Source organism: Hibiscus syriacus, unplaced genomic scaffold, assembly GCF_006381635.1.
Source record: "Hibiscus syriacus cultivar Baekdansim isolate YM2019G1 unplaced genomic scaffold, ASM638163v2 tig00117034_pilon, whole genome shotgun sequence".
NCBI classification, from domain to species: Eukaryota; Viridiplantae; Streptophyta; class Magnoliopsida; order Malvales; family Malvaceae; genus Hibiscus; species Hibiscus syriacus.
This window is the reverse complement of record NW_024063533.1, coordinates 4,847,672-4,919,760: the sequence shown is the minus strand read 5'-3', so window position 1 is coordinate 4,919,760 and position 72,089 is coordinate 4,847,672. Positions and strand designations below refer to the sequence as shown.

At 33.8% G+C, this 72,089-nt stretch overlaps 3 protein-coding genes and 3 pseudogenes across 3 annotated transcripts; 4 read left to right on the top strand and 2 right to left on the bottom strand.

Annotated features, from left to right (window-relative positions):
- Nucleotides 1-5,837: 5,837 nt before the first annotated feature.
- On the top strand, nucleotides 5,838-6,394 carry LOC120196616 (late embryogenesis abundant protein D-11-like). The gene is made up of 2 exons (XM_039198380.1): nucleotides 5,838-6,098; nucleotides 6,173-6,394. Exons 1-2 carry the CDS (start codon nucleotides 5,901-5,903, stop codon nucleotides 6,377-6,379), a joined length of 405 nt encoding a protein of 134 aa, XP_039054311.1. The 5' UTR covers nucleotides 5,838-5,900; the 3' UTR covers nucleotides 6,380-6,394.
- Nucleotides 6,395-47,032: 40,638 nt separating this feature from the next.
- Nucleotides 47,033-48,730, top strand: LOC120196615 (annotated as a pseudogene).
- A 125-nt stretch (nucleotides 48,731-48,855) lies between these two features.
- LOC120196617 lies at nucleotides 48,856-49,980 on the top strand. The gene is made up of 2 exons (XM_039198381.1): nucleotides 48,856-49,139; nucleotides 49,680-49,980. The coding sequence occupies exons 1-2, from the start codon at nucleotides 48,871-48,873 to the stop codon at nucleotides 49,738-49,740; spliced, it is 330 nt and encodes a 109-aa protein (XP_039054312.1). The 5' UTR covers nucleotides 48,856-48,870; the 3' UTR covers nucleotides 49,741-49,980.
- A 91-nt stretch (nucleotides 49,981-50,071) lies between these two features.
- Nucleotides 50,072-51,805, bottom strand: LOC120196897 (annotated as a pseudogene).
- Nucleotides 51,806-54,131: 2,326 nt separating this feature from the next.
- Nucleotides 54,132-70,873, top strand: LOC120196899 (late embryogenesis abundant protein D-11-like). Its single transcript, XM_039198583.1, has 2 exons — nucleotides 54,132-54,420; nucleotides 70,607-70,873. The coding sequence occupies exons 1-2, from the start codon at nucleotides 54,223-54,225 to the stop codon at nucleotides 70,811-70,813; spliced, it is 405 nt and encodes a 134-aa protein (XP_039054514.1). The 5' UTR covers nucleotides 54,132-54,222; the 3' UTR covers nucleotides 70,814-70,873.
- Nucleotides 59,426-61,073, bottom strand: LOC120196898 (annotated as a pseudogene).
- Nucleotides 70,874-72,089: the final 1,216 nt, after the last annotated feature.

Below are 72,089 nucleotides of genomic sequence, written 5' to 3'. Positions count from 1 at the left end.
GATGTTTATAGGGTTATCAAATCGAATAAGGTTAATTTAGTTATGCTACAGGAGTCAAAGGTCACTGAAATTAATGGCTATATCCAAAGAAGATTAAAAGGAAAGTCTGATAGGGAATTAGCTTTTGCGCATGTTGAAGGGGCTTCGGGTGGACTCATCGCAATGTGGGATCGAAATGTGTTTGATGTGAGTAGTAAAATAGTACTTAGGAGAATGATAGCTCTTAAAGGGAGGTTAGTTTTGAACAATAGGGTGATAGGGATTATTAACGTTTATGGGCCGGATGTGCAAAGGGATATGAGAGATTTTTTTTAAGCAATTGAATTTTGTTATTACCGATTGGAATATTCCTGTGATAGTGGGGGATTTAATACTATTAGGATGGAGTCTGAAAGAGTACGGAGTCATGATCAATCGACTACGATGAGGATTTTTGAAGAATTTTATTTATGCTTGTGAGTTGATTGAGGTGCCAAATTTGGGTAGTTTATTTATATGGTTTAGGGGTAATGGGAATGTGGTAGTGAGTAGGCTCGATAGATTTTTGATATCAACTGAAATTGTTAGTATGTTTCCCCAATTGGTGCAATATTCACTTCCTAGGAGATTATTTGATCACAAACTGATTGTACTGAAAGAGAAGAGGTCAAAGAAGTTCATTAGACCTTTTAAATGGTTTAATTATTGGGCGGATGACCCTATTCTGGCCAAAAGAATCAGATATTTATGTGAAGTTAACAAAGGCAAAGGTCTAAACAAAATTCTGCTGCTGGCAAAGATTGTAACCAATGATAGAGATAGAGTAGTTAGAGAGAAGAACCCTGATTATGTGGAAGAGTTTGGTAAAAAGATTGATTCGTTAGAAGATAGACAACTGTCGGATCCTAGTAATATATTCAAATTCAGTCGGAGATTACATTGATGAAGGCAAGACTGTGAGTTGTTTTGAGGAAGGAAAAACGAGATTGGTTACAAAAAATCTAGGCTTATGTGGTTTAAAGAGGGCAATAAAAATACGAAAATTTTCCATCTCAATCGTATCAAGGGGTCGAAAAAAATTAGATTAAGCTGAAGGTTCAAAATTCTATTTTTAAGAATCAGGCTGGAATTCAACAAGTGTTTGTTAACTATTTTCGTGCTGGTTATAATGAGGTGAAAACAATTCCTTTGAAGAGATTTGATATCCCCCTTAAGAGATTAGATGCTGCCACCAGAAGGATTATTGAGAGTCCTTTTATAGAAGATGAGGTTTTGCTTACAATTAAGTCATCCGATGGATCAAGAGCGTCAGGACCAGATGGTTTCAGTTTGGACTTCTTTAAGAGATTCTAGAAGTATATTAAAGGCGAAGTTATGAAGTTTATGGAGGAGTTTTAATGGGGCAGAGTAGAAGACCTTTCTTTTAATAAATCTTTCATTGCTCTTATTCCGAAAAAAACATAGGCAATTACTCCTGACTAGTTTAGACCAATTTCCTTGGTGGGTAGCATGTACAAGATTGTATCTTGTGTATTGAAGAAGAGGATGGGTAGTTGTTTTGCTGAAGTGATTGGAGAGAACCAGTTCACTTTTATTGATGGTAAATAGATAGCTGATTGTAGTTTGATTGCCAATGAACTCATTAATGGGTTGACAAAAAGTAAGAAAGAAGCAGTGTTGATTAAGCCAGATTTTAACAAAGCCTACAATACGGTTGATTGGCAGTTTTTGAATATGATTCTAAAGGAAATAAGTTTCGGCAGAAGATGGAGAAAATGGATAAATTTTTGTATTTCAACTCCTACGATTGTTGTCTTAGTTAATGGGTCTCTGTCTAATGGTTTCTCAATCAAGAGGGGACTAAGACAAGGTTGTCCGTTGTCGCCGCTGCTTTTTAATATTGTTGGCGAGGCTTTCAGTTGTATGATAAAGAAGGCGATGGACATTGGTCTTTGTTGTGGGGTTGAAGTAGGGTCTGGAGGCACTGTTTTATCGTATATCCAATTTGCAAATGACCTACTCATTTTTCCTGAATCAAAAGCGGCGTCGATTTTAAATTTTAATCGGGTTCTAAAAATCTTTGAAGTGACTGTTGGTTTGAAGCTTAACATGAAAAAAACTAAGTTATTCGTCATCAATGTGGAAGAAAGTAGAGTTAGGAGTTGGGCAGAATAAATTCAATGTGGATGAGGAGAGTTTCCGTCAACGTATTTGGGTCTACAGTTAGGGCATCAGAAGAATTCAAAATCTCTTTGGCAGCCCATTTTGGACAAAGTCAGAAATCGGCTTCAAAGTTGGAAAGGTAAACTGCTCTCATTTGGAGGAAGGTTAATACTGATTAAATCTGTTTTAGTTAATTTGCCTGTGTACTATATGTCTATTTTCTCAATTCCCAGGTCCATAGCTGAGGTGATTAATAGATGCATAGCGAACTTTGTTTGGAATTATAAGTCGGATAGGAGTATTCACTGGATTAAGTGGGACAACATATGTAGACCGAAATCGCATGGGGGTTGGTAATTTTTGATGTTAAAACTAGGAACCGTGCCTTGCTTAATAAATGGATTTGGAGGTTTAGTGTGGAAAATGATAGTTTATGGAGGAAGATAGATGTAGCTAAGTATAATAATGATAAGGATTCGATCATTCCAAAAGCTGTAAAAAATATAAAATCTTCTTGGGTGTGGTGTAATATTGTTAATCCGTCTGGGTCTAATGAGTTGGATTTCCTTGCTGAATTGAGGTGTGTAATGGGAAATGGGAATAAGATTGAATTTTGGACAGAAAAGGTTTCTCTAAAAAATTCTTTTTCGAGAATATATGGTTTAGCTGTAAAAAAAATGCGGAAAGATCAGGGAGTTCGGGTGTTGGGTACACGAAGTATGGGAATAGAGGATTGAGCTGAGAATAGCATTTTTGAATGGGAAAAGCCATTTTTGGAGTCAATTCAGGCATGTTTTGAATAGAGCGGTCAGTGTAGAACAAAGTCTTAACAGATTAGTTTGGTATGGCGTGCAGGATGGTAGCTATAATATGAAATTATTTTGTTTAAAAGTGGCTTGCGATGGTAAGATGGAAGACCCAATTTGGAGATTGGTTTGGTTTAAATTTGCACCTCCTAAGGTATTCGCCTTTGTGTGGAAAGCAGTTCATCATATATTGTCGGTCATGTTAGAGCTGGAAAAGAGAGGAGTCAATTGCAATGATCAGTCTTGATGTCTGTTTTTGTAAAAGTGAGCATGAAGTAATTAACCATGTTTTATGTAATTGTGATGTAGTTTGGAAAGTTTGGCAACGTTGGTGCAACATGTGGAAAGTAAATTTGGTGTTTCCTAAGAATGTAAAACAATTATTAGAGGCATGGTTTTCACAAAGAATAAGGAGGAGAGTTCGGGCTCTATGGCAAATTGGTTTTTTTTTTTGTATGATTTGGGTAATCTGGATTTGCAGAAATAAAACCAGATTTAATGGAATTTCTTTTTCGGCAGATCAGATATTTTATAAAGCTATGCTCTAGATACGGGTTTGGGCGAATTATTTATGGCCATTGTTGATTCCATTGGTGAATGAATTTGTTCGTAATCCGAAAGCTATCGTTCGTGGTGTATGATGATTGTGAGCTCTGGTGTTGTGTAATAGCGTTGTGAGTTTTAGTTTAGGTTGACTTTTTACTGTTAGTGCTTCTGAGTTGAGTCTATATGTTGTTATTTGATCATGTATTATATTATTCTATTGTTTGTTTTGGTTCCAGTGAAAGCCTGTGTCTCTGTTCCTAATGTTTGTTTAGAAGTTAAATTTGTAGGGTTGTGGTCTGGTCTATGTTATGGTGTTAACTGAATATGTTATAAACTATTCTGCATTTCGTTTAGTTCCACCCTAAGGTGCACTCTTTTTCCTCTGATTAAGTTTAGGGAGGTTTTTTAATGAGGTCCTTGAGGTGGTGTACTTTGTAATTACATTAATACAAGGTAGTATTTTTCAAAAATATATATATGATACTTTTTATTTTCATAAATAATACAATGCAATTGAGATTATATCACTTATTTTTGGGTTAATTCACATCTATAAATGCAATTACATAATTTATGAGTTACATACTTAACATATCAATCATTAACTTCCTACTTTGAAACGTATCGATTCTTTGTATAGCGATGTATTCAAGTCACACTTACATAGTCTTATTTAAGATTAAGGTAAAAATGTTTTGAATGTCTCAAATAAAGTTATTTTATAAATAAATTTAAGATTCATTTATCTTGGGTTCAATTCAAAATGTTATCGTACTCGATCAATCACAATTATGTCTCTACTCACGATTCAATCTATTTTAATAATAATAAATAGGGTAAAGTACGCAAATGGTCCTCCGACTATATGATACTACTTTGTTGAGTCCCTTGACTATTAAAAGTTACAAAATGATCACCCGACTATTCATTACGTTCCAAACTCGCCCTTTTCCATTAAGAAATTAACAATCATCTGAGCTGAACGTTAACATGCTAACTAAGATATGATAGTTGTTTGAGATTATGATATCGGATTTTATTATATCTCAATTAGTAGGTTAACGTCCATCTTAGGTTGTCGTTAATTTTTTAACGGAAAATAACGAGTTTGGAACATAATGAATAGTCATGTGATAATTTTGTAACTTTGAATAGTCGAATGACTCAACAAAGCAACTCCTTATAGTCGAGGAACTCAATAAAATAATATATATAAAGAATAATTATATGAACTATAAATTATTTATCGACCTAAGTTATCTTTCATGTCATAAAAAACTGTACCTTATAATTTATTAAACTTTTTTATAATCAATTAATTAATACTTACTTTTACCTATTACGTTGCATACGATTTCACAATCTAATAATGCAATGGGCATAATAAACCATAACTAAAATATTAAATTTTTATTAAATAAATTAATTTAAATAATATAATAATTATACGAAGTAATTACTTAACTAAATTTCCATTTTCCATCAAAACAACAAAATGAATGCTTCAGGTTTACTATGTTATATATAAATATTATGAAGGTCGCAATAAGAATTCAAATACTTAACAATAAATCACTTGATTAACTTCAACAAATTTCATTGTTCGAATTCAAAATTTCGAAATAGATTAATATTTTTCTTTACAATTAAGACCACTAGATGGGTTTTGTAATATCAACAAAATTATATTATAACAAAAATAGGGTAAATTACAAATTTCATCACTGAATTCCTATTTTATCACTGAGCTTTAAAAGTTTTCAATTTGTTCACTAAACTTAATACGATGAGTTTTTTTTATCACTTCACCGTTAAATGGTTAACGGTGTTAAAAAGATATCGTTTAAAAAATAAAATTTTCACTAAAACGATGTTGTTTTGCATCTAATGAATAACCCATTAATATTGTTATTAGTGAGAAAACGGTTAAATAAAAAAAATTAATGTATTAAATTTAGTAAAAAAATTAATAACTTTAAAGTACTGAAATAAAAAAATTAAAATATAGTTATTAAATTTGTAATTGATTCAAAATAAATAAATAAACAAAGAGCTTTTAATTTATTGGATGAGGATGTATCTTTATATTCAAAGAATATGAAATGATATATGATCATTAGGTGGGAAATAAATAATGAATCTTATATAATGCCAAATAGCTAACATCATCAACACTTGTCCTTGATACTATTGCGACACTTAGCTTCCAACAACAACGTGGCAACCGAGTGAACAGCTAGTGTCATTTTGCAGTGTTCATGGCTACATGCTACGCATTCATTTCTCTCTCCTATCAAAACCCTTATTCACCCTATCAAACTTTCCACCGATTAAACGAATCAGAACCCAGTTTTCTTTCGACCATTCATTGTTGTTGTTTCAGGTTTATAGTTGAGAAAAAAAATTATGGCACACTTCCAGAACCAATATTCAGCTCCCGAAGTAACTCAAACTGACGCATTTGGCAACCCGGTTCGCCAGACCGATGAGTACGGCAACCCGATTCCGGCACAGGAGACGGGCCGTGGAATTGCAGGGATCGGCGGGCATCATCAAGGAAAGCATCATGGACTCCGTCGCAGTGGAAGTTGTAGCTCGAGTTCCGTAAGTATACGTTGGTATTTTTGAATAACAAATGATGAAATAGGGATAGTAATAATTGTGGGATATTGATGCAGTCATCTGAGGACGAGGGAACGGGGAGGAAGAAGAAGGGAGTGAAAGATAAGCTGAAGGAGAAGTTACCAGGAGGAGCGCTCAAAGAGCAGCAATATCAGGCGGCGTCAGCCACAACGCCGGGGCAAGGGCCTACGTATCCTCAACACAACCAGGAGAAGAAAGGGGTGATGGATAAGATCAAGGAGAAGCTACCTGGTGGTCACTAGAACCCTAAATCACCCGCCTTTTGTCAGTTACTTTCCTACTAGTCATTTTATATATGCGTTAATGATAGATAGATAAATAAATAAGTTGTAGTAATAACAAGTGTTGCACCTTTTAAGGCTACTGGTAAGAGATGTATGCATGGTTTGATCTTGTCAGAAAGATCGTTAAGTTTTTTAGACTGTTTTTTAGACTATGACGTGGAGCGATCTAATTTTAATAAAATAATATTGAATATTATAATAAATGTATAAATAAATAAATTTTGGGTTGTCATGCGTTTAACTAGAAACTCATTTTAAAAAAGGGTTCGTAAGTCGATTACGTGTGGAGAAGGATTAATATCCCAATTAGTACCTAAGCGACTATTTTTCATCTGAGGCGCGTTTTTTTATGATTCTCTATTCAAAGATCATTTCTTTTTATCAAATTATATATATATATATAAAAGAGTAAAATGAAATAAAATAAAGAATTCATTGGAGTAAAAATAATGTTATTTTGTGTGGTTAATTGTTGAAAACACATTCTTACTAGTTAAGACGCGTTTACATAAATTTTCCATACAATACATAAATTTCCTATACAAGATAACATTCGTTTAATTTTTCTTAAGAGAACACACATATTTAATATATAAAATCAGTCGAATATATAAAAAAATGCAAATGTATTATTCTATACAAATAATTCTTTGAAACACATTCATTGTCAGTTAATGTACATTTCCATAAATTTATCATATAAAATAATATTATTTTAGTAAATTGTTCATATGTATAAAAAAATATTTAATACACAAAACAAAGTTTATTAAAATTGTAAGGCATATGTGAGTGTGGTGGTAAAGAAATAAGATCGAAACAAAGATAGAAACAAAGGAGTAGAAAGGTAAATAACAAAAATTAAAGGGATCGAATCTAATTAAAGTAAGAGGTTAATTGGCAAAGTTAGGAATTTTACACGGGCCATAATAATGTGGATCGTACCCTAGGGAGGTTCACCACAAAGCCGTATTAACGTTTAAAATAATAGTAAATAATAAAACACTAAAATAAAATAAATAATGAGCATATTGTAAATAAAAACAGCGGTCAAAATAAAAGGAAATAAAAAATAGTAGCTAATTTAAAATAAAAAAATAAATAAGTGACCTAAATGTAACAAGGTGACAAAAACAGAATCTAATTCGAAATATAATAAACAGAAAATTAAAAAGTGGCCAAATCGAACTAAAAATAAAAGGCCAAAAGCAAAAAAAAAAAAAAAAAAAACAAAATAGAGGCATAATGACCAAAATATAAAAAACACTCCAGCATTTAATGGATCAGTACGTGATTAACCCTAAACTTGATACAATACTTTTTTTTATACTTCATGTAAAAAAGAGCCTAACCCTAAAAGGCCTCTCCTATCATCTTTTCTCCTCACTCTCCACAACTTATTCCCACTAGTGGTAGCACCTCAACTCTAAGGCCTCAAAACCGCTCCGACTGCCAAGCATCGGTGGTCGTCCCCTTCGTCAGTCGTGGAGCAAGCCATAGGTAGCTGAAAAGGCCGCCCAATAGAGTCAAAAGGGGGTCGCTTGCTCACATTTACTCTCTTCTCTACCCCGACCGAAAAGGCCGTGACCAAGAAACACCACCACATATTGGTGATCACGCCTCCTTGGCTACCACTGGTGGAGACTATAGGTCCCAAAATTCCCATATCATAGAACTGAGACCTCCTCCAGCTAAAAAAGAACTAAATAGAGATCTAATAAACCAAAACCCAACTTCCTAAACAGTCGAGGTACTCCTTAACCCCCAACACTGTTAGTCCCTGGCCATAAAACGACCTTGCTACGAGTTCGGACCACCACCAATGATGGTCGATTGAACCAAAGCTTATCCCTAAAAAAAAGAACATACCCTATTTTTATTCAAAACCAAAAAAAGGCCCAAACTGATGCAAGCCCAACTGTTCAACTCCTCGGATCCAATGATGCTCCACTCCAAGGACGAGATGACTCCCCGACGAAGAAAGGTAAGCGGAACTTTCCCCTTTCTATACTTGTTTCGAATGAAATACATGCAAAATCGAAAGAAATGTTGATGTGATTTTTTGAAAATCATGAAAAATACCTTTAAAAAAACTCTATATTCCTTCAATGGTTCTGTTTTCTCCTCCTTTTGGGTTCGAATGTGCTGTTGGAAATTGTGTATCTTTTTTTGTTTTCAACGAAGTACGAAAATGATTCTAGAAAATGGTTGAATGTTTTGTATCTTTTTGTTTTGTATTTACTTGGTTGTTTCGAATGAAAATGGTTCTTGGTTGTGTTCGGTGTATTGATTCTTCAAGAATTGGGGAAGAACTTTCTACTGCAATTTTTTTTACTAGGGAAGGTTTCTATTCTTTATTGCTATGGAATCGTTTTACAATGGTGGGAAAAAATCTCTTTTACAACTGTTGGAGAGGGGATTTTATAGAACCCTCTCGTTTATAAAAAAATGGTTCCAAACTTGTTTCTGATTACTTTGTTTTTCTCGTTTTTGCTTGCAGGTGGAGTTCTGACCGAGTGGCGTGAAATTCGGCGGAGATCACGATCAGTGCTGGTGGCGTTATCAGCGTGGAGTGCTCGACGGTTCAGTCGCTGAGCGTGTTTGATGTCGGGCAGCAACAGGGTGTGCAACAGAGGGGTAACTTTTTTTTGTCATTTTTTGCTTTTTGTACTTTTTTATTTTTTTTCTATTTTTTGTTTGTAAAACTAACATAAATAATAATATTAATATTAAATAATAATAATAATAATAATTAATAATAATATTAATAGTAGCAGGATGAAAATGGGTGTCAACAACTGCCCCTCTTTGCACATTCTTTTGTTAACAAGAATAGGGAAAAGACAAAGAGACAATGAGTTTTTGTCCGGTTGAATCCATGCTCTAGAGTCTCATGAAAGGTCTACTCCACTATTCCTCTAGTGTAGGTCAGATTTGATCTGCTCTACTTTCCGGGTAATCAGATATGAAGTATTTGATTAATTTCACTGCTATTCCGGGGAGATTGAATGGGAATCGATTTACTTCATTGCTCTTCAGGAAGACCAAATCTGAAAGAAGAAGAATATGCTCCACTACTTTTTAGGAGAGATTCGACTCGAGAAAATTTTGATCCACTTCGCTAATCTTCAAGGAAGATTGAATCAGAATCGATTTGCTTCACTACTATCAGGAAGACCAAATCTGAAAGAAGAAGCGTCTGCTCCACTACTCTTTAGGGGAGATCATACTCGAGAAAATTTTGATCCACTTCACTTCTCTTCAGGGAAGATTGAATCAGAATCATTTTGATTCACTGCTCTTCAGGAAGACCAAAACTGAAAGATGAAGAATTTGCTCCACTACTCTTTAGGGGAGATCAGACTCAAGAAATCTTTGATCTACTTAAATACTATTAAAAAAAGATTAAATCGAACGTGACTTGCTTTGCTGCTCTTCAGGAATACCAAATCTAAAAGAAGAATATTCTACTACACTACTCTTTAGGGTAAATCAGACTAGAGAAATCTTTGATCTACTTCACTACTCTTCAGGAAATATTGAATTAAACATGGTTTGCTTCGCTGCTCTTTAGGAAGACCAAATATGAAAATCAAACATTGCTAATCATTAGCATATTGTTTGAGAATTTGAAACCAGCACAGCCAAAGGTTTAGAATCTGGGAGAATCTTTGAAAATCAATTTCTCCTGTGGAAATTTGTCTCACAACCACCAGATATGGGAATCTGCCTTGACTTGAATGCCATTTGAATCTCTCCCTTCTTGGGACTTTGAATTGGTTGATGACTTCTACTTGTCATAAATCTGTAGTTTTCTTGAAAAACCTATAAAATATTCATATTGAAAGTGTAACGTATCTGAATAATGAATGCAGTGATGAAATTCATTTATCATTAATCTTTTGAGAAAGTTAACAGGTCTTTGAGCAAGTTAAAAGGTCTTTGAGAAAGACAAAATTAGAACTTTCAACGAAACGACCCAAAATAGATAAGGTTAATTTCCAGAGTCTTATGGAAGACGAGGTTGAGGTTTATAGGGAAACGATCTCAAGAAAGACTAAATGAACTTTCTAGGACACAAATCCTAAAAGAGTCAAGATTGAAGACAACATTACAGAAAGGCTATCTCCTCTATAAAAGAAAGCCAAGTTGAGGAAAGATACTACTGAAAGGTTGACTTTTCTTCGTGAGAAAGTAAAAAAGGACAACACCAAAAGATTGACTTCTCTTTGTGAGAAAGTCAAGAATGACAATACTGAACGATCAACTTCTCTTCACGAGAAAGTCAAGAATAACATTGGAAGATTGACTCCTCTTCACGAGGGAGTCAAGAATAACAAAGATTGACTTCCCTTTACGAGGAAATTAAGAATAACATTGAAAGATTGACTCATCTTCACGAGGGAGTTAAGAAAGATAACACCGAAAGATTGAATTCTCTTCACGAGAAAGTCAAGAATAACATTGAAAGATTGACTCTTCTTCACGAGAGAGTCAAGAATAACAAAGATTGACTTTTCTTCACGAGGATACCAAGAATAACAAAGATTGACCTCTCTTCATGAGGAAGTCAAGAATAATATTGAAAGCTTGACTCTTCTTCATGATGGAGTCAAGAATAACAGAGATTGAGTTCTCTTCACGAGGAAGACAAGAATAACAAATATTGACCTCTTTTCACGAGAAAATCAAGAATAACATTGAAAGATTGACTCCTCTTCACGAGAGAGTCAAGTAAGACAATGAAAGATTGACTCTTCTTCACAAGGGAGACAATAATAACAATATTGACTTCTCTTCACGAGGAAGTCAAGAATAACATTGAAAATTGACTCCTCTTCATGAGGAGTCAAGAAAAACAAATATTGATTTCTCTTCACGAGGAAGTCAATAATAACAAATATCGATTTCTCTTCACGAGAAAGTCGAGAATAACATTAAAAGATTGACTCCTCTTCACGAGGGAGTCAATAATAACAAATATCGATTTCTCTTCACGAGAAAGTCGAGAATAACATTAAAAGATTGACTCCTCTTCACGAGGGAGTCAAGAATAATATAGATTGACTTCTCTTCACGATGAAGTAAAAAATAACAAAGGTTGACTTCTCTTCATGAGGAATTCAAGAATAACATTAGGAGATTGACTCCTCTTCATGAGGGAGTCAAGAAAGACAATACTGAAAGATTGAATTCTCTTCACGAAAAAGTCAAGAATGATATTGAAAGATTGACTCCTCTTCGCGAGGGAGTCAAGAATAACAAAATGTTGAAAACATTTTGATATTTCGATATAACAAATAAATATGTTAATTAATTTTTCTTATAAATTTTAAGATTATATTCAATTCAATTATTCGAATATTATAAATATTACTCAAAGTTTTAAAATTTCAATATTTACTCCTTACTTAATGAAAAATTGAGATTCACATTAAAAATATTTTTGAAATAATTTTTACTAGGTGTTTTAAATTTTAATATAGTCAAAAACCCAATTTTAATATGGTAGTACTGATATTGCCTTAGCAGTATCGATACCATGGCAACATAATGCCAAAATGGTACCGATACCATGTACGGTATTGATACCATACACTATAGTAGTACCAATATTGTTCCTTTGGTTTTGGCTCCAATATTTTCCAGAATCTCAAAATGGTACCAATACCACGATTTGGTATCGATACTACTATATATAGTAGTATCGATACTCCTGGACCGTATCGATACCATTTGCTTCCAACGGTCAAATTATTTGAATTTAAAACAGGTAGTACCGATACCCTTTAGTGGAGTACCGATACCAAGACGCTCCCAACAGTCATTTTGAGTGGAAAACATATCCCAACGGCTCTATTGACTCCCATAACATCTCCAACGTTTAGAATTGATCTGAGGAGCATATACGCAAGTTTTGAAGCCATTGGTGATGTACAAGAAAGAGATAAAAAATTGAGAAAGCCTTAAACGTCAAGTTTGAGCAAGATCAAGCCAATATTCATCTTTATTCATTTTTCTTTCCAAAGAACACTACTTGTGCTTATTTGTATGTATTTCTTGAGTTTTCTTATTTGTTCTTGAATTCTTAATTGTGCAAACAATCTTTCCTTATGAGGTTTCTTATAACTTTGTAAATTTGTAATTTTTTCTTTGATAGAGTGTGTCTCAAGAATTTGGGGTATAATTCTTTAGGGAGTTGTAAGGTTACTCTTTCTCCTCAAAAGAAAGACAAATTAGTAAATTTGTGAAAATCCTTAGTGTGGATAGCTAAGGTAGTGGACATAGACTTTGGTTGAGAAAGTTAAACCACTCTAAATTGTTGTGCAAATTATTTATATTTTTTCGTCAAGCTTCCATAAAAATTTTAATTGCCAATTCAATCCCTCTTGGCTATTTCATCATATCGATTGACTCAACAGTTGGTATCAGAGCTATACTCATTTGAAGGTTTTACCACCTCTTGAGAAGATATTAGAAAAGTTCAATCGTTATTAAAGTCATCCATGGCCTCTACATCTAACATCGAATTTTTTCTTTATTCTCAGCCCGTCAACAAGTCTCCATACTTCAATTGAGCCAACTATGCCTATTGGAAGAATATGATGAATGCCTTCATTCAAGCTAGTGATTTGGGAGCATGGAACATAATGATGAAAGATTACTTTGTACCATCCCAAGACACAGAGATGTGGAGTGAAGAAGAGAAGAAACAATTCCAACTCAATTTAAAGGCAATACATATTCTATTTTGTGCACTTGGACCGGATGAATACGGGAGAGTATCATCTTGTTCAAACTCCAAGGAGATATGGGACAAGCTCCAAGTCACACATGAAGGAGCTGACGAGGTAAGCGAGAACAAGATAAGTCTTCTTAATCATAGCTATGAAAATTTTAAAATGAATCCAGATGAAGATATCAAAGCTATGACGGATAGATTTTCCATAATTGTCAATGGTCTCAAGGGATTTGAAGAAATAATCCCTAATGAGAAACTCGTAAGAAAGATGATCTATTATCTTCTAAAATCTTGGCAATCAAAGAATACTACAATTATCGAAGCTAAAGACCTAGAGTCTTTAACTCTCGATGAGCTAATTGGTTCTCTTCTTACTCATGAAATGATGATCAAAGATGAGGAAGATCAAGAGAACAAAGACGATGCAAAGAATGAGATGGAGAATAAGAAGAACATTGGTGTTGCTCTCAAATCCACAAAAGATAAGAGTGACTCTGATGATGACAACGAGGATGAAGAAATGTGATTATTTTCCAAAAGACTCAGAAGATTAATGAAGTCAAATAGAGGAAGAAAATTCCAATGAAATGAAGGCTTCAAAAATGAGTCTAAGGAGAAGGACCCAATAATGTGTTATGAGTGCAAAAAGCCTGGGCATATTAAATTTGATTGCCCACAATTGAAGAAAAATGGTCTCTCCAAGAAGAAATATCAAGAACGCGTGGCTACTTGGTGTGATGATGAATCATCTGATGAAGAGAAACAAGAAGTAGTTAACTTGTGTTTAATAACCACCGAGGAGAAATCCCAAGTAACCTCTAGCTCATCCATTTTAGATGATTATTCTTTTGATGAGTTACTAGAGGCCTATTATGAGTTGACCTTAGAGTATGAGATCTTATTTTCAAAATACAAGAAAAATATTTCAAAACTGAAAAAATGAAAAAGATCTCTTATCCAAGACCAACAATGAACTCGAAAGTAAGATTAAAGACTTGCAAATCAAAATAGAATATTTTGAAAAGAAAATTTCTGATTTGCAAAACTTACTTTCAAGAGTTAACGATGATCATAAAAAGAAATTTGATGATCTTACAGCTTCTTTCAATAAAGTTGGAACAAAACGTTTTGAAAAAGGACACAATTCTAATTCCAACTATGTTAGAAAGAATTTTAAATCTTACAATCATAGAGATCCCAAAGAACCTCAAATGGTAAGATCATTAGGAGTATATGGGTTCCTAAAGGACTCATTCCTACTAAAGATAAGGATATCCTAAGTAAATGGATACCTAAGGGGACTAAGCTTTTAGGGACTAATGAATATTGACCCAAAAGAATTTGGGTACCAAAAAATCAAAATATAATCTATGTTTGTAAGTAAATGAGCATTGCTACAAGGCACAAAATACAAGCTCAAATTCATAGTACCTTGATAGTGGATGCTCAAGACATATGACCGGAGATAAGAGCCGGTTTTTAGAGCTTAACTACAAAAATGGAGGAGTAGTAACCTTTGGTGATAACTCAAAAGGTCACATAGAAGGTATAGGTACTATTGGTAATACCTCTTTCATACAAATTGAAAATATTTTATATGTGAATAGGTTAATGTTGAAAACATTTTGATATTTCGATATAACAAATTAAGTTAAATGAATTTTAAGATTTTCCAAAATGATTTTCTAAGTATATTTGATATAATTATTCGAATATCAAAACATTACTCCAAATATTTCAAAAATCATTTTTAATCCTTACTTAAGTGTAAAATTAAGTTTTAATCTTAAAACAATTTCAAAATAATCTTTCAAAGTATTTCGAACCATTTCAAAGCCAAAAATTCCAGATTGCTCAGAGGGAACCGATTCTCCCCCAAGGGGGTACCGATTCCCCCCTGAATTGTTTGGCTCCGAGATTTCCAGAATGCTCGGAGGGAACCGATTCCCCCATAGGGGGTACCGATTCCCCCCTGTTCAACGGTCGAAATATTTGAATTTTACACTTAGGGAACCGATTCCCTATGAGGGGAACCGATTCCCCCCACGCTCTAAACTGTTTTATTAATTGTTTTCACACTAAAACGGCTATATGATCTTCACTAATCATCCCCAACGTTCATAAGTGATTCAAGGTGTATTTAAACAAGTTCTGAAGCCCTTGATCAAGAAGAAATCATAGAGAAACAAGAGAGAAAGCATCAAACATCAAGTTTGTGCAAATCAAGCCAATTTTCCTTTCAATATTCATTTTGCTTTCAAGAACACCATTTGTGCTCATTTGTAATTATCTTTGAGTGTTCTTTTCTTGTTCTAGAATTGTGCAAACATCTTACCTTGTGAGGTTTTCCTTGTAAGTTTGCAAATTTGTAATCTTCTCTTTGGGAAAAGAGTGTTCTCAAGAATTGGGGTATATTCTTGAGGGTGTTGTAAGGTTATCTCTTTGGCCTCAAAAGAAAGAACAAATTAGTGAATTTGTTGGAAAATCCTTAGTGTGGATAGCTAAGGTAGTGGACGTAGACTTTGATTGAGAAAGTCGAACCACTCTAAATCGCTGTGCAAATCTTTTCAATTTTCTGCAAAAGCTTCCACCGAATTTTTAATTGCCAATTCACCCCCCTCTTGGCTAATTCCGTCGATCGATTAACTCAACAATTGGTATCAGAGCCTAACTCATTTGAAGGTTTAATCACCTCTTGAGTCGATCCGGGAAGAGTTAAATTGATAAAGATGGCGTCCACTTCCGGTTCATTCTCCATGGAAGAATCCAGACCAATTGACGTGCCTCCACACTTCAATAGAACAAATTATCGTCATTGGAAGAGGTGTATGATGATATTCATCAAAGCATTTGATATGGAAGCTTGGATGATAATCAAGAAAGGATATTCCTCTCCTACTAAGAAGGCAAAGAAGTGGAGTATTCAAGAACGGAATGAAGCTCAACAAAACTCAAAGGCTATGCACATGTTGTGTTGTACAATTGATCCTAATGTATATAAAGGAGTTTCTTCTTGTTCAAGTGCCAAGAAAATGTGGGATAAGGTTGAGGAGATCTATAGAGACAAGGAAGAAGAAGAACCAATAAAAGTGATGTCTTTATTAGCTCTCACAGAGCCAAAGGTATCTTCTAACTCAAATATATCAAATTCAAAATCTTTTAATGAGTTACAAGATGCTTATGATAAATTATTTTCGGAGTTTGAGACCATGAACTCCAAATACAATAAATTGATTTCTAAATTTATTGCTAAAAATGATCTTCTTGTGAAAGCTAAAACAGACTTGGAAAATCAAAATGAAATGTTGAGAAAGGAGTTAGAGCTTTCAAAAATAAAATCTGTAAACTTTGAAAAAGAAATTTTCAAATTAAACAAACTTCTTCTAGAAATGAAAATGGATTTTGAAAATCAAAATGAAATCTTGAAGAAGGATTTAGAACTCTCAAAAATGAATTTTGAAAGTATTGAAAAAGAAAATTTCAATTTAAAAGATAAGCTTGAATGTTTAACAAAAGAAAAAGAGATCATTCTAAATAATTCATCTAGTTCAATAATGACAATATGTTCACATTGTCATTATCATGGTCATAAGGAACATACTTGTCATTTAAAGAAAGGAAAACGATTTAAAATTAGAGAAGTATGGATTCCAAAAGGAACAAGAGGCATTGAAACTAATGTTCAAGGATCCAAAGCAATTTGGATACCAAAATCTACTTAAATGTCTCTTGTAGGTGTGTGGGAGCAATGGTGATGAAGTTGATGATATTCAAGATGCTCTAGCCACACATGAAAAAGTAATGGGTAACCTCTAAACTTAATTTTATTTTATTTTATTTGGTTGCTCATTTATTCTATGCATGCATGAGGTTTTAAATGTTAAATAATTCTAAATGATTATGTTTTGTCTCATGTATGTTGAAAAATATTGTATGATGAACATGGTAATTTTTTTTATAAACTCTAGTTCATCATATTAATTTTTGGTCAAAATTATTTTTTAAAATGTAATTGATATCTCTTTAATAATTGATATTGATTTTTCAAGAACTTTGGTTTTGCAAAATTTTGATCTGAAATTTTTAATGTTTATGCATAGATTTTTGTTTAAATATTATAAAGTTTTAATGCATAACATTTTCAAAAACTTTATGCATGTGCTCTTACTCTCTATAATCAACATTGCATAATGTTTTATATGTGAATGGGTTAAAAGCATAATCTTTTGAAAAATAAATTTGATAAAAGATACAATGTTTTATTTTAAATGATTACAAAATTGATTGACATTGCATCTACTTTCGATTATGCTTTTTGGTCATAAAATAGGGACATATACATGGTGCATTTAGATTCTTTTGATATGAATAATTTATGCCTAGTTGCTAAGGATGAACATGATAGTTGGTTATGGCATAGGAGACTAGGACATGCTAGTATGAGTGTTTTGCAACGGTTAATTCAAGGAGACCTAGTAAGAGGGTTGCCTAAGCTTAAATTTGATAATGATAAAATCTGTGATGCTTGTGCTAAAGGAAAACAAAAGCGAGTTTCTTTTAAATACATTAATGATGTATCAACTAGTAGAGTTTTACAATTGATCCATTTAGATCTTTTTGGGCCAACTAGAACTACTAGCTTGGGTGGAAAACAATATGCATTTGTCTTGGTAGATGACTATTCTAGATATACTTGGGTTCTATTTTTAAATACTAAAGATGAAGCATTAGAACAATTCATCACATTTTCAAAAGTAATCCAAAATGAAAAAGGTTACTCTATAACTAGTGTTAGGAGTAATCATGGAACTGAATTTGAAAATATTGGATTTACTGAATTTTGTAACTCTAACGGTATTAGCCATAATTTTTCAGCACCTAGAACCCCTCAACAAAATGGAGTTGTTGAGAGGAAAAATTGAACTTTAGAAGAAATGGCTAGAACCATGCTTTGTGAAAATAATTTGCCAAAATATTTTTAGGCGGAAGCCACAAATACCGCTTGTAATGTTGTAAATTGAGTAATGATTAGGCCAATTTTAAAGAAAACTCCATATGAAATTTTCAAAAATAAAAAGCCTAACATTAGTTATTTTCATCCCTTTGGATGTAAATGTTTTGTTTTAAACAACGGTAAAGAAAACCTTGGCTAATTTGATGCTAAAAGTGATGAAGGAATTTTTCTGGGTTATTCCTTAAATTCTAAAGCCTATCGTGTATTTAATAAAAGAACTTTAGTTGTAGAAGAGTCTATACATGTTGTTTTCGATGATAATCCCCTTCCGAGGAAGGATTCTTGTGTGAATGATGATGTAGGTGTTACAAATACAAATGACGTTAGACATGACATTGGAGAACCATCATCAAAGGAAGAAACGAAAAATGAGGAAACTCATGATCCTCTTGAGAATCCAACCATTGAAGAAAGGGAAGTATCTTATCCAAGAGAGTACAACTATGTCAAGGATGGTGAAATTATAGGTGATCCATCAAAAGGGGTAACAACTCGATCTTCTCTTAGAAATATTTGTAATTATATTGCATTTATCTCATGCATAGAGCCTAAGAATATTAAAGAAGCATTAAATGATGAACATTGGATTATGGCTATGAAAGAAGAGTTAAATCAATTTGAGAGAAGTAAAGTATGGACATTAGTTGAAAGGCCTAGTAATAAATCTACTGTAGGTACTAGATGGGTTTTTAGGAATAAGCTTGATGAGAGTGGTAATATAGTGAGAAACAAGGCTAGACTTGTTGCTCAAGGGTATACTCAAGAAGAGGGCATAGACTATGATGAAACATATGCTCCCGTAGCTAGGATGGAAGCAATTAGAATGTTATTAGTATTTGCATGTTTTCATGAATTTAAATTATATCAAATGGATGTTAAAAGTGCATTTTTAAATGGTTTTATAAAAGAAGAAGTGTATGTGAAACAACCTCCAGGTTTTGAAGATTCAAAATTTCCAGATCATGTTCTTAAATTGACAAAAGCTCTTTATGGTTTAAAACAAGCTCCTAGAGCTTGGTATGAAAGATTGTCAAATTTTTTAATTGAAAAAGGTTTTTCAAAAGGAAAGGTTGACACTACTTTGTTTTTAAAGCATAAAGGTAAAGATTTATTAGTAGTTCAAATTTATGTTGATGATATAATATTTGGTTCTACTAATGATGTTCTTTGCCAAGAATTTTCTAAGCTAATGCAAAGTGAGTTTGAGATGAGCATGATGGGGGAGCTCTCATTTTTATTGGGACTCCAAATCAAGCAAAGAAAAGATGGCATCTTCATTAATCAAGCTAAGTACGTCAAAGATATGCTCAAGAAGTTTGGATTAGAAAATGGGAAACCTCATGACACTCCAATGAGCTCTTCAACAAAGCTTGACTTAGATGAAGGAGGCAAATGTGTAGATGTTAAATTATATAGGTCAATGATTGGTTCTTTGCTTTATCTTACTGCAAGTAGACCGGACATTATGTTTAGTGTTTGCTTATGTGCTAGATTTCAATCATGTCCTAAGGAATCACATTTACTAGCTGTTAAGAGAATCTTTAGATACCTTAAGGACACTCCTAGTTTAGGACTTTGGTATCCTAGAGACTCTAGCTTTAGCTTGCATGCTTTTTCTGATGCGGATTATGGAGGATGTAAAATAGATAGGAAAAGCACCTCCGGTACTTGCCAATTCCTTGGAAATATGCTGATTTCTTGGTTTTCAAAGAAACAAAATTGTGTTGCATTATCTACCACTGAAGCGGAATATATTTCAGCCGGTAGTTGTTGTGCACAAATTTTATGGATGAAACAACAACTTTTTGATTATGGAATTGAAGTAGGTACTATTCCTATCAAGTGTGACAATACTAGTGCTATTTGTCTCACTAAAAATCCCATCCAACACTCTAGAACTAAACATATTGAAATTAGACATCACTTCATTAGAGACCATGTCACTAAGGAAGATGTAGTTCTGGAATTTGTCGATACTTTGCACCAATTAGTGGATATCTTTACAAAACCCTTAGACAAGGAAAGATTTTGGACACTTAGGAGAGAATTAGGTTTGACCAACCTATCTTCACTTAGTGTTTAAAATAATTTTAGCACTTTTAATAATAAATGAAAAATGCTTATAATAGTAATTTTTGATTGCATTCATTGCTATTAGTTAGGGGGAGTTTATGATTCTTAATGAAAAATTAATTTTATGTTCAAATATCGTTTAAAGATTAGTTTAATTATTTGAACATGATTAATTTTCAATATATGAGTTGCCAATACCACTAGAGGAAATTAATTTAGCATTTTGAGTGTTTAAAATCAGATTTTAGCATTTTGGTACAGAGGGAATCGATCCCCCCATGAGGGAACCGATTCCCCCTTTGAAGGGGAACTGATTCCCCCCACAGGGGAATCGATACCCCCTGGGGTTCTGTTAAAATCGGGCAAGAACACCCAAAACCCCAAAACCTATTCCGCCGTTTCTCACCCTCAAACACTCAAATCTCCATTCTTGCCTCAAATCATTGATTTTAATCGGAAATCACTTCAAATATCATCTCCTAAACTTGCAATCATCATTAAAATCGTGCAAACAACATCTAAATCCCCTCAATCTTCATCTTTCAAGGTAAATTTTTCTAAACTATCTATTTCATTGATTTTGAACATATGATTAGTTTTAATTAGTTATAGGTTGAAATAGTGATCGAGCATTGATTGTTTAGTGATTAGAAACTAGATGTTACAACTAATTTCATCAAAAACACAAAAATTTTCAAAAATTTTAAATTTTCGAAATTAAAAAAAAAATTGTTGTTTTTCAAATCATTGTGTTTTGATTAAATTATGTTGTTGTTATGAAAACTATACATATATTGTTTCTCAAAACCATATTTTTCAAAAGTTTTTCAAAAACTTTGCCCATTAGGATTGATTTAGAGAACCTTGAAATATTGAGGACTCAATTGAGTTTTGGGATTAATTGAATTGCATACATTTGTTTTTAAAATTGCAGGTTATCCAATCTATTTCGATTTCCTTCACCATGTCTAATCCTAAACGTGCTAGGTCTTCATCTAGTCGTTCACACCGACAACCAAATCCACCTCCAAATCCTCCACCTATTCCAATTTCTAATCCTAATCCTATTGATCCTAATTTGACTATTCAAAATTCGTGTTTCAATCATCCTGTTCCTAGAAATCATCGTTTTTGGTATTATCAATATTTCGACTCTTACAAAATCCGGGAAGAACGTATTCCTTCTCGTCAAGCTATGTTAGCTATCAATTTTAAATATCTTCCTCTTTTACAAGAGTGGAAATTTGATAAACTCTTTGACCTTGAACCCATCGTTTACCATCAACTTGTTCGTATTTTCTATTCTAATGCCGTTTGTGTTAAAGACCAAACTAAAACCGAAACCATAGGAATTCGTTCCTACCTTCTAGGACAATTCTTATATATTGACTCGGCTTACATAGCCAATACATTCAGATTAGATAATGAAGGGATTTCAAATGAAAAACAGGTTTTAGGATCTCGTTATAAAAGAAGGGATAGTGCAAGTGTCCTAGACCTTCATGAACGTTTTCTTCATCTAATGATTTCTTGGTGGTTTCGACCATCTGGAGGTCGTTATTCTACTCTTAGAGCCTTAGATCTTTGGTGGTTACATTGTTTCGAAAACAATATTAAAATCAACCTACCTCAGATTATTTTTGCTGAAATTGTTGAAACCGTAAATCTTGTTCCTAATAAAAAACTTTGTTCATCTCTTATTTACGGTTGTATTTTGAGTAATCTATTTTCCAAAGCTGGGCTTAGAGTCGGTCTAGATGCCGTTTTTCCTCTTAAGAAACAAATTAACCTTCTTTCCTTAACGAGAGCGGGATGGATTAAGGATAAGGAAACCGGGGAATGGGTTCGATCTTCTGCAACTACTCCGAGAGCTAGTTCTTCACAAGCTCCACCCGAAGCTGACGAAGATCTCGAGCTTGAGCAATTAATGCGAGACATCAATGAAGCTGAAGATGAACCTGAGCAGCCCGAGGAGCAGCCCGAAGAGCAAGCACAACAATCGACTCAAATGCCTCCATATTTTCAATCTTTTATGGAGACATTTGATTACCGATATGCGACCATGGATTCGCGCTTTAATTCTATAGAGTCCCATTTATCCACAATGGGAGCTCAACAATTAGAAATTCTTCGGGAAATGCGTGCAAATAATGAAGCAACCAACACACGTATTAATGACCTCACTAACGAAATGGCCGCTATGCGAGCTCGTTTTCATCCTCCTGATCCGGATATGTGATTAAATGTTTTACTTTGTTTTCCAAACTTATTGTTTTAACATTTTGAATATTTTGGAATGTCTGAATTTATAGATGGTGTGAACTTATATGTTTGGTGTGATTTATTCATTATTGCATCATTTACATCATTATTAGCAATATGACCAATTTTACCATATCACATTGTTTATGAATATTGATTATGGAACTAATGGCTAACGGTTCTCTTGATTGTGATCTTAGCAGGTTATGCATATATATACCTAATCAATTGGCTACATATTTTTCACGTTTATTTGAATCTTTTTGATTTAACAAAAAGGGGGAGAAGTGTGTTTTAAGTGTAAGTGTGTTTTTAAAATGATAAATGGGAGAAGTGTTAAAGTAAGGGGGAGTAATTTCAAAACTTGATTTCAAAATCTTAAAATTACTAAAATGTTTTGTTATATCAAAAAGGGGGAGATTGTTGAAAACATTTTGATATTTCGATATAACAAATTAAGTTAAATGAATTTTAAGATTTTCCAAAATGATTTTCTAAGTATATTCGATATAATTATTCGAATATCAAAACATTACTCCAAATATTTCAAAAATCATTTTTAATCCTTACTTAAGTGTAAAATTAAGTTTTAATCTTAAAACAATTTCAAAATAATCTTTCAAAGTATTTCGAACCATTTCAAAGCCAAAAATTCCAGATTGCTCAGAGGGAACCGATTCCCCCCAATGGGGTACCGATTCCCCCCTGAATGGTTTGGCTCCGAGATTTCCAGAATGCTCGGAGGGAACCGATTCCCCCATAGGGGGTACCGATTCCCCCTGTTCAACGGTCGAAATATTTGAATTTTACACTTAGGGAACTGATTCCCTATGAGGGGAACCGATTCCCCCCACGCTCCAAACTGTTTTATTAATTGTTTTCACACTAAAACGGCTATATGATCTTCACTAATCATCCCCAACGTTCAGAAGTGATTCAAGGTGTATTTAAACAAGTTTTGAAGCCCTTGATCAAGAAGAAATCATAGAGAAACAAGAGAGAAAGCATCAAACATCAAGTTTGTGCAAATCAAGCCAATTTTCCTTTCAATATTCATTTTGCTTTCAAGAACACCATTTATGCTCATTTGTAATTATCTTTGAGTGTTCTTTTCTTGTTCTAGAATTGTGCAAAAATCTTACCTTGTGAGGTTTTCCTTGTAAGTTTGCAAATTTGTAATCTTCTCTTTGGGAAAAGAGTGTTCTCAAGAATTGGGGTATATTCTTGAGGGTGTTGTAAGGTTATCTCTTTGGCCTCAAAAGAAAGAACAAATTAGTGAATTTGTTGGAAAATCCTTAGTGTGGATAGCTAAGGTAGTGGACGTAGACTTTGATTGAGAAAGTCGAACCACTCTAAATCGCTGTGCAAATCTTTTCAATTTTCTGCAAAAGCTTCCACCGAATTTTTAATTGCCAATTCACCCCCTCTTGGCTAATTCCGTCGATCGATTAACTCAACAGTTAAAGCATAATCTTTTAAGTATTAGTCAATTATGTGATAAAGGATACAATGACATATTTGAATCAAATGGTATAAAATTATTGACATTGCATTTAATAGGATTATGCTTATTGGTAATAGAATAGAGAACATATATATGGTTCATTTAGATAAGATCAACATGATTAATTTATGCCTAGTAGCCAAAGATGAGAATGATTGTTGGTTATGGCATAGGAAGCTAGGACATACTAGTATGAGTGTTTTGTAAAGACTTAATCAAGGCAATTTAATAAGAGGTTTTCCAAAACTGAAATTTGATCATGATAAAATCTGTGATGCATGTGCAAAAGGAAAACATAAGAGAACTTCCTTTAAACCTATTAATGATGTATCAACTAGTAGAGTATTACAATTGATCCATATAGATCTTTTTGGGGCAATTACAACTACTAGCTTGGGGGGGGGAAACACTATGCTTTTGTATTGGTAGATGACTATTCTAGGTTTACTTGATTTCTTTTCTTAAGTACTAAAGATGAAGCTGTAGAAAATTTTATCACTTTTTCAAAAGTAATTTAAAATGAAAAATGTTACTCAATTTCAAGTGTTAAGAGTGATCATGAAACTGAATTTGAAAAACTTAGACTTACTGAATTTTTTTTAACTCAAATGGAATTAGCCATAATTTTTCAGCACCTAGAACCCTTCAACAAAATGAAGTTGTTGAGAGGAAAAATAGAACTTTAGAAGAAATGGCTAGAACCATGTTTTGTGAAAATAATTTGCCAAAATATTTTTGGGCAGAAGCCACAAATATAGCTTGTTATGTGATAAATCGAGTAATGATTTGGCTTATTCTAAAGAAAACTCCATATGAACTTTTCAAAAATAAAAAGCTTAACATTAGTTATTTTTATTTTTTGGATGTAAATGTTTTGTTTTAAACAACAGTAAAGATAATCTTGGCAAATTTGATGCTAAAAGTGTTGAAAGAATTTTTATGGGTTATTCCTTAAAATCTAAAGCATATCATGTGTTTAATAAAAGAAATTTAGTGGTAGAAGAATCTATCCATGTTATTTTCGATGATAATCCCTTTCTGAGGAAGGATTCTTGTGTTGATGATGACGTAGGTATATTAAATTCAAATGATGTGGGAGAATCATCATAAAAAGAAGTGAATGATGAGGAAACTCAAGATGCCTTCGAAAATCTAACCATAGAAGAAAAGGAGATTACATACCCAAGGGAGTTCAACTATGTCAAGGATGGTGAGATTTTAGGTGATCCATCAAAAGGGGTAACTACTAGATATTCTTTTAGAAATATTTGTAATTATGTTGCATTTATCTCATGCATAGAGCCTAAGAATGTTAAATAATCATTAAATGATGAAAATTGGATTATGACTATGCAAGATGAGTTAAATCAAATTGAGAGAAGTAAAGTATGGACATTAGTTGAAAGGCCAGGTAATAAATATATTATAGGTACTAAATGGGAGTTTAGGAATAAACTAGATGAAAGTGGTAACATAGTAAGGAACAAGGCTAGACTTGTTGCTCAAGGGTATACTCAAGAAGAATGAATATATTTTGATGAAATATAGGCTCCCATAGCTAGGATGGAAACAATAAGAATGTTATAGCATTTGCATGTTTTAATGAATTTAAATTATACCAAATGGATGTTAAAAGTGCATTTTTAAATGGTTTTATAAAAGAATAAGTGTATATGGAACAACCTCCTGGTTTTGAGGATTCAAAATATCCTAATCATGTTTTCAAATTGACAAAAGCTTTATATGGTTTAAAACAAGCTCCTAGAGCTTGGTATGAAAGATTGTCAAATTTTCTATTTGAAAAAGGTTTTTCAAAAGGGAAGGTTGACACTACATTGTTTATAAAATGAAAAGGTAAAGATTTATTAGTAGTTCAAATTTATATTGATGATATAATTTTTGGTTCTACTAATGATGTTTTTTGACAAAAATTTGCTAAGTTAATACAAGGTGAATTAGAGATGAGCATGATAGGGGAGCTTTCATTTTTCTTGGGGCTCCAATCAAGCAAAGAAAAGATGGCATCTTCATCAATCAACCAAAGTACGTCAAATATATGCTCAAGAAGTTTGGATTGGAAAATGTGAAACCCCAAGCCACTCCTATGAGCCCATCTACAAAGCTTGACAAAGATAAAGAAGGTAAATGTGTAGATGTTAAACTTTATAGGTCTATGATTGACTCTTTGCTTTATCTAACCGCAAGTAGAATGACCATTATGTTTAGTGTTTTCTTATGTGCTAGATTTCAATCATGTCCTAAGGAATCTCATCTACAAGCCATTAAGAGAACTTTAGATACCTTAAGGATACTCCTAATATAGGACTTTGGTATTCTAGAGACTCTAGCTTTAGCTTGCATGCCTTCTCGGATGCAGATTATGGAGGATGCAAATTAGATAGGAAAAGCACCTCCGATACTTGTCAATTCCTAGGAAACATGTTAATTTCTTGGTTTTTCAAAGAAACAAAATAGTGTTGCATTATCTACCACTGAAGCGGAATACATTTCAGCCGGTAGTTGTTGTGCACAAGTTTTATAGATGAAACAACAACTTTTGGACTTTGGAATTGAAGTATGTATCATTTCTATCAAGTGTGACAATAATAGTGCTATTTGCCTCACTAAAAATCCAATCCAACACTCTAGAACTAAGCATATTGAAATTAGACATCATTTCATTAGAGATCATGTCTCAAAAGAAGATGTAGTTCTAGAATATATAGATACTTTGCACCAATTAGCGGATATTTTTACAAAACCTTTAGATAAAGAACGATTTTGGACACTTAGGAGAGAATTAGGTCTAACAAACCTACCTTGATTTTGTGTTTAAAATAATTTTAGCACTTTTATAAATAAAAGAAAATTTCATGCAAAAATAACATTTTTAATGCCTTTTATGCAAATAGTTAGGGGGAATCTATGAGTTTTCAGGAAAATTAACACTATGTTCAAATTATGCTTAGATATAGATACTTTGCACCAATTAACGGATATTTTTACAAAACCTTTAGATAAAGAACGATTTTGGACACTTAGGAGAGAATTAGGTATAACAAACCTACCTTGATTTTGTGTTTAAAATAATTTTAGCACTGTTATAAATAAAAGAAAATTGTAACCCCCCAGACCGATGCGGTTAGCCCGATCCGATCCGGAAAGTCACATTAGGGCCACCGGAGCGACCCACTGTAAAAAATGGCAGAAAATTTAAAACTTTTTATCAGAACATGTAAACTTATAAAATCAGTTTTCACTATTTAAAAATAAAACAGATTTCCAAACTCGTATATAAATCAAAATACAATTACATGCCCCCTAATCACATGTACCATACTCTGCAACAACACCAGACGAACTCCCTTACTAAAGTCGATAGATGCACTGGTACAATTCTTTTAACCTGAAAAGGTGAGTAATAGAGTGAGCTTTGGAAAGCTCAGTAATACAGAACTACCAGATGATGCTACATGACATGTAGATAAATGGAAAACCATATAATTTCCTTATTGAATCATACGTATACCAGCTTGCAGAATAATTTGGGGTTCCCTTAGAAGTTCATCGAGTAGAAGCCATGAATCTCAGTTCATAAGAAACCTTTCAAAGTATGACATTTTCAGGAGATCGAATAGGAGGTCTAGTGTGTTCCAACAGTATAATAAAATCATAATAGGTACAAATCATAGTCCAGTAAATCTCACAAATTCATAAAAGAGTTTAACTTTTGAAAATCATAGTTTAAACCCTTTTCTGGTACACCATCAGTAGTTCCCAAAATTATTTTCAATATAGCTTACTTTATGCACATAGCAAAAAGAAAGCCGACTTAAGGATAGGCTATGAAGCTTGTATCCTTAAGCCCAAGTCAATAAGTCCATATAGCTTACCCTAAGCACACATCAAAGGAAAGCTGACCTAATGAAACATCTTGGGGGCCTCAAGAGTCACATTAGGCCCATTTAGCTTGATCAGAGCTATTCCATCGTAATTCAATTCCAAAATTCAATTGCACCGTGACATAAATTCCATAAATCCAAAAACATGGTAATCATATACCATTTCAAAACAAAAATTAGATAGCAGCCATATACCATAAATTGTCATATTAAATTGGTGCATCCATAAAACAATAACCAATGAATTCGGTGTACCACATATTAAAACCAATAAAATAGTTCAGTAATAAGTAGGGAACATACTAGAGAATCCAAGTATTTTCAGAGGCCATTGTAGTTATCATTTTGGATAAAATGAAACTTATGAAATTTGATCGAATTCCAGGAACAAGGTCCTATTGAGGAGAATCGATTACTAACCGATCTAGCCAGACATTTAAGGTTGATACATTAGAATCCCACTATATTTTCGTGTGCTTTAGGAAAACGTTCAGGAACCTTTATACATAATAATTCTAAATTCAGATTTACTGCGAGTGATTCCATTACCCAAACAATCAGGGGTATTCAGGAATATACTTTAAATTCATAGGATTTCAGCCCAATTGAACCAAATGAGATATTCGGAATCTTTTCCATCTGCGTTACTTGTTTTTTTTTCCAAACATGACCGAAGTGATTTTAGATGAAATATAGAATCGAAGATTCAAGTCATTTACAATCTACGACTATCGATCATAATATCAAACAACTCGAGTTACACAACTCTCAAACTGATGCATGTCAACAAGTCAATTCATTATCCTTCCAGTTTATTCACTCTTTAATACCATAATGCAGATCCATAGATCATCCCCATAATCATCACTGAATAAATCTTCCAACGGTCTTTATTTCATTTACACGTTTCAACAATATCAGGAAATACTGACGTACTTGATCCATGGCTCATAACCCATAATGACAATTCATCATGTAAGTTCAACAGTGTTTCCAAACTCATCAAATCACCTATTTAATCCTTAGTCATTGATGTTACTTAGTTCGTTTGGTAAGCAAGTCTATCCCGATTACTTTAAAGTTTTCCAGAATAATTCAGACGTTTCTGAATTTCAAATACACGTTGTATTTCATTTCATTTCAATTTATTCATATAATAAAGTCATTCTGGTATTCGTGGTTGATTTGACTAACGACTACCCACTTATTAGTGCTGTATGCGCTCTAGAGTTGAGCTGAGCCAAGTACTTCCAGAATTATCATCGATCCAAATTTGAGAAGATGAACAAACATTCAAGTGATACTTATATCATTCAGGTAATGATATAGTACTAACGTTGGTTGATCACTTAAGTTGCATTCCACAACTTTTACTGGTAGCACAACATCCATGTTTATTTGGATTTCTTAATTAATCCAAGACATTTACTTATTCTAGGTCATAAGGGCATTTTGGTCATTTTGGTGCTTAACATTTTTCTATTCATTTCAAAGCTTGAGTATATCCATTCATTCTTGAGCTTGGTGACATTCTTGAGTCATTTCCATTCCAGTGGTAATTTGGTCATTTTATAATTCTAGAATATTTCAATCATTTCCTTCCATCCGGTCTTATTATTTAATTCCAATTTATTATCTATTCCAATCCGTTCGAACAATTCTGATAAAAGAGCACCCTCCGATAAATTGTTCTTCAGGTATTTACTCATAACTCGGATATTTTCGGGTCAAGTGCCTTCTCGGATTTTACAAACGGAATACTATGAATTTTTCTTTACAAAGATAGAATATTAATAATTAAATTTGTACTTAATCGAGTTAAGTACAAATCCTCAAAGTACTTTCTCCTTCAAGGTCAACTCTGACTATTTTATCTCTCAAGGGCATTTTCATAATTTCTTTATCAGATAATTTCGATATTAGCTCTTAACGAAAATTATATAATATAGAGATCCTATGATTAATTACTTCCTCGAACATTCTTTGATCTTGAAATGATTCCTTAAAAGACTTCTAGTATCTAGCATAAACCTTCTTGGGGTTAAAAACCGATTATCCATAATTTCCAAGTAAAACTAACATTTCTTATGCACATCAATATATTTATTGTATCAATATGTCTTTTCAGATTTATTAATCCACTTCCAGGGACAATTCTTATCATTTTCCAATATAAGGGTAATTTCGTATTTTTACCATACCGAAGTATTTTCATAATTTCCCATCCAAGTACCTTTAACATTTAACCTTTGATGATATAAAATATAATTTACAAATCCATGTCTGATTTCTTTATCACTATTCATAAACTTGTAATTTAATTCTAGCAATCTTTCAATCTCTTATATTAGTCATTCGATCCGTATTCAGTTACAGAATTTCTACCATATTCATATCGAGTGAATAAATTATTCAACTCCACAAAAGTGACCAACATTATCTTATTCATGCATTTACCAATATCAACATGTTCCATAAAGCATAAAGAGGTAGTAAAGTATTACCTCGATTTCCGTGCAATATTGATCGACCTAAAAATTCCATTCGAACGCCTTTGATCTTCAATTCAACTTTCAATAATTCCTCAGATACATATCAACATAAATTATATCAGAAACGAAGCTTAATTACGATAAACGGATCGAATCGGGTGATAAATCAGTGAAAGATGGCTTACCGGGTTTGAATTTGGCGAAACGGACTTCGGATTCGGATTCAGGACGTCGAAAGCATAAAATATGACTTTTCAGAAATTTGGAATATTCGGTTAAAATCAAAGTCAACGGATTTGACTGGCAATTTCGAGGTCTTCGGGTTCAAATTTCAAAAAACGGACAGCGGAATCGGATTTGGAACGTCGAAAAATGTCAAGATAGGTATACTCGGTCGAAGTCAAATGTCGTTTAATGCCCGGTCAAAGCCAGTCAAAGTTTTGGTCAACAGTGGTCAACAGTCAACGGGTCAACGGGTCAACGGTCAACGGGTGGGGTCAACGGGTCGGGTCAACAGGTCGGGTCGAGTCAACGGGTCGGGTCGGGTCGGGTTATGACCGGTCAAAACAGTTCCAACACAGGTCAAACCAGTCACTTTTTCCTTCCCCACGCGCAGTGGCGGCGCGTGGGGCCGCATGAACAAAGCTAAAATCCCGAAAAAATTTCTAAAAATTATTTTGAGCGATTTTGAGATACTTACAAAGCTCAGTTCACAATTTTGAACGGCGGAGAGCTCGATTTCAACAAATCGGAAACTTTGACCGCTTCACCTCCTCACACGCTGCCGTCGATGGAGACCAAGGATGACATCGGCAAACTCATAACGATGCAACGAACACGATGGTGCGGGAGGTGTCGTAAATGGATGACCCGATCGTCGTGAATCAATGAAAAACCAACTAAAACTGAGTTATTACCAACGATACTTCCGACTGAAATTCACGACGAACGGCGATGATTCACGACGAAAGGTTTGAGGGGTTTTGTTCCTCGATTGACAACGAACACGATGGTGGTTTCGGCTCGTCGTTTGGAGGTCGGACGGCGAGTAGATCGGAGTTGGAAGTTGGGTTGTTGGAGAGGGAAAAACTGGAAAATTTCTTCTGCCTGCGCACGGGAAAGAGATTTATAATTCAACATATTAAAAAATGGTTAAATCATGGGTTTAGCCACTGAACTTCTTGCACTTCTTAAAATGGTCTGTCAACTTTAAAATCTTACAATTTAATCCCCTATTTCTTTCAAAATACCAAATTAAATCCACCACTTTATAATTTCTAAATTTTAGCCCCTAAATTGGGGTGTTACAATTCTCCACTCCTTAAAAGAATTTCGTCCTCGAAATTCATTAATGTCACATAATTGCAGAAATGAAACTTCCATTAGTTCTTTCATATCTTTCATGTAGCTTTTATAGAAACATAAATCCTTCACTAATCCTTAACCAGTTGAGTATACATTCTTATCAGAACTTTTCCTCATTTCAATAAAAGAATCTGAACGAAAATTTTCTCGAGTAATCAATCTCTTCAGAATTCTCCCTCAGTCCAAGTAAATAATCAAAACAACTTTATCCTTGTGAAATCAATTCAGCCTTGGTTACGTGAATAGGCTCATAGAGCAGCAACATATCTCAATTTTATTTCTAGAGTCGAGTCAGAATTTCTCAGATGAATAACTCTCACATGGCTAAGGTACTTCACAACGTTTAGACAGATGTTACTGGTATTTCTTTTTGTACAAGTATAGCCTTAACAGATAGAAACTTTGGTTTACTCGCTACAGATAGGGACTCGGCCCTGGAGTTCCGGCTCAGAGAGGTACGATTACAGTCTAGGGGCATGTACTGATCAGACATATTTTGACATTCGACCGGCCGATCTATCTTGAAAAATTTTGACTCAAACCATAGCTCTGATACCACTAAATGTAACCCCCCAAACCGATGCGGTTAGCCCGATCCGATGCGGGAAGTCACATTAGGGCCACCGGAGCGACCCACTGTAAAAAATGGCAGAAAATTTAAAACTTTTTATCAGAACATGTAAACTTATAAAATCAGTTTTCACTATTTAAAAATAAAACAGATTTCCAAACTCGTATATAAAAACAAAATACAATTACATGCCCCCTAATCACATGTACCATACTCTGCAACAACACCAGACGAGCTCCCTTACTAAAGTCGATAGATGCACTGGTACAATTCTTTTAACCTGAAAAGGTGAGTAATAGAGTGAGCTTTGGAAAGCTCAGTAATACAGAACTACCAGATGATGCTACATGACATGTAGATAAATGGAAAACCATATAATTTCCTTATTGAATCATACGTATACCAGCTTGTAGAATAATTTGGGGTTCCCTTAGAAGTTCATCGAGTAGAAGCCATGAATCTCAGTTCATAAGAAACCTTTCAAAGTATGACATTTTTAGGAGATCGAATAGGAGGTCTAGTGTGTTCCAACAGTATAATAAAATCATAATAGGTACAAATCATAGTCTAGTAAATCTCACAAATTCATAAAAGAGTTTAACTTTTGAAAATCATAGTTTAAACCCTTTTCTGGTACACCATCAGTAGTTCCCAAAATTATTTTCCATATAGCTTACTTTATGCACATAGCAAAAAGAAAGCCGACTTAAGGATAGGCTATGAAGCTTGTATCCTTAAGCCCAAGTCAATAAGTCCATATAGCTTACCCTAAGCACACATCAAAGGAAAGCCGACCTAATGAAACATCTTGGGGCCCTCAAGAGTCACATTAAGCCCATTTAGCTTGATCAGAGCTATTCCATCGTAATTCAATTCCAAAATTCAATTGCACCGTGACATAAATTCCATAAATCCAAACACATGGTAATCATATACCATTTCAAAACAAAAATTAGATAGCAACCATATACCATAAATTGTCATATTAAATTGGTGCATCCATAAAACAATAACCAATGAATTCGGTGTACCACATATTAAAACCAATAAAATAGTTCAGTAATAAGTAGGGAACACACTAGAGAATCCAAGTATTTTCAGAGGCCATTGTAGTTATCATTTTAGATAACATGAAACTTATGAAATTTGATCGAATTCCAGGAACAAGGTCCTATTGAGGAGAATCGATTACTAACCGATCTAGCCAGACATTTAAGGTTGATACATTAGAATCCCACTATATTTTCGTGTGCTTTAGGAAAACTTTCAGGAACCTTTATACATAATAATTCTAAATTCAGATTTACTGCGAGTGATTCCATTACCCAAACAATCAGGGGTATTCAGGAATATACTTTAAATTCATAGGATTTCAGCCCAATTGAACCAAATGAGATATTCAGAATCTTTTCCATCTGCGTTACTTGTTTTTTTTTCAAACATGACCGAAGTGATTTTAGATGAAATATAGAATCGAAGATTCAAGTCATTTACAATCTACGACTATCGATCATATTATCAAACAACTCGAGTAACACAACTCTCAAACTGATACATGTCAACAAGTCAATTCATTATCCTTCCAGTGTATTCACTCTTTAATACCATAATGCAGATCCATAGATCATCCCCATAATCATCACTGAATAAATCTTCCAACGGTCTTTATTTCATTTCCACGTTTCAACAATATCAGGAAATACTGACGTACTTGATCCATGGCTCATAACCCATAATGACAATTCATCATGTAAGTTCAACAGTGTTTCCAAACTCATCAAATCACCTATTTAATCCTTAGTCATTGATGTTACTTAGTTCGTTTGGTAAGCAAGTCTATCACGATTACTTTAAAGTTTTCCAGAATAATTCAGACGTTTCTGAATTTCAAATACACGTTGTATTTCATTTCATTTCAATTTATTCATATAATAAAGTCATTCTGGTATTCGTGGTTGATTTGACTAACGACTACCCACTTATTAGTACTGTATGCACTCTAGAGTTGAGCTGAGCCAAGTACTTCCAGAATTATCATTGATCTAAATTTGAGAAGATGAACAAACATTCAAGTGATACTTATATCATTCAGGTAATGATATAGTACTAACTTTGGTTGATCACTTAAGTTGCGTTCCACAACTTTTACTGGTAGCACAACATGCATGTTTATTTGGATTTCTTAATTAATCCAAGACATTTACTTATTCTAGGTCATAAGGGCATTTTGGTGCTTAACATTTTTCTATTCATTTCAAAGCTTGAGTATATCCATTCATTCTTGAGCTTGGTGACATTCTTGAGTCATTTCCATTCCAGGGGTAATTTGGTCATTTTATAATTCTAGAATATTTCAATCATTTCCTTCCATCCGGTCTTATTATTTAATTCCAATTTATTATCTATTCCAGTCCGTTCGAACAATTCTGATAAAAGAGCACCATCCGATAAATTGTTCTTCAGGTATTTACTCATAACTTGGATATTTTCGGGTCAAGTGCCTTCTCGGATTTTACAAACAGAATACTATGAATTTTTCTTTACAAAGACAGAATATTAATAATTAAATTTGTACTTAATCGAGTTAAGTACAAATCCTCAAAGTACTTTCTCCTTCAATGTCAACTCTGACTATTTTATCTCTCAAGGGCATTTTCATAATTTCTTTATCAGATAATTTCGATATTAGCTCTTAACGAAAATTATATAATATAGAGATCCTATGATTAATTTCTTCCTCGAACATTCTTTGATCTTGAAATGATTCCTTGAAAGACTTCTAGTATCTAGCATAAACCTTCTTGGGGTTAAAAACCGATTATCCATAATTTCCAAGTAAAACTAACATTTCTTATGCACATCAATATATTTATCGTATCAATATGTCTTTTCAGATTTATTAATCCACTTCCAGGGACAATTCTTATCATTTTCCAATATAAGGGTAATTTCATATTTTTACCATATCGAAGTATTTTCATAATTTCCCATCCAAGTACCTTTAACATTTAACATTTGATGATATAAAATATAATTTACAAATCCATGTCTGATTTCTTTATCACTATTCACAAACTTGTAATTTAATTCTAGCAATCTTTCAATCTCTTATAATAGTCATTCGATCCATATTTAGTTACAGAATTTCTACCACATTCATATCGAGTGAATAAATTATTCAACTCCACAAAAGTGACCAACATTATCTTATTCATGCATTTACCAATATCAACATGTTCCCTAAAGCATAAAGAGGTAATAAAGTATTACCTCGATTTCCGTGCAATACTGATCGACCTAAAAATTCCATTCGAATGCCTTTGATCTTCAATTCAACTTCCAATAATTCCTCAGATACATATCAACATAAATTATATCAGAAACGGAGCTTAATTACGATAAACGGATCGAATCGGGTGATAAATCAGTGAAAGATGGCTTACCGGGTTCGAATTTGGCGAAACAGACTTCGGATTCGGATTCAGGACGTCGAAAGCATAAAATATGACTTTTCGGAAATTTGGAATATTAGGTTAAAATCAAAGTCAACGGGTTTGACCGGCAATTTCGAGGTCTTCGGGTTCAAATTTCGAAAAACGGACAGTGGAATCGGATTTGGAACGTCGAAAAATGTCAGGATAGGTATACTCGGTCGAAGTCAAAGGTCGTTTAATGCCCGGTCAAAGCCAGTCAAAGTTTTGGTCAACAGTGGTCAACGCTGGTCAACGGTCAACGGGTCGGGTCAACGGGTCGGGTCAATAGGTCGGGTCGAGTCAACGGGTCGGGTCTGGTTATGACCGGTCAAACCGGTCAAAACAGTTCCAAAACCGGTCAAACTGGTCACTTTTTCTAAAAATTATTTTGAGCGATTTCGAGATACTTACAAAGCTCGGTTCACAATTTTGAACGGCGGAGAGCTCGATTTCAACAAATCGGAAACTTTGACCGCTTCACCTCCTCACGCGCCGCCGTCGCCGAAGACCAAGGATGACACCGGCAAACTCAGAACGATGCAACGAACACGATGGTGCGGGAGGTGTCGTAAACGGATGACCCGATCGTCGTGAATCGATGAAAAACCAACTAAAACTGAGTTATTACCGACGATACTTCCGACTGAAATTCACGACGAACGGCGATGATTCACGATGAAAGGTTTGAGGGGTTTTGTTCCTCGATTGACAACTAACACGATGGTGGTTTCGGCTCGTCGTTTGGAGGTCGGACGGCAAGTAGATCGGAGTTGGAAGTTGGGTTGTTGGAGAGGGAAAAACTGGAAAATTTCTTCTGCCTGCGCACGGGAAAGAGATTTATAATTCAACATATTAAAAAAATGGTTAAATCATGGGTTTAGCCACTGAACTTCCTGCACTTCTTAAAACGGTCTGTCAACTTTAAAATCTTACAATTTAATCCCCTGTTTCTTTCAAAATACCAAATTAAATCCACCACTTTATAATTTCTAAATTTTATCCCCTAAATTGGGGTGTTACAAAAATTGCATGCAAAAATAACATTTTTAATGCATTCTATGCAAATAGTTAAGGGGAATCTATGAGTTTTCATGAAAATTAACACTATGTTCAAATTATGCTTAGATATAGATTTGATTGATTGAACATAATTAATTATCTCGAATAGAGTTGTCAATACCACTAGACTTGATGTGTTTAATTGCAGATTTTTGACCATTTTGTGCACTTAGTATCGATACTACTCACATAGTATCGACACTACTCTTGCTAGGTATCGATACTACTAACCTAGTATCGATACTATTCATCCAGTACCGATATTACTTGAATGTGTATCGATACCATGCTACGAAAAAATGTCTCGAAGTATCGATACTCCTCGAGGAATACCGACACTATTAGTCAGTTTTAGGCTATAAAACCCTAAAATAACATCATTTAGCCTAAAATCCCTAAAAGCAAAACCGATTGTTCCTCTCATCCTCTCAAAACCCTATCTTCACTTTTCTTAAATCCAACAAGTTCCAGTCGAAATTCCATTATTTTTCAATTTCTAAACCTACCAGTATCATTAAATTTGTGCAATCAACATCAATTCCTTCTCAATCCTAAATATCAAGGTAATTTTTCTTTAAACCACTATTTTATTGATTTTTGAACATATGACTAGTTTTAGTTCAAATTAGTGAATTGGCATCTCGTAAGTTGTAGTTTTACACTAGAATCAACAACTAATTTTCTCAAAAAAATAAAAAATTTTCAAAAATTTTTAAAATAAAAAATTATTTTGTTTTTGATTATATGTATATAATTTTGTTTTTCAAAAACTATAAATACTATAATTTTTCAATTTTTTTTAAAAAATGATTTTTCAATTTTGCCCATTAGAAACTAGTTTTAGAGAACCTTGAAATTGAGGACTCATATTGAGTTTTGGGAATTAATTGTTTTCATACATATGCTGTTTAAATTGTAGGTATTCTATTCCGATTTTCCTAAACATGTCTAAACGAGCTAGGTCATCTTCTAGTCGTTCCAATCAACCACCAAACCCACCTCCAAATCCTCTTCCAAACCCTCCTCTCAATCCTCAAGAAATGACCATTCTAAACACGTGTTTTAACTAATCTAACCGTAGAAACTTATACGCTAGGTACGTTAATCACTTTAAGTCTTATAATATTAGGGATGCGTGTCTCCCTTCTTTAAAGGCTATGGAAGAAATGAACTTTAAATATCTCCCAACCCTACAAGCTTGGAAATTTGACCACACCTTTAAAGTCAAACATGTTGTCTACAACCAACTTGTTCATATTTTCTATTCCAACGCTGTTTGTGTTCAAAACGAGTCTCATACTGCAACCGAAAGTATTCGTTCATTTTTCTTGGGAGAATACATCACTATAGATTCGTACACTATAGCTGGAGCCTTTGGATTAGAAAATAGAGGGATAGATAATGAGAGAGACTTTGTGCCCTCACCATATGAAGTCAATAAAAGTGCTAGTGTTCTAGATTACCAAGAATGTTTTCTGCACCTCATGATCTCTTGGTGATTTAGACCATCCAGAGGTAAATATTCCTCCTTCTGTAGAATAGACATATGGTGGATTCACTGTATCCAAAACAATAAAAGAATAAATCTACCTCAAATTATCTTCAGAGAATTAATAGAAACCGTTAACAATGTACCCTCTACACCAGTAAAATCATTAGTTTACGATTGTCTATTAAGCAATATGTTCATTAAAGCCAATCTTAGAGTAGAACTCGATGTATTCATCCCTCTTAGTACCCAAATTAACTTTACCTCACTGCGTAAATCAGGATGGAAATGAGATAAAACAAATTGGGTTCGATCAACCAAGAAGACTCCCAGTGCTAGTTCTTCACGAGCAACTTCGGCTCTGGCTCGGTTCCTACACTCGACGATGTTTTACGGGATTTCGATGATCCTATCAACCAAGTACCCAACGACGAGCCTCCTAGTCAAGGTAGTGCAATGCCTCCATATTTTCAAACGCTAATAGAGATATTGGATTTACGGTTCACATCCATGGAGTCCCATCTTACCGCTATACTGGTATAAAATCAACAGGAAACTCGAGCTCAATTCGAAGCAATGAATGATAGGCTTGATGCACTCACTCGAGATGTGACTTCCTTTAGAGCACATTGATCTGATCCTGACCCTCATACGGATGAATGACCTCCCTACTTTGCTAGTAATTATTAGGTTGATTTCTGTTTTTGAACCTTGAATAATATTTAAACATTTTGATATATTATGGATTTGGTTATTTATGTTTTGGATGATTGGATGATATTTTGAATTTGGTTGAATGTTAATTAGATTTGCATTTCTTTTTTCATCATTTTGCATCATAATACAATTATGACCATACCTATATACATATTGAATATTGATAATGTTGGCTAACCTCTCTTGAATTTCTTGATCTTCACAACTATATATATATTGGCTACCTTGTTTATAAGAGTCTTTTTTATTTAACAAAAATAGGGAGAAATATTAAAGTAAGAGGGAGTAATTTTTCAAAGGGAATTTTCAAAAGAAAATCTTATAATTTCTAAAATGTTTTGTTATATCAAAAGGGGGATATTGTTGAAAACATTTTGATATTTCAATATAACAAATAAATATGTTAATTATTTTTTTAATAAATTTTAAGATTATATTCGATTCAATTATTCAAATATTACAAATATTACTCAATGTTGTAAAATATCAATTTTTTCTCCTTACTTAATGAAAAATTAAGATTCACATTAAAAATATTTTTGAAATAATTTTTACTAAGTGTTTCGAACTTTAATCGAGTCAAAAACTCAATTTTAATATGGTAGTACCAATATTGCCTTAGTAGTATCGATACCATGCCAATAGAATGCCAAAATGGTATTGATACCATGCACTGTATCGATACCATAAACTATAGTAGTACCAATACTACCTATGTAGTATCGATACTACTCCTTTAGTTTTGACTCCAATATTTTCCAGAATCTCAAAATGTACCGATACCATGATTTGGTATCGATACTACTATATATAGTAGTATCGATATTCCTTGGACGATATCGATATCGTTGGCTTCCAACGGTCAAATTATTTGAATTTTAAACATGTAGTATCAATAACCCTTAGTGGAGTACCGATACCAAGACGTTCTCATCAACCATTTTAAGTGGAAAACATATCCCAACGGCTCTATTGACTCCCATAACATCTCCAACGTTTAGAATTGATATGAGGAGTATATAAACAAGTTTTGAAGCCATTGGTGATGTACAAGAAAGAGATAAAAAAATTGAGAAAGCCTTAAACATCAAGTTTGAGCAAGATCAAGCCAATATTCATCTTTATTCATTTTGCTTTCCAAGGAACACTACTTGTGCTTATTTGTATTTATTTCTTGAATGTTCTTATTTTTTCTTCAATTGTGCAAACAAGCTTTCCTTGTAAGGTTTCTTATAAGTTTGAAAATTTGTAATTTTCTCTTTGAGAGAGTGTGTATCAAGAATTTGAGGTATAATTCTTAAGGGAGTTGTAAGGTTACTCTTTGTCCTCAAAAGAAAGACAAATTAGTGAATTTGTGGAAATCCTTAGTGTTGATAGCTAAGGTAGTGGACGTAGACTTTGGTTGAGAAAGTCGAACCACTCTAAATCACTGTGCAAATTATTTCTATTTTTCCGTCAAGCTTCCACAAAAAAGTTAATTGCCAATTCACCCCCTCTTAGCTATTTCATCCTATCGATTGATTCAACACAAAATATTGACTTCTCTTCACGAGGAAGACAAGAATAAGATTGAGAGATTGACTTCTCTTCACAAGGGAGTCAAGAAAGACAATTCTTAAAGATTGACTTCTCTTTACGAGAAATTCAAGAATGATATTGAAAGATTGACTCCTCTTCGAGTGGGAGTCAATAATAACAAAGATTGACTTCTATTCGCGAGGAAGCCAATAATGACATTGAAATATTGACTCTTCTTTATGAGAGAGTCAAGTTGAAGTTTAAAGGGAAAATAAATTTTAGTACGACAAGATTGAGTTTTCTAGGAGACATGTTCTAAGAAGGCCACGATTGAAATTTATAGGAAAACCATCTTAAGAGAGATAAAAAATTCTCAAAACATATTTTAACATATATCCTCATGAGAGAGATCAAAATTTAACATGTATGTATGAAATGATGTATGGTGCAATGCCACAAATTCATGTATCATGTATAAATGCATGTTTTCTTGATCTGTGGTGGGAACGACTACAATAGCGATCTTCATTCTCCTACTGATTAAGTTGTCTTCTGCTTGCACTAACGTGCACTCTTGCAATTCTTGAGTTGTGCCAATTTCTTCTTACCCCCAGAAAATGTTTGCCCCTAATAAGATTGGCTTTCTCTGCCTGATCTTGTGTAAAAATCCAATAGAGCTTTCATATTTGAAAAGAGGATCCACCATTTCAAACTTTGGAGGCTGTGCATGTGTTGTTTCCCAATAGCGAGAAATCAAAGGTCATTTCTTGGAGCTGACCATCGCAGCAATTGATGGAATATCACACTACCTAGGAGAGCCATGAGACACATCCATGCCAAGGATGATGGTTGGAACCTTATAAACAACTGGAATTGATGGTGTTTGCTCAATTGCTAACCTCGAACTTAGTCCTATAGGTTTTGCATTGATTTTTAAAAGCAAATTTATTGTTTCACCATTTTCATTCTTCACACCTTTATGTTTCATTGAAAATAAATGTTTTTTCAATCCGATGATCTTGTATTACTGGATGATATGGGCCTTTAAAAATGCCCCAACATTTATCATTTTCTTGCTCCAGCCCTGATTCTAAGCGTGAACTCCGTGTGTGTCAACTACCAAGACCTACTCCAGAGAGATTGTCTTGTTTGAAAATGTTTTTCTTCTTTTTTTATTTCAAAAAAATTGAAAATATCAATTAAAAGAATTTTAAAAATGTTTAATAAAAAAATTTGAAAAATATTGCCCATTTCTAGGTTTCACAATTGAGACAAATCATAAAAAAAAGTTTAATGAATATCAAACAAGTCAACTACTCTTTCAATCTTTCAAAAAATTATAGCCCATTGGCAAGTGTCAAAATTACTGACAAATTTAAGGTCTAGGTTGATTCTAAAAAGGTAAGGTCTCTCAGGTTGGCCTTTTTATTATAGCATATATGTCTATTTGGGCGTCCACTGACTTGAAGAAGTGGTTGTTATGCTAATCATTTAGAGATACTTATTGGTTCTAAACTCTCAGGAACATCTTTGGGATGTGCGGTACTTTATCAAGAGCTTTGTAAGATCGTCTCTTATGTCATCGTTGCATAATTTAATATTTGAGCCACCCTTTCAGGTTTTCAACTCGAATCCTCACTTGGCTTCAAGACGTTATTCAAAATTTTACGTCTTGAACCCCCTTTATTATTTTTCCTATCATGCATTAAAGATTTTAAAAAACCATTTTTTGCAAATAAAAATTAATCATGAGAAGCGGAATGAAATATGAAGATAGTCTCTTTCACTTAGAAATCCATGTATGATTAGAATGGACTTTTCAGGCACGTAACATAGGCCAAGGCTCACAGTTACGAAAGAAAGGGATAAATAGGCCCAAACAAGTGTTTAAGGGTAATTGAACCAAGGATCGATTCGTTCTGATCCATTCAATCTTGCCTTGCTTGGCTTGGATCTGTTTGTTACCTGTTTTTATATTATTTTTCTTTTTCTAGATCCCTCTAGACTGTCCATTTTTGGGTTTTCACCATAGAGTTCATCTCTATTTTCTTATATATTCAACATTTCTCGCTCTTCGTGTTGAATCTAAATCTTTGAAACGATTGCACTTGATCAACCTTGTGGCTTTAGGCTCAATGAGTCACTCATCTTGAAATACTTGATTTATTTTCTCTCTTTTTTCTTTTTTCTTTTTCCTTTTTATCTTTATCTTTATCTTTATCTTTTTTTCTTCTTTCTTTTCTACCTTTTCTCTTTTTTGTTTCTTCTTCTTTTTCTATCTTTTCTCTTTTTTTTTTATCTTTTTTATCTTTTATCTTTTCTTTTTTCTCTTTTTTCCTTCTTTTTTTCTATCGTTTCTCTTTTTTTATATCTATATTTTTATGAATTTATTAGATGAGTATAGGACTCAATTGCTTTGATCACTTTCTTGTCCATTTTGTTTCTTTCATTTGGAACCTCTTTTGTTGTGCTCGACTAGATCTGATCTCTAAGCACTTTGCATTTGATCTGCCATACGGTTCCTTGTTATTCCTCTTTATTTCACGAAGACGTGCCCCTGTAACAAAATTGGATTGATGATTTTTAGTCCTGGGAGCAGATATCTTTCACCTTGCCCCCCAATGTGGAAGGTGATCTTTGGTTAGGGTTGAATCGGAAGAAAAATAATTCAGGGCCAAATGGGGACAATAAGGGATATATTTTCTCTTTTTGTGGAGGGATAAATGAAGTAAGGTCGTTCGTCATTTCATAAACAGAAGTCCTTGTAAAAAGAGGTATCCCCGGGGGGATGAATATTCAAGATTAACTTTTATTTACATGAAAACAATGTAATTAATGCATGATAGAATTATTTGAATCATTCCCTTTATTTCTTCTTCTTCTTGCTTCGACCATGCCCCAATTATTCTAGCTCTCTTCAAGAAATTGATCCATGATGCCCCATATCGTCTCTTCTTGCAAGAATATTTACAGACTAATGAAAAATTTACACTTGAAGCCTTTCGGTTTTACTGGTATAAAGAAAAATAATAGTTTTGTATCTGAAGAGACAAATGTGTGACTTTGAAGTCATGTATATGGAAAAAGGTAGTGTTATAAACAGATTGGCTCTACCAGAAAATGTAAAAGTATGAATTTGATATCTCGAACAAAAAAGGTAAAAGTATGACTTTGAAGTCACAGATAAATGTTGTGTCAAAATTTGATTTTGGTAATGACCATGAATTATGTAAGGTAAAAAAAGATTGAGTAATTGTGTTTTTGGCTTTGGAAGAGATATGAAAGGTCTAATTTTGCCACTTGTTGAAGATCTATAAATCTTGAAAAATTTAAAGAATCTTTAATTAATTTGATACTCAAAGAACTAATGGATTAAAAATTTGATTCATTGCTTATAGCCTTAAAAGTAGCATAAGTTCAATCATCAATCATTTTTACAAAATATTTAGTAAATAAAGAAAAGAAGAACAAAAACAAACTCAAACAAGACCCTGTAAGTGAAATAGAGCTTCATGATAAATGAAATGAACTTTTCCTAATTAGGATGCCCCGTTACTCATCAGAAGTGTGGGTGCTTGGCTGGATATTCAGGGTTATTACAATCTAATGGCCCACTTGCTCATTAAAAAACCATGCTCCCTAATCGATCAGATTTTGTAACTTGCTCCTCGGTACCCCACAGTTCTTAGCGGCATGCCCCAAGCTTCATATCCCTAGCTCTCCAATCTTCACTAAGCGCGAATGTGGTGGCCTCAATTCAACTTCAATATTTTTTGAACAAGAATCTCCGCGCGGTACTACCAAGATCCATGATTAATGCATGTTAAGATTCAATGTATATTATGCAATGTATGATGTATATATGTGAATGTAAAGATGCAAAAAATGCACATACGAATGCGAAAATACAGAAATGAAAACGTAAAAGGTGCGATGCAAATGTAAGAGGTGTCATTCCAGAGTGACCATCTTAAACAACTTTCATTGAACACAAGGGCTTCGGTATGTCAAATAAACTTTATATACAAGGGATTGCATTAACTCCTAACTTTTCTATTTCTCTCATAAGCCAATTTAACTTCCTCTCATGCTCGGGTGCTGAGTTGTCAATCTACTTCAATTTTCTTGCGAATCCAACTAAATGAATCAACTTGTGAGCCACATTGTTTGCTTGGATCATAGCTTCTTTCATGCCATCGTCTTTTTCTTTCATCTTCTGCGTCAATTCTCGGAGCTGTAGAAAATGTTGTTAATTTTTCCTCGTAAGAAAGTCTTTGTTGTTATGAACTCATTGGGCAATATTTTCAAAATTATCTACAATCCTCATCAATCTCTTGTTCCTGGTTCTAGTGGCTTCTAGATCAACATAAATCTCACTTGTGGCGCTGATATGAAGCTTCCATGTTAGCTATATACATATCCAATATCTGATTCTCGATTTGGCATCTTTCCAAATCATCCATGGATGTATTATGTCTTCTTTCTGCAACCTGTAAAACATGAAAGGACTTCTTGGCTCGACCTTCATATATCTTACTATTCTTTCTCCATTGTTCAACATCGTTTTCAATTTAGTGACCCCTGTTGTCCACTCCTTAAGGGACACACTTGATCTTCGTACCTTAACAAACCTTCTTCCTCTTAGATACCCCACTGATATCCTTACCTTTGAACGCTTTTAGCTCCAACCTAATAGGACAATCAGTTACCAAACTAGGTCGACCTTTCATCTCGAAATCCATGATCTAAAAGGTGTTGGTCTCGATGCTTGAAAGTGGTGAAATTCTCAATGGAATATCCTTGAGCTCCTTTTGACTTGGATTGAACTGGAGTCTTAATGTTTATTTCTCTTGACGTTGGGAGCAAACTCTCAAATGACCACGAGTTCTAATTGCAGGGCTTCTTTTCATCTTTATGAACTTCTACAGTTGTCACTATTTCCTTGGGGTCTCCAGACAACTTGTTAATACGAATGGTGACTGTGTGTGACTTCTCAGATTGGCTAGGATTAGCTTGCTCTAAAGTAGTCCCTTATATATTTAACGTAGCAAGATTGCTTTCATCGAGCTCTTTCATTTCTCTTGCAGAAGTCTCTTTTCCCTTGGCCAGAATAGCTAATCTATCCATCTTCTTGGACATTTACTCTCTTATATCTCTTATCACCTTTTGCTCTTCTTCGGACATACGATATTTGGGTGCATAACTCTCCACTATCCTCAGAGTCTCCTCAAGATGTCATTCCCTAACTGTGTTATAGTTTACTTGATCGTAAAACCATTTGTCCATCATGAAAACGTTTTACTCTGATGACCACTCACAAATCAACACCTTTTGATTATGTCATGATCATGTGATGCAAGTAAAAAGAAAAACAATCATAAAAACAAGTTAGTACAAATGATATAACAAGATTATTATAGAAGCAAATAGCAAAATTGATAAGCTAATACAAAACGATAATGCAAATACACAATGTGTTAATTCCAAAAGCGATCACCATAGAACAACCTTCATTAGACCATAAGTGCTCATTACACTAGACTGACGAGCTTCATTTTCTTCATTTACTCTATGTAGGCCTTTCTCGCGATTTGATGTTGTCTTTGTAGTCGTTGTTGGACTGCTCAAAGTGTTAACCCACATTTCTTCGTTTTAATTGACCCATTGTGAATTTCCATTTTCGTTGGAATCTCCGAGAGGAAAGAGGCCTTTATATTAATTATTTAACAATGTTATCAAAAGGCAGTCTGACAAATCAAACTTTAGTGGTTTATGTTAGTATGTGTGTATATATTACTTCTAAGATATCTTTTAAAACTAATAATATCATTAGTTTAATTAATATAATTTTTATTGTAGTATTTAAAGTAATGAGGATAAAAAAATATAATTGTACAAATTTAGCTAATTCACATATCCTCGCCAAAGTTATCAATAAGTGGTTTGATTGATAGAAATTTAATAGTTGAGTAGTCTAATTGAAAAACGTTTTAGTTTAGTAGTTAAAATATAATCAACCTTATAGTTTAGTGACTATATGGGTAGTTTACCCTTAAATTTAAGCGCTTAATGAACACTAATTTAAGGGATGTTTGTTTACTTCATAATGATTAAGCGCTGAATGATTCAAATACTGAATGATTCAGAAGCTCTGTATAAATTAGTTCTGAATGTGACATACTATTTGATAATGGCTCTGAATCATTCAGAATGTACTTCTGTGCTGAATCATTTAGCACTGTTTTGCTGAATCATTCAACACTATTTTGTTGAATCATTCAATATTATTTTGCTGAATCAATCAAAATCATTTAAAAATACGAAATAAACACGTTGTTCAACATTTAACGCTGAATGATTATATTAATAGACAAACAAACATCCCCTAAACTTAACTGAGCACTCGAGGAGCCCAGAGAAGAGGGAAAATGTTAAACCTTGAAAAACCCTAAAAAAATGTTCACATGGGAAGCGCAGTCTCACTCTCCGAATCTCCGTTTATTCCTCTTCGATTCTCAAACAAGACCTTCGGTACAATGCAGAAATCTCAAAGGTCAAATCATTCTGTCTCAATCTCATCTTCTCGTTTCGTGGCTCAAAGAGGAGGCGGAAGAGGTGTCGCTCAGGGTTCCGATTCCTCGAGTTTTAATCGATTCCGAAGCACCGGTGAGTTTTAGAGCTTTGGATGATCACATTGAGGTTAAGCTTGTTTTGCTTCTACCTGTTGATCATCCCATCGTTTATACCTTCGATGTGATGTTGGATTCATCTGAAAATGGCGATAATGCCCCCTCGTTCGATGCTGCAAAGCCACTGGTGCTGGATACTGGTTAGTTCAATTTTTAGGTTCCATTTAATTGTTATTTTTAGTATTTAACGTTATACTCTGGAAGTAAGAATGCAAAAGCTAGTGCTTTTAACAATAAAAGAAATGATTGTTTTGAACAGAGAACTATAACTAGTGGTGCTGATATTACTTCTATATTTTATATGCAAAAACTATTTTTTTTGGCAAGACTTACATTTTTTGTTTTTTGTCATTCCTTATGGCAGCTGATTGGATGCTTAAATCATTCTATTCTTGGCTCATTCCTTTATCTCTCTTTTTGTGTGTGTTAGATTTGAAGAGTCTGTCATCAATGGAAGGAGGAGTGCACTTCTATTGAAGAAATTGCTCAACTAGGCTGACTAGAAGTACTCTCAGGTAGTTCACATGATATCATTTCGTTGTGCTCATTAATATCAGTTTCAAATATATGTACTTTTTGTTATCCCTTTGCTTGTTGCCTTTTTGCTTTTGATTTTTCGGATTTTGGTTTATTTATGTAGAGAATTAATGGAAATGCCATCAATTGACTGGCGAGAGGTCGCTGATAATTGGTTTGGAACTTGTTGCTGTTCATTTGGGGGTATAAGTGAGAAGTTGGTGACTAGATTTGCAAATTCCTATCAATGTGCCAAGGTTGTGTGCCTTTTGAACCTAACAAATGTTCTTCTTTGCAAGGATGATCTTGTGGCATGTAAACTTTATAATGGAACTGATGAATACCAGCCTGGATTAGGTTTTGCGAGTGACTCTGGTTTGAGTGAAGATATGTTAAGTTCTCAAGAGAGAACGAATGACTTATGCGAGAAGTTGAGCTCTATTCATCTTAAGAATAATACTGTTAGTACAAGTGTGCTAGTTAATAAGGAAGAAGCTAGTGGTAGTGAAATTTTTTCTGCATTACCTGTATCAGTTTTCTCTAAAACCGAAACGTCAGTGCCAGGATGTTGTGTTCATGCCGCAGATCACATAAAAAATCATTTAGATGAAGGTAGCCAAACCAATGTCCCTGAAACTTGTCCGGTGGAGCAAAACACTTCAAAGCTCTTGGCTAATCAGAAATTGTTCCTTAATGGTTTTCTTGGAAATGTCTTTATGGCTAAATCCTACAATCTCTCGATGGATATTGATTGGGTGGAATTTGTATGCCCTAACTGTTTATCACTCCTTGGAGCTTGTCCTTTTGATAATGGTGCTACGCCGATTGATGGTGCAGTTCGATTCTTCAAATGCTACATTTCAACTTGTTCGTCAGCTGGTGGTGGATCAGGGGACTTATTCAGGTGAGCACAAAATCATTTGGCAATTTGGCACAATTACCATAAAGATATTTTGTTCTGATATTTGCCGACATATGAGTCATTATGGTGATTAGATAGCTGTGAAGCGTTGCTTTATTGCGATTGATAAATTTTATACTGCGGGCTTAAAGTTTGCTCATCATGAACCGGAAATGTATCTTGGAAAGAATGTTCATTAATCAGCTACCGGAAAATGCGAAAGATGAATTGTCATTTCGAACTTTGGTTAGAGATTTGAAAACCAAGTCTCCCTTGTTGCAAATCATTCTTCTAAATCCAAATTCTTGGTGCTGTTCTGGTTATTGCTTGGACACATCGAGTGCAGCAGAATCTAGTCTGAAGTTAGATTTACTCCCTGTTATCAAGGTCAACTTTTCTGATTGTGGTGAATCTGCAGCATCTCAGTTAAGGTCTGTCTCAATTGATCTCTTGATTGTCTCCTTCTTCCCCTGTTACGACATAACACTTAAAAACCAAACAAAGAACAGAAATAAAACCAGCTCAGAAGCAGAAACCTAACCAATACCCTAATAATCATCCTATTCCTTCTTTAGCTAATTTATCCGATTCCCAATTAGCAGCTCTTAATATATGCCTAACAATTACATCTTTACTCTCCACTAGGGCAGCAATGTCTTTCACCATGGACCGACACTAATAGAACTTGCTTGCTTGAAGAATGAAAAAGAAAAATCTGTTACAATATATATGTATATAATATAATGTTTGGATGCCTGGAAGAATGTCATCATTACTGTAATATATTTTATTCAATGTCTTTCATTTCCGTGTTCCAGAAGTCTGTCAATGCCCTCCAACATTAACTTTTGCATTCATGTTATTTCCCCTTAAATAGTTTGCTAGTTCAGTGAATAGCACTCGGAATGCATAGAATTCATTAGTATTAAATTTTGTTTCAATGCATTAAAATTGTTTTCCCACTTCTGCAGGGTACATGAAAATTGGATAACAAAGAATGTAGGGGATGAAGTTTGCATGGCAAGTAGATGAGTTAATTGGATCTCTATCATCAGCTAAAGATATACTACCACCTTCATATAACTTTCTCCAGGGTTTACCTCTTTCATCGTTGCGATGATAGAGATTATTTGTTGTGCAATAGCTTTGATCAGCAGGATCCTAACTGGACACCCGATCTAGAAATGAAATTTAACCATGACTATTGTCACGAAGCACATCCTTGTGATGCTATGGAGTCAAGTCATTGTAAATACAACACCAAAATTTAAACTTGTGAGTTTGTCTTTTATTTTGCAAGTTTTCTTTTGTGGTTGGCTTGAAGTCATTGCTATTTAAGCGCCAAAAATCGAGTCGTCTTCATGACATTCATCCCTTTTAAGAACCAATAGGTAATTAATTATAAACAAACACATTTGTTATCCCATAACTGGACAGATAGCTAAACCAAGTCAAATATATGCATCTTGTTTCAGACTCTGCAAGCTCTGAATTTTGCCTCTCTACCTTCTTTTCTTATGTTTCTTCCTCTTCTTTAATGCTCTTTTCCTTCTCTTCAGTTGCAGCTTCCTCTATATCCTTCTTCTTTGTGTTAAGAAATTCGATGAGACCTTGGAGTGCAACTCTGGGTTCATCATTGATCATCAGTTGTTGCGCCACTTCAGCCGGAGTAACTTCAATACTTTTAATCAAGTCATCAATGCAGCCAAACAGTTTGTCGTCTTTGATCCCAAGATATGAAGATGCAAGTTTCCTGAATCCTGCTGGTGAACAATATCCCATGTAAATATGCACATCCATTCGCCCTGGCCGTAGAAGTGCTGAGTCTAACTTTTCCTTATGATTTGTGGTAAAGATTATGATTCTTTCGTGCCCACAGCTTGACCACAATCCATCAATGAAGTTGAGTAAGCCTGACAGTGTTACCTGCAAAATTATGTTAAATTAGAGAACCGAAAGGCTTGTTTCAACTTCAATCAAACCAAGTAAAGAAACGAATGAATTACCCCGGGATCGATACCCATTGGACGCTTGAGTTCATCTTCATCTTCTTCATCACTGTTTTCATTGGCCTTGGTTCGATCATGCGTAACTTTGGTGCTACAATCTCTGTCTTCAATAAGCAGAGTTGACCGATTTGTGGTGGATGTGAGTATGCTTCTGAGTTCGGAATCACTTCTGACGCTTTGAAACTGAAGATCATATACATTATATCTCATGTAATTTGCAATTGCGGCAACCAGTGATGATTTTCCTGTCCCTGGTGGACCATACAAAAGGTAACCCACGTTTCCAAGCCCTGCCGACGTTCTCAAAAAACTCCTTGCGTTCCACAAATGTGTCAAGATCCTTCATTATGAATTCCTTCGGGCTCCATTGCCAGGGTCTCAAATGTCGCAGGGTGCTTGAAAACCGTAGGCTCCCACATGGAACAGTCTTGATCATCTGTATAAATGTTGAGTGTCTCACACTTGCTTATGATTGCTTTAGCTGTCTTGTTTATATACGGGAAGTACCTTTGCTCAACTCTTTCTCCATCACTTTTCTTGCAGGTCAAGTTGAATCTCTTATTGGGGTGGTAGATTTTCTTTGTTTCTATAGAAGATAAAGACCATTGCAAGCGCATGCCATCGAAATCATCAGTGATGGTGCAATCCACAGGGATGCTTCGTTTTGGTGGTTCCATGGGGTCGCTGGACTCATCGAAACCTACAAGAATACTGTCACTGGTGGGTCCAATTATGGTCGGCAAATACACCTCAGCAGCTCTAAACATTTGGTTATCACCAGCATGCCATCGATCTTCGATTACGAAGACAAACTCCGATGAGAAGTAAGCAGCTGTGAGATCATAAAGTTTCGAGGTGATGTAGTTTCTCATCCTTTCGGGGACCATATCATTTAAAATTGTACGGATTAGCATGGCCATGACTGAAATGGAGGCGTAAGCGGAGAGAAGAGTGGACAAAGAAGGCAACTCTTTCAACATTGTTGCCATTTTCTATATCCCCTGTGTTTGCTTATCCTGTTTGGAAACTGAGAAAAAACATGAGAAAACAAAAAAGGGAGGAAAATTTCAATGGAGCGGTCGAGTGAAGAGTGAGGAACACTTGGAAAGAAGGATGGAGGCAGAGGGTTATATAAAGTGTCAGAAGATGAGTGTGTAAGGTGAAACGTGTTGATGAGTCATGGGGGTTTCCATAAAAAAGGAAAGTTAATGGAAATTAACACCAACGGTGGGAACTGGCTGACTGGAACAGGCTAATGGCCCCAGAACTGTGTGCAAGAGTACATTTCAACCATCGATAAGAAAAAAAAAGGGAAAATTCGTGAAGAGGAACAATTTATAATAAAGTAAATGAAAAGTTTGAAATTTTATATTGACTCAGCGTTAAGAAATTTATGCTAATTCATTTGAGTTTAGTACTTCGTCCTTTTCGATGCTTCTTAATGTGCTTAGCATAAAGAATGATTCCATGGGGACGGCGTGCTTTAGTTTGTTCGAAAGAAGAATCAGAGAAGCACTTAATGTTTGGTTTATTTCAGAAAAACAAAGGTGCAAAGTCAAAAACGTCGTCGCTTCTTCTACGCGTTTCAAAGAAAAAGGAGAGAGTGGGAGGGACGCCGACGCTTTTTCTTGCTGCGCAAGCTGCTAACGTCGCAAGCTATCTTCACGCGGGACCCTAGTTTAGTATTCACTGTGAAAACATACCTTTTTAATTGTTAAAAATATTTTCAAATAACTAAATATTGATTTTTAATTTTTTAAATATATATATATATTAATTATATTAACTAGGATAAATTAAAAATATTTATGACAAAAATTAAAAACTATAATTTATTTTTCAACTCAAGTTAAAAAGTATTTAGGACAATAAGAAATTATTTATGTAATATTATTTACAATTGTAAAAATAATTTTAAATTGTCACATGACTATTTATTATGTATCAAACTCGTCATTTTCCATTAAGAAATTAACAATAATCTGAGCTGAACGTTAACATATTAACTAAGATATGGTAGCGGTTTGAGATTATGATTTCGGATTTTATCATATCTCAGTCAGTAGGTTAACGCCCATCTCAGGTTGTCGTTAATTTTTTAACGGAAAAGGACGAGTTTGGAACATAATGAATAGTCATATGACCATTTTGTAACTTTGAATAGTCTAAGTACTTAACAAAACAACTCCTTATAGTCGGGGAACTCAATAAAATAATATCCTATTGTCATAGGATCATTTGTGTACTTATCCTAATAAATAAGATATATATATTTTAGATTTAAATGATATAATAATTTTAACATGAATTATATACTAAGAATAATTATACGAACTATAAATTATCTATCGACCTAAGTTATCTTTCATATCATAAACAACTGTAATCTATAATTTATTAAACTTTTTTATAATCAATTAATTAATACTTACTTTTACCTATTACTTTGCATACAATTTCACAATCTAATAACGCAATGTGCATAATAAACCATAACTAAAATATTAAATTTTTGTTAAATAAATTAATTTAAATAATATAATAATTATACGAAGTAATTACTTAACTAAATTTTCATTTTCCATCAAAACAACTAAATGAATGCTTCAGGTTTACTATGTTATATATAAATATTATAAAGGTCGCAATAAGAATTCAAATTCTTAGCAATAAATCACTTGATTAACTTCAACAAATGTTATTGTTTGAATTCAAAATTTCGAAAGAGATTAATATTTTTCTTTATAACTAAGATCACTAGATGGGTTTTATAATATCAACAAAATTATATTATAACAAAAATAGGGTAAATTACAAATTTCATCACTAAATTCGTATTTTACTCACTGAACTTTAAAAGTTTTCAATTTCTTCACTAAACTAAATACATTGAGTTTTTTTATCATTCCACCGTTAAATGGTTAACGGCGTTAAAACGATACAATTTAAAAAAAACAAAATTTTCACTAAAACGACGATGTTTTGCATCTATAGAACAACCCATTAATATTGTTGTTAGTGAGAAAACGGTTGAATGAAAAAATTAATGTATTAAGTTTAGTAAAGAAATTTAATAACTTTAAAGTATTGAAATAAAAAAATTAAAATATAATTATTAAATTTGTAATTTACTCAAAATAAATAAATAAACAAAGAGCTTATAATTTATTGGATGAGGATGTATCTTTATATTCAAAGAATATGAAATGATCTATGATCATTAGGAGGGAAATAAATAATGAATCTTATCTAATGCCAAATAGCTAACATCATCAACACTTGTCCTTGATACTATTGCGACACTTAGCTAACAACAACGTGGCAACCGAGTGAACAGCTAGTGTCATTTTGCAGTGTTCATGGCTACATGCTACGCATTCATTTTTCTCTACTATAAAAACCCTTTTTCACCCTATCAACTTTCCACCGATTAAAACAATCACATCCCAGTTTTCTTTCAAGCATTCATTGTTCTTGTTTCAGGTTTATAGTTGAGAGAAAAAATATGGCACACTTCCAAAACCAATATTCAGCTCCCGAAGTAACCCAAACAGACGCCTTTGGCAACCCGGTTCGCCAGACCGATGAGTACGGCAACCCGATTCCGGCACAGGAGACGGGCCGTGGAATTGCAGGGATCGGCGGGCATCATCAAGGAAAGCATCATGGACTCCGTCGCAGTGGAAGTTGTAGCTCGAGTTCCGTAAGTATACGTTGGTATGTTTGAATAACAAATGATGAAATAGGGATAGTAATAATTGTGGGATATTGATGCAGTCATCTGAGGACGAGGGAATAGGGAGGAAGAAGAAGGGAGTGAAAGATAAGCTGAAGGAGAAGTTACCAGGAGGAGCGCACAAAGAGCAGCAATATCAGGCGGCGTCAGCCACAACGCCGGGGCAAGGGCCTACGTATCCTCACACAACAGGAGAAGAAAGGGGTGATGGATAAGATCAAGGAGAAGCTACTGGTGGTCACTAGAACCCTAAATCACCCGCCTTTTGTCAGTTACTTTCCTACTAGTCATTTTATATGCTTTAATGATAGATAGATAAAAAAATAACTTGTAGTAATAACAAGTGTTGTACCTTTTAAGGCTACTGGTAAGAGATGTATGCATGGTTTGATCTTGTCAGAACGTTTTAGGCTATGGCGGGCAGCGATACAATTTAATAAAATAATATCGAGTATTAAAATAAATACATAAATAAATAAATTTTGAGTCGTCATTGACATTTAGATTAAATTTAATAAAATAATATCGAGTATTAAAATAAATGCATAAATAAGGATTAAATTTAATAAAATAATATCAAGTATTAAAATAAATGCATAAATAAATAAATTTTGAGTCGTCATTGACATTTGAATTAAGTAGGTAAGTCAACACCTGAAGCAAAATATCTTTTAAAATAATTTTAAGAAAAAATATTTTAAAAGATAAAAAGTAAAATAATTTTAAGAAAAATTATTTTAAAAGATAAAAAGTGATACGCGTTTAACTAGAAACTTATTTTGAAAAAAAATTGGAGAGTCGATTACGCGTGGGGAATGATTATCGCCCTATAGCGCCCAAAATCGATACTCATATATTGAAATTCACAAATTTGAATATATATTTAAATTATGATCCTATTAGAACAAAAATTTTGAAAAAAGAATTATTTCGTATGGATAATCATAAAAAACATACTCCTTGTTAGTTAAGATGAACATACTCCTTATTAGTTAAGGCGTGTTTTTTTTTTATGGATTCTCTATTCAAAAGAGAATTTCTTTTTATCAAATTATATTTAATATATATATATATATATATATATATATATATATATAAAGAGTAAATGAAATAAAATAAAGAATTCGGAGTAAAAACAATGTTATTTTGTGGTTAATTCTTGAAAACACATTCTTGTTAATTAAGTATAAACTTCCCATATAAGATAATTTTCTGAAGAGAACACACATATTTAATATATAAAATCAGTCGAATATATAAAAATGCAAATGTATTATTCTATACGAATAATTCTCTTAAACACACTCATTGTTAAGGTGCATTTTCATAAATTCCTCATATAAAATAATATTATTTTATTAAATAATTCATATAAAATAATATTATTTTAGTAAATGGTTCATATGTATAAAAATATTTAATACTCAAAACAAAGTTTATTAAAATTGTAAGGCATATGCGAGTGTAGTAAAGAACTAAGATCGATTGTAAGGCATATGCGAGTGTAGTAAAGAACTAAGATCGAAACATGAATATGTTAAAAATAGGTACTAAATATAAAATAACAAAGATAGAAACAAAGGAGCAGAAATCTAAATAACAGAAAGGTAAATAACAAATTAAAGGGATCAAATATAATTAAAGTTAGAGGTTAATAAATTAGAAAAGTTAGAAATTAGAATTTTATACGGGCCATGATAATGTTGATCGTACCTCAAGACCGGTCGCCACAAAGATGTATTAACGTTTAAAATAATAATAAATAATAAAACACTAAAATAAAATAAATAATGAGCATATTATAACTAAAAACAGTGGCCAAATTAAAAGGAAATAAAAAACAGTAGCTAATTCGAAATTAAAAAAATAAATAAGTGACCTAAATGTAACAAGGTAACAAAAACATAATCTAAATCGAAATAAACAGAAAATTAAGAAGTGGCTAAATCGAACTAAAAATAAAAGAAAAGGCCAAAAGTAAAAAAATAAAACAAAATAGAGGTATCGTGACCAAAATATAAAAACACGACAGTAATTAAGGGATCATTACATGAATAACCCTAAACTTTTGATATAATACTTTTTTTTCTACTTCAGGTAAAAAAGAGCCTAATCATAAAAGGCCTCCCCTCTCATTTTTTCTTCTCACTATCCACAACTTATTCCCACTGGTGGCGGCACCTCAACCCTAAGGCTTCAAAATCGCTCTGACTGTCAAGCACCGGTGCTCATCCCCCTCGTCGGACGTCAAACAAAGCATGGGTAGCTGAAAAGGCCACCCAATAGAGCTAAAAGGGATTCGATTGCTCACATTTACTCTCTTCTCTACCCCGACCGAAAAGGCTGTGACCAAGAAACACCACCACATATTGGCGATCACTCCTCCTTGGCCACCATTGATGGAGACTATAGGTCCCAAAACTCCCCTATCACAGAACTGAGACCTACTCCATCTAAAAAATAACTAAATTGAGATCTAATAAACCAAAACCCAACTTCCCAAATGGTCGACGTACTTCTTAAAAAAGAACCTACCCTTTTTTCTTTCAGAACCCCAAAAAAAGAGGCCCAAACTGATGCAAGCTCAACCGTTCAACTCATCGGATCCGACGATGCTCCACTCCAACGACGAGATGACTCTCAGACGAAGAAAGGTAAGCGAAACTTTCCCCTTTCTATAATTGTTTCGAATGAAGTAAATGAAAAATCCAAAGAAACGTTGCTATGATTTTTCAAAAATCATGAAAAATACCTTTAAAAAAACTCTGTATTCCTTCAATGGTTCTGTTTTCTCCTCCTTTTGGGTTTGAATGTGTTGCTGGAAATTGTGTATCTCTTTTTGTTTTCAACGAAGCACGAAAATGATTCTAGAAAATGGTTGAATGTTTTGTATCTTTTTGTTTTGTATTTACTTGTTTGTTTCAAATGAAAATGGTTCTTGGTTGTGTTCGGTGTATTGATTCTTCAAGAATCGGGGAAAAACTTTCTGCTGCAATTTTTTGACAAGGAAAAGTTTCACTTCTTTATTGCTATGGAATCTTTTTACAATGGTGGGAAAAAATCCATTTTACAACTGTTAGAGAGGGGATTTTATAGAACCCCTCTTGTTTATAAAAAAAATGGTCCCAAACTTGTTTCTGATTACTTTGTTTTTCTCGTTTTTGCTTGTAGGTGGAGTTCTGACCGATGGGCGCGAAATTCGACAAAGATCACGATCAGTATTGGTGGCGTTATCAGTGTGGAGTGCTCGACGGTTGATAACTCCGTAAAAAGACTTGTAACACCTTAATTTAGGGGTTAAATTTTAGAAATTATAAAGTATTGGATTTAATTGGTATTTTGAAAGAAACGGTGGACTAAATTATAAAATTTCAAAGTTGACAGATCATTTTAAGAAGTGCAAGAAATTCAATGGCTAAACTCATTTGACCTTTTTGTTTTGGGATGAATTATAACACCTATTTCCCGATTGTTTCTGCAGATTTTTCTCTGTTTTCCCTCTCCAACAACTCTTATTTCAACTCCGATCTACTCGCCGTCTGACCTCCGATCGACGAACCGAAACCATTATCGTGTTCGTTGTTGACCGAGGAACAAAACCCCTCAAATCTTTCGTCGTGAATCGTCGCCGTTCGTCGTTAATTTCAGTCGGAAGTATCGTCGGTAATAACTCGATTTCAGTTGGTTTTTCATCGATTAAAATAATTTTTAAGAGTTTTTTCTGGGAATTTTCCGACACCGTAGCACTGTTCACGCGCCACACGCGCCACCCCTTGAGAGTGGGCATCGTCTGGGTGATAATTTAGTAATTAATTTATGTTTGGGTGCTATTTGTGTAAAATTCGGGTGTTAGATTGGTAAATATTTGCAGAATGTGGCTAATTTGGTAATTAATTTTTGTTAGGGTGATATTTGTGCAAGATGGTCGACTGTTGACCCATTGACTGTTGACCGGCGTTGACCATAGTTGACCAAAACTTTGACCGGCTTTGACCGGGAATTAAACGACCTTTGATTTTGACCGAGTATACCTATCCTGACATTTTTCGACGTTCCAAATCCGATTCCGCAGTCCGTTTTTTGAAATTCGAACACGAAGACCTCGAAATTTCCAATCAAACCCGTTGACTTTGATTTTGACCGAAAATTCTAAATCTTCGAAAAGTCATATTTTATGCTTTCGATGTCCTGAATCCGAATCCGAAGTCTGTTTCGCCAAATTCGAACCCGATAAGCTATTTTTCACTGATTTATCATCCGATTCGATCCGTTTTTCAGAATTAAGCTCCGTTTTTTATATAATTTATGTTGATATGTATCTGAGGAATTATTGGAAGTTGAATTAAAGATCAAAGGCGTTCGAATGGAATTTTTATGGTCGATCAATATTGCACAAAAATCGAGGTAATACTTTACTACCTCTTTATGCTTTATAGAACATGTTGATATTAGTAAATGCATGAATAAGATAATGTTGGTCACTTTTGTGGAGTTGATTAATTTATGCACTCGATATGAATGTGGTAGAAATTCGGTAACTGAATACGGATCGAATGACTAATATAAGAGATTGAGGGATTGTTAGAATTAAATTACAAGTTTGTGATTAGTGATAAAGAAATCAGCCATAGATTTGTAACTTATATTTTATAGCATCAAAGGTTAAATGTTATAGGTACTTGGATGGGAAATTATGAAAATACTTTGGTAGGGTAAAATTATGAAAATACCCTTATGTTGTAGGATGACAAGAATTGTCCATGGAAGTTGGTTAATAACTCTGAAAATACCCTTATGATATAATTACCGATATTGAAAAGACATACTGTTGTCACGAAGCACATCCTTGTGATGCTATGGAGTCAAGTCATTGTAAATACAACACCAAAATTTAAACTTGAGTTTGTCTTTTATTTTGCAAGTTTTCTTTTGTGGTTGGTTTGAAGTCATTGCTATTTTAACAGCAAAAATCGAGTCGTCTTCATGACATTCATCCCTTTTAGGAACCAATAGGTAATTAATTATAAACAAACATATTTGTTATCCCATAACTGGACCGATAGCTAAACTAAGTCAAATATATGCATCTTGTTTCAGACTCTGCAAGCTCTGAATTTTCCCTTTCTACCTTCTTTTCTTCTGTTTCTTCTTCTTTAATGCTCTTTACCTTCTCTTCAGTTGCAGCTTCCTCTGTATCCTTCTTCTTTGTGTTAAGAAATTCGATGAGACCTTGGAGTGCAACTCTGGGTTCATCACTGATCATCAGCTGTTGCGCCACTTCAGCCGGAGTAACTTCAATACTTTTAATCAAATCATCAATGCAGCCAAACAGTTTGTCGTCTTTGATCCCAAGATATGAAGATGCAAGTTTCCTGAATCCTGCTGGTGAACAATATCCCATGTAAATATGCACATCCATTCGACCTGGCCGTAGAAGTGCTGAGTCTAACTTTTCCTTATGATTTGTGGTAAAGATTATGATTCTTTCGTGCCCACAGCTTGACCACAGTCCATCAATGAAGTTGAGTAAGCCTGACAGTGTTACATGCAAAATGATGTTAAATTAGAGAACCGAAAGGCTTGCTTCAACTTCAATCAAACCAAGTAAAGAAACGAATGAATTACCCCGGGATCGATACCCATTGGACGTTTGAGTTCATCTTCATCTTCTTCATCACTGTTTTCATTGGCCTTGGTTCGATCATGCGTGACTTTGGTGCTACAATCTATGTCTTCAATGAGCAGAATTGACCGGTTTGTGGTGGATGTGAGTACGCGTCTGAGTTCAGAATCACTTCTGACGCTTTGAAACTGAAGATCATATACATTATATCTCATGTAATTTGCAATTGCAGCAACCAGTGATGATTTTCCTGTCCCTGGTGGACCATACAAAAGGTACCCACGTTTCCAAGCCCTGCCGACGTTCTCAAAAAACTCCTTGCGTTCCACGAATGTGTCAAGATCCTTCATTATGAATTCCTTAAGCTCGGGCTCCATTGCCAGGGTCTCAAATGTCGCAGGGTGCTTGAAAACCGTAGGCTCCCACATGGAACAGTCTTGATCATATGTATAAATGTTGAGTGTCTCACTCTTGCTTATGATCGCTTTAGCGGTCTGTTTATATACGGGAAGTACCTTTGCTCAACTCTTTCTCTATCACTTTTCTTGCAGGTCAAGTGGAAGAATCTTTTATTAGGGAGGTAGATTTTCTTTGTTTCGATAGAAGATAAGACCATTTCAAGCGCATGCCATCGAAATCATCAGTGATGGTGCAATCCACAGGGATGCTACGTTTTGGTGGTTCCATGGGGTCGCTGGACTCATCGAAACCTACAAGAATACTGTCGCTGGAGGGTCCAATTATGGTCGGCAAATACACCTCAGCAGCTCTAAACATTTGGTTATCACCAGCATGCCATCGGTCTTCGATTACGAAGACGAACTCCGATGAGAAGTAAGCAGCTGTGAGATCATAAAGTTTCGAGGTGATGTAGTTTCTCATCCTTTCAGGGACCCATCTCATTTAAATTGTACGGATTAGCATGGCCATGGCTGAAATGGAGGCGTAAGCGGAGAGAAGAGGACAAAGAAGGTAACTCTTTCAACATTGTTGCCATTTTCTATATCCCCTGTGTTTGCTTATCCTGTTTGGAAACTGAGAAAACATGAGAAAACAAAAAGAGGAAAATTTCAATGGAGTGGTCGAGTGAAGAGGAGGAACACTTGGAAAGAAGGATGGAGGCAGAGGGTTATGTCAGAAGATGAGTGTGTAAGGTGAAACGTGTTGATGAGTCATGAGGTTTTCCATAAAAAAGGAAAGTTCATGGAAATTAACACTAACAGTGGGAACTGGCTGACTGGAACAGGCTAATGGCCCCAGTACTGTGTGTAATAGTACATTTCAACCATCGATAAAAAAAAAGGGGAAATTCGTGAAGAGGAACAATTTATAAAGTAAATGAAAGGTTGAAATTTAAATTGACTCAGCATTAAGAAATTTATGCTAATTCATTTGAGTTTAGCACTTCGTCCTTTTTGATGCTTTTTAATATGCTTAGCGTAAAGAATGATTCCATGGGGACGGCGTGCTTTGGTTTATTCAAAAGAAGAATCAGAGATGCACTTAATGTTTGGTTTATTTCAGAAAAACAAAGGTGCAAAGTCAAAAACGTCGTCCCTTCTTCTACGCGTTTCAATGAAAGAGGAGAGAGTGGATGGGACGCCGACACTTTTTCTTGCAGCGCAAGCTGCTAACGTTGCACGCTATCTTCACGCGGGACCCTAGTTTAGTATTCACGGTGAAAGCATACTTTTTTAATTGTTAAAAATATTTTCAAATAACTAAATATTTATTTTAATTTTTAAATATGTATATATATATATTAATTATATTAACTAGGAAAAATTAAAATATTTATGAAAAAAATTAAACTATAATTTATTTTTCAACTCAAGTTAAAAAGTATTTTGGGAAATAAGAAATTATTTATGTGATATTATTTACAACTGTAAAAATAATTTTAAAAGTAAGTTACATGATTTGTCGTCGTTTTCGTTTAAGTTTTGTATATTTTTTCTAATTGAATTCAAAAAAATAATATTTGATCACTTTCGTTTTTATTTCATTAAGATATGAACATGTTCATTTTTATATAATTAAGGATGTGGTCACTTATCAACTTATAAATCTTTAGTCATTGAAATTTTAATTGTCGTTAATGAAGAAATTAAATAAGAGTGGTCACGTCTTTATTAATAAAATCAAAAGTGATCAAATATTATGTTTTTTAAATTTAGTGAAGAAAAATATACAAAACTAAAACGAAAGTAATCAATCTTCTTATTTACCCTAATTTAAACTCCAGAATTTTTTTAACACATCCAAACAAGAGATTATAAAAAAATTATATTAAAATAAATTTGCTTAACTTTTAAAATTTACGAAATCATATTTGAGTTAATTGACTTAAATACTTAATCAATATATTTAAAACATGTTATAAGTTGATGTAGATCGTGCTAGTTCTTGTTTAGTTTGAGTAACAATGTATGTGACTTACTTAGACTATTCAAAGGAAAGATATATGCTAAATTTTTTAGCATTTGAGAAAGGAAACACCATGAGCTTCAAGGTAAGAGCTTCAGGTAGGTATGGTGGAGTGGAGAGATTTGTTCATTTCTTTACCGGTTTCACGGTTTTCGTTAATAATGTAAGCAAAAGGATTCACGTCTCTACTCTTAAGGAAGCGTTTCAGGCCTATGGTGATGTAATAGATGTGTTCATTGCGTATAGAAGTAGAAAAAGACAATTTGTTGGTTCTACATTTGCGTTTGTAAGGTACAAAAGCATAACTGAAGAAAATACAACGGTTCTTAAAGCAGATGGTATGGTGATGGACGGGTTCAAGATCAGAGTTTTCTATGAAAAATCGCCTGAAAGTAAAAGTAAGAGGGTAGATACTGGAAAAAAATTTAAAAATGTATGGAAACCAGTTTTAAGGGACGCTAGGTCATTCAAAGAAGTTCTTGGAGGTTTGTAGGCAGAAGGTGGAAAGGTTGATGTTGTTGTGCATGTAAATGTTGCAGATGACAGCGAGGCCAATTCTTCATCAATTCCTGATGTCGTAAGCAGGAATATTCTAATTCCTAAGGAGTTATCATGGAGAGAAAGCAGTTTGGTTGGTAAAATTAAAAATAGATATAACGAAAATATTATCCAAACAGCCTTTAGAGATGAAGGCTTGGATGTGAAGGTTAGTATATGGCATGACCTGTTGATGATTATCCAATTTAAAAATGAAAATGATCGTCAGGTATGTTGGTTAGAAAGAGATGAATGAATTCGTTTATGGTTTGATGAGCTTGAATTAATGGAAGGATATGATAATAGAGTTAAAGTTAAATTCTGGATCTCTCTGAAGGATGTTCCTCTTTCTATTTGGAGTGAAAAGTTTTTCAAGGATATTGGAAGTTTGTGGGGAAGAGTTTTTTTGATTGATAAAGAAACTACTGATCGAGATAGGTTTGATGTAGCAAGAATGTTGCTAGAAGTTCAGTTCGAATCATCTATTCCAGAAAAAGTTTCCATTATCTTCAAAGGATGTAATTATTCAATTAAAATTCAAATCGAAGTTCAGGAAGAGGCTAGAGTCTTTATCGATGGAACCCTGGTGGGGGTGGAGTGTGGCGAGCTGATGATGAAGAAGAAATAAATGCTCTAGTTTTCGAAGATGAGTATGATGTAGGTGTTGATCTCGAGGGAGGTCTTAATATGGAGGAGCAGGTTGATTCGGTAAATCACAGGTGCGATAATGATTATGGACTTTTTGGAAGGCAAAACGTTGCATGCATAAGCCATCGTGGAATACACGGGTGCTTCTAAAGAGGGGTTGCATAAAGTTCCCATCATTTCTAATATTGGGCCAGCCGAGCAGCCTGCTGATGAGAGTTTTAGGCTAATGGCAATCAATAAGGAACCAAAATTGATTTGGCCAACCCAAACTATTTCTAATAGTTCAAGGCTTCTAGAGGTGCCAATAGAAGAGGTGTTCTCCCTCAAAGTAATGGATGAGGTGAGTTCTGCTGAAACACGTTTAGTCAGAATTGGAAATTCTCCAAAGAGGAACAAAGATCCAGTTAATCCATTTGTTGATAACTTATCAAAATCAATTTCGATGGGGGCAAATCCGGTTAGCCTCAAAGCATCCACGAGATTCATCAATTTGAAAAGGAAAAAGTAGGGTTTTAATGGACGGGATGAAAGGCAGAACGTAAGAAGCAATTCGAATCAAAATGGAACCATAGGTGGGGAGCACTCTAGTAGCAAGAAGAGTGTAGCTATTGAAGCGGATGAGTCTTTAGCTGTTGCAGAAGCCTTGGGGGTGGAGTTCTAAGGGCTGAGAAGGGATGTGATATAGAGATTGGAATCGATCGAGTTAATGGGTTAGTGCTGAGTCTTTTTTTTGTTTACTGGTTGTGTCTGAATATGTGCGTGTTTCAATTTTTATGGAATATAGTTTATCCGTTCTATCCTGGAATGTCTGAGGGTTGGGGAAATTTGAAAAGATAAGAGATGTTTATAGGGTTATCAAATCGAATAAGGTTAATTTAGTTATGCTACAGGAGTCAAAGGTCACTGAAATTAATGGTTATATCCAAAGAAGATTAAAAGGAAAGTCTGATAGGGAATTAGCTTTTGCGCATGTTGAAGGGGCTTCGAGTGGACTCATCGCAATGTGGGATCGAAATGTGTTTGATGTGAGTAGTAAAATAGTACTTAGGAGAATGATAGCTCTTAAAGGGAGGTTAGTTTTGAACAATAGGGTGATAGGGATTATTAACGTTTATGGGCCGGATGTGCAAAGGGATATGAGAGATTTTTTTTAAGCAATTGAATTTTGTTATTACCGATTGAATTCCTGTGATAGTGGGGGATTTAATACTATTAGGATGGAGTCTGAAAGAGTACGGATGATCAATCGCTACGATGAGGATTTTTGAAGATTTATTTATGCTTGTGAGTTGATTGAGGTGCCAAATTTGGGTAGTTTATTTATATGGTTTAGGGGTAATGGAATGTGGTAGTGAGTAGGCTCGATAGATTTTTGATATCAACTGAAATTGTTAGTATGTTTCCCCAATTGGTGCAATATTCACTTCCTAGGAGATTATTTGATCACAAACTGATTGTACTGAAAGAGAAGAGGTCAAAGAAGTTCATTAGACCTTTTAAATGGTTTAATTATTGGGCGGATGACCCTATTCAGGCCAAAAGAATCAGATATTTATGTGAAGTTAACAAAGGCAAAGGTCTAAACAAAATTCTGCTGCTGGCAAAGATTGTAACCAATGATAGAGATAGAGTAGTTAGAGAGAAGAACCCTAATTATGTGGAAGAGTTTGGTAAAAAGATTGATTCGTTAGAAGATAGACAGCTGTCGGATCCTAGTAATATTCAAATTCAGTCGGAGATTACATTGATGAAGGCAAGACTGTGAGTTGTTTTGAGGAAGGAAAAACGAGACTGGTTACAAAAATCTAGGCTTATGTGGTTTAAAGAGGGCAATAAAAATACGAAAATTTTACATCTCAGTCGTATCAAGGGGTCGAAAAAAATTAGATTAAGCTGAAGGTTCAAAATTCTATTTTTAAGAATCAGGCTGGAATTCAACAAGTGTTTGTTAACTATTTTCGTGCTGGTTATAATGAGGTGAAAACAATTCCTTTGAAGAGATTTGATATCCCCCTTAAGAGATTAGATGCTGCCACCAGAAGGATTATTGAGAGTCCTTTTATAGAAGATGAGGTTTGGCTTACAATTAAGTCATCCGATGGATCAAGAGCGCCAGGACCAGATGGTTTCAGTTTGGACTTCTTTAAGAGATTCTAGAAGCATATTAAAGGAGAAGTTATGAAGTTTATGGAGGAGTTTTACTGGGGCAGAGTAGAAGACCTTTCTTTTAATAAATCTTTCATTTCTCTTATTCCGAAAAAAACATAGGCAATTACTCCTGACTAGTTTAGACCAATTTCCTTGGTGGGTAGCATGTACAAGATTGTATCTTGTGTATTGACGAAGAGGATGGGTAGTTGTTTTGCTGAAGTGATTGGAGAGAACCAGTTCACTTTTATTGATGGTAAATAGATAGCTGATTGTAGTTTGATTGCCAATGAACTCATTAATGGGTTGACAAAAAGTAAGAAAAAAGCAGTGTTGATTAAGCCAGATTTTAGCAAAGCCTACAATACGGTTGATTGGCAGTTTTTGAATATGATTCTAAAGGAAATGGGTTTCGGCAGAAGATGGAGAAAATGGATAAATTTTTGTATTTCAACTCCTACGATTGTTGTCTTAGTTAATGGGTCTCTGTCTAACGGTTTCTCAATCAAGAGGGGACTAAGACAAGGTTGTCCGTTGTCGCCGCTGCTTTTTAATATTGTTGGCGAGGCTTTCAGTTGTATGATAAAGAAGGCGATGGACATTGGTCTTTGTTGTGGGGTTGAAGTAGGGTCTGGAGGCACTGTTTTATCGTATATCCAATTTGCAGATGACCTACTCATTTTTCCTAATCAAAAGCGGCGTCGATTTTAAATTTTAATCGGGTTATAAAAATCTTTGAAGTGACTGTTTGTTTGAAGCTTAACATGAAAAAAACTAAGTTATTCGTCATCAATGTGGAAGAAAGTAGAGTTAGGAGTTGGGCAGAATAAATTCATTGTGGATGAGGAGAGTTTCCGTCAACGTATTTGGGTCTACAGTTAGGGCATCAGAAGAATTCAAAGTCTCTTTGGCAGCCCATTTTGGACAAAGTCAGAAATCGGCTTCAAAGTTGGAAAGGTAAACTGCTCTCATTTGGAGGAAGGTTAATACTGATTAAATCTGTTTTAATTAATTTGCATGTGTACTATATGTCTATTTTCTCAATTCCCAAGTCCATAGTTGAGGTGATTAATAGATGCATAGCGAACTTTGTTTGGAATTATAAGTCGGATATGAGTATTCACTGGATTAAGTGGGATAACATATGTAGACCGAAATCGCATGGGGGTTGGTAATTTTTGATGTTAAAACTAGGAACCATGCCTTGCTTAATAAATGGATTTGGAGGTTTAGTGTGGAAAATGATAGTTTATGGAGGAAGATAGATGTAGCTAAGTATAATAATGATAAGGATTAGATCATTCCAAAAGCTGTAAAAAATATAAAATCTTCTTGGGTGTGGTGTAATATTGTTAATCCGTCTGGGTCTAATGAGTTGGATTTCCTTGCTGAATTGAGGTGTGTAATGGGAAATGGGAATAAGATTGAATTTTGGACAGATTATTGGACAGAAAAGGTTTCTTTAAAAAATTCTTTTTCGAGAATATATGGTTTAGCTGTAAAAAAAATACGGAAAGATCAGGGAGTTCAGGTGTTGGGTACACGAAGTATGGGAATAGAGGATTGAGCTGAGAATAACATTTTTTGAATGGGAAAAGCCATTTTGGAGTCAATTCAGGCATGTTTTGAACAGAGCGGTCAATGTAGAACAAGGTCTTAACAGATTAGTTTGGTATGGTGTGCAGGATGGTAGCTATAATATGAAATTATTTTGTTTAAAAGTGGCTTGCGATGGTAAGATGGAAGACCCAATTTGGAGATTGGTTTGGTTTAAATTTGCACCTCCTAAGGTATTCGCCTTTGTGTGGAAAGCAGTTCATCATATATTGTCGATCATGTTAGAGCTGGAAAAGAGAGGAGTCAATTGCAATGATCAGTCTTGCTGTCTGTTTTGTAAAAGTGAGCATGAAGTAATTAACCATGTTTTATGTAATTATGATGTAGTTTGGAAAGTTTGGCAACGTTGGTGCAACATGTGGAAAGTAAATTTGGTGTTTCCTAAGAATGTAAAACAATTATTAGAGGCATGGTTTTCACAAAGAATAAGGAGGAGAGTTCGGGCTCTATAGCAAATTGGTTTTTTTTGTATGATTTGGGTAATCTGGATTTGCAGAAATAAAACCAGATTTAATGGAATTTCTTTTTCGGCAGATCAGATATTTTATAAAGCTATGCTCTAGATACGGGTTTGGGCGAATTATTTATGGCCATTGTTGATTCCATTGGTGAATGAATTTGTTCGTAATCCGAAAGCTATCGTTCGTGGTGTATGATGATTGTGAGCTCTGGTGTTGTGTAATAGCGTTGTGAGTTTTAGTTTAGGTTGATTTTTTACTGTTAGTGCTTCTGAGTTGAGTCTATATATTGTTATTTGATCATGTATTATTATTCTATTGTTTGTTTTGGTTCCAGTGAAAGCCTGTGTCTGTTCCTAATGTTTGTTTAGAAGTTAAATTTGTAGGGTTGTGGTCTGGTCTATGTTATGGTGTTAACTGAATATGTTATAAACTACTCTACATTTCGTTTAGTTCCACCCTAAGGTGCACTCTTTTTCCTCCGATTAAGTTTAGGGAGGTTTTTTAATGAGGTCCTTGAGGTGGTGTACTTTGTAATTACATTAATACAAGATAGTATTTTTCAAAAATATATATATGATACTTTTTATTTTCATAAATAATACAATGCAATTGAGATTATATCACTTATTTTTGGGTTAATTCACATCTATAAATGCAATTACATAATTTATGAGTTACATACTTAACATATCAATCATTAACTTCCTACTTTGAAACGTATCGATTCTTTGTATAGCGATGTATTCAAGTCACACTTACATAGTCTTATTTAAGATTAAGGTAAAAATGTTTTGAATGTCTCAAATAAAGTTATTTTATAAATAAATTTAAGATTCATTTATCTTGGGTTCAATTCAAAATGTTATCGTACTCGATCAATCACAATTATGTCTCTACTCACGATTCAATCTATTTTAATAATAATAAATAGGATAAAGTACGCAAATGGTCCTCCGACTATATGATACTACTTTGTTGAGTCCCTTGACTATTAAAAGTTACAAAATGATCACCCGACTATTCATTACGTTCCAAACTCGCCCTTTTCCATTAAGAAATTAACAATCATCTGAGCTGAACGTTAACATGCTAACTAAGATATGATAGTTGTTTGAGATTATGATATCGGATTTTATTATATCTCAATTAGTAGGTTAACGTCCATCTTAGGTTGTCGTTAATTTTTTAACGGAAAATAACGAGTTTGGAACATAATGAATAGTCATGTGACCATTTTGTAACTTTGAATAGTCGAATGACTCAACAAAGCAACTCCTTATAGTCGAGGAACTCAATAAAATAATATATATAAAGAATAATTATATGAACTATAAATTATTTATCGACCTAAGTTATCTTTCATGTCATAAAAAACTTTACCATATAATTTATTAAACTTTTTTATAATCAATTAATTAATACTTACTTTTACCTATTACGTTGCATACGATTTCACAATCTAATAATGCAATGGGCATAATAAACCATAACTAAAATATTAAATTTTTATTAAATAAATTAATTTAAATAATATAATAATTATACGAAGTAATTACTTAACTAAATTTCCATTTTCCATCAAAACAACTAAATGAATGCTTCAGGTTTACTATGTTATACATAAATATTATGAAGGTCGCAATAAGAATTCAAATACTTAACAATAAATCACTTGATTAACTTCAACAAATGTCATTGTTCGAATTCAAAATTTCGAAATAGATTAATATTTTTCTTTACAACTAAGACCACTAGATGGGTTTTGTAATATCAACAAAATTATATTATAACAAAAATAGGGTAAATTACAAATTTCATCACTGAATTCCTATTTTATCACTGTGCTTTAAAAGTTTTCAATTTGTTCACTAAACTTAATACGATGAGTTTTTTTTTATCACTTCACCGTTAAATGGTTAACGGTGTTAAAAAGATATCGTTTAAAAAATAAATTTTTCACTAAAACGACGTTGTTTTGCATCTATAGAATAACCCATTAATATTGTTATTAGTGAGAAAACGGTTAAATAAAAAAATTAATGTATTAAATTTAGTAAAAAAATTAATAACTTTAAAGTACTGAAATAAAAAAATTAAAATATAGTTATTAAATTTGTAATTGATTCAAAACAAATAAATAAACAAAGAGCTTTTAATTTATTGGATGAGGATGTATCTTTATATTCAAAGAATATGAAATGATATATGATCATTAGGTGGGAAATAAATAATGAATCTTATATAATGCCAAATAGCTAACATCATCAACACTTGTCCTTGATACTATTGCGACACTTAGCTTCCAACAACAACGTGGCAACCGAGTGAACAGCTAGTGTCATTTTGCAGTGTTCATGGCTACATGCTACGCATTCATTTCTCTCTCCTATCAAAACCCTTATTCACCCTATCAACTTTCCACCGATAAAACGAATCAGAACCCAGTTTCTTTCGACCATTCATTGTTGTTGTTTCAGGTTTATAGTTGAGAAAAAAAATTATGGCACACTTCCAGAACCAATATTCAGCTCCCGAAGTAACTCAAACTGACGCATTTGGCAACCCGGTTCGCCAGACCGATGAGTACGGCAACCCGATTCCGGCACAGGAGACGGGCCGTAAGTATACGTTGGTATGTTTGAATAACAAATGATGAAATAGGGATAGTAATAATTGTGGGATATTGATGCAGTCATCTGAGGACGAGGGAACGGGGAGGAAGAAGAAGGGAGTGAAAGATAAGCTGAAGGAGAAGTTACCAGGAGGAGCGCACAAAGAGCAGCAATATCAGGCGGCGTCAGCCACAACGCCGGGGCAAGGGCCTACGTATCCTCAACACAACCAGGAGAAGAAAGGGGTGATGGATAAGATCAAGGAGAAGCTACCTGGTGGTCACTAGAACCCTAAATCACCCGCCTTTTGTCAGTTACTTTCCTACTAGTCATTTTATATATGCGTTAATGATAGATAGATAAATAAATAACTTGTAGTAATAACAAGTGTTGTACCTTTTAAGGCTACTGGTAAGAGATGTATGCATGGTTTGATCTTGTCAGAACGTTTTAGGCTATGGCGGGGAGCGATATAATTTAATAAAATAATATCAAGTATTAAAATAAATGCATAAATAAATAAATTTTGAGTCGTCATTGACATTTGGATTAAATTTAATAAAATAATATCGAGTATTAAAATAAATGCATAAATAAATAAATTTTGAGTCGTCATTGACATTTGAATTAAGTAGGTAAGTCAACACCTGATCTTTTAAAATAATTTTAAGAAAAAATATTTTAAAAGATAAAAAGTAAAATAATTTTAAGAAAAATTATTTTAAAAGATAAAAAGTGATACGCGTTTAATCAGAAACTTATTTTGAAAAAAGGTTCGAGAGTCGATTACGCGTGGGGAATGATTATTGCCCTATAGCGCCCAAAATCGATACCTAAATAACTATATGTTTGAATATTGAAATTCACAAATTTGAATATATATTTAAATTATGATCCTATTAGAACAAAAATTTTGAAAAAAGAATTATTAAGTATGGATAATCATAAAAAACATACTCCTTGTTAGTTAAGATGAACATACTCCTTATTAGTTAAGGCGTGTTTTTTTTATGGATTCTCTATTCAAAAGAGCATTTTTTTTATCAAATTATATTTAATATATATATATATATATATATATATAAAGAGTAAATGAAATAAAATAAAGAATTCGGAGTAAAAACAATGTTATTTTGTGGTTAATTCTTGAGTTGTTAATTAAGTATAAACTTCCCATATAAGATAATTTTCTGAAGAGAACACACATATTTAATATATAAAATCAGTCGAATATATAAAAATGCAAATGTATTATTCTATACGAATAATTCTCTTAAACACACTCATTGTTAAGGTGCATTTCCATAAATTCCTCATATAAAATAATATTATTTTAGTAAATGATTAATATAAAATAATATTATTTTAGTAAATGGTTCATATGTATAAAAATATTAATACTCAAAACAAAGTTATTAAAATTGTAAGGCATATGCGAGTGTAGTAAAGAACTAAGATCGATTGTAAGGCATATGCGAGTGTAGTAAAGAACTAAGATCGAAACATGAATATGTTAAAAATAGGTACTAAATATAAAATAACAAAGATAGAAACAAAGGAGCA

Coding starts and splice junctions, on each gene's coding strand:
- LOC120196616 (XM_039198380.1), top strand. CDS start 5,901: ATGGCACACTTCCAGAACCAATATTCAGCTCCCGAAGTAACTCAAACT. Junction 6,099..6,172: donor GAAGTTGTAGCTCGAGTTCC/GTAAGTATACGT, acceptor ATATTGATGCAG/TCATCTGAGGACGAGGGAAC.
- LOC120196617 (XM_039198381.1), top strand. CDS start 48,871: ATGAACCGGAAATGTATCTTGGAAAGAATGTTCATTAATCAGCTACCG. Junction 49,140..49,679: donor TCTGCAGCATCTCAGTTAAG/GTCTGTCTCAAT, acceptor CCACTTCTGCAG/GGTACATGAAAATTGGATAA.
- LOC120196899 (XM_039198583.1), top strand. CDS start 54,223: ATGGCACACTTCCAAAACCAATATTCAGCTCCCGAAGTAACCCAAACA. Junction 54,421..70,606: donor GAAGTTGTAGCTCGAGTTCC/GTAAGTATACGT, acceptor ATATTGATGCAG/TCATCTGAGGACGAGGGAAC.